The 72,089-nt window shown below is 38.2% G+C and overlaps 3 protein-coding genes and 2 long non-coding RNA genes across 11 annotated transcripts in view; 4 read left to right on the top strand and 1 right to left on the bottom strand.

Moving 5' to 3' along the window:
- Nucleotides 1-949, top strand: part of LOC130710115 (uncharacterized) — a 1,866-nt gene extending 917 nt beyond the window's left edge. The window contains exon 2 of the long non-coding RNA XR_009010298.1: nucleotides 585-949. This is a non-coding gene — a long non-coding RNA (uncharacterized LOC130710115). The remainder of the gene's footprint in view (nucleotides 1-584) is intronic.
- Nucleotides 950-1,147: 198 nt separating this feature from the next.
- Nucleotides 1,148-1,996, top strand: LOC130712742 (uncharacterized). Its single transcript, XM_057562562.1, has one exon. The coding sequence runs from the start codon at nucleotides 1,148-1,150 to the stop codon at nucleotides 1,994-1,996; it is 849 nt and encodes a 282-aa protein (XP_057418545.1).
- On the top strand, nucleotides 1,260-8,551 carry LOC130715785 (uncharacterized). 4 transcript variants are annotated; one of them, XM_057565907.1, is made up of 3 exons: nucleotides 1,260-2,183; nucleotides 4,391-5,989; nucleotides 8,187-8,551. In XM_057565907.1, the coding sequence occupies exon 2, from the start codon at nucleotides 4,954-4,956 to the stop codon at nucleotides 5,800-5,802; it is 849 nt and encodes a 282-aa protein (XP_057421890.1). In that variant the 5' UTR covers nucleotides 1,260-2,183; nucleotides 4,391-4,953; the 3' UTR covers nucleotides 5,803-5,989; nucleotides 8,187-8,551. The 4 variants fall into 4 exon arrangements, 3 of the variants coding, with proteins under 3 accessions (XP_057421890.1, XP_057421888.1, XP_057421889.1); XM_057565905.1 differs by lacking the exon at nucleotides 1,260-2,183 and adding an exon at nucleotides 2,194-2,763; XM_057565906.1 differs by lacking the exon at nucleotides 1,260-2,183 and adding an exon at nucleotides 3,269-3,354.
- A 26,122-nt stretch (nucleotides 8,552-34,673) lies between these two features.
- LOC130715389 (protein NRT1/ PTR FAMILY 4.6-like) lies at nucleotides 34,674-51,692 on the top strand. Of its 4 annotated transcripts, none has more exons than XM_057565486.1 (5): nucleotides 34,674-34,859; nucleotides 35,004-35,112; nucleotides 35,211-35,428; nucleotides 49,562-49,996; nucleotides 50,477-51,692. In XM_057565486.1, exons 1-5 carry the CDS (start codon nucleotides 34,857-34,859, stop codon nucleotides 51,461-51,463), a joined length of 1,752 nt encoding a protein of 583 aa, XP_057421469.1. In that variant the 5' UTR covers nucleotides 34,674-34,856; the 3' UTR covers nucleotides 51,464-51,692. The 4 variants fall into 4 exon arrangements, with proteins under 4 accessions (XP_057421469.1, XP_057421470.1, XP_057421468.1 ...); XM_057565487.1 differs by having other exon boundaries at nucleotides 35,004-35,116; XM_057565485.1 differs by having other exon boundaries at nucleotides 34,996-35,112.
- On the bottom strand, nucleotides 36,327-37,219 carry LOC130715390 (uncharacterized). The gene is made up of 2 exons (XR_009011637.1): nucleotides 36,818-37,219; nucleotides 36,327-36,741 (listed from the first exon to the last, which is right to left on the bottom strand). It is a non-coding gene; the product is annotated as an uncharacterized LOC130715390 (long non-coding RNA).
- Nucleotides 51,693-72,089: the final 20,397 nt, after the last annotated feature.

The following is a 72,089-nucleotide window of genomic DNA, read 5'->3' as shown; positions in this document are numbered from 1 at the left end:
AATGATGCATGTGGCTGAACACCTTTAGCATGAAATCCATAATTTATTTACCATATGTGATAGCTTCTTCCATGATTGCATGCTTAAGTGAGTTGTTTCATTGATTTGGTGCCAAAATTGCCTAAGATGTCAGGGTAATTGTATAGTTGATAAAAATGCATGTGTGCTGAATTGTGTTGTTTTAAGCGATGTTAGTGATGTAGTGATATAGGCGCAATGCCTCATGTTGAAGTGATGATTATGAGATGTATACGTCCTTTTGAGTAGCATAGCATCTGCATACTCTGTGATGGCCTGTATTGGCGATTTGTGATGAAGGCTTATGCCTTGTGCCTCCAATAATTGGCAATTCGTGATGAGGGCTGAAGCCCTGTTGGTACCACATACATATGCATAGTCATTGTTGTGTTCGAATTGTATCCGAGTCGATGACGTTATTTGTGACTGTTTTAGTAACTGAGCTATATGAATATAAAAAGAAGTGGTGTGGCATTAATCTAGCATATTTATTGCCATTCTTATATTTATGATACTCGATATCTCACCCCTTCTGTTTGAATGTTACCCTTGTTGGTAACGTTCAGGTAATTAGGAGGAGTAGTCTATAGCCTTTATTTCGAGTTGGAGTCCTTGCTCTGATACGTAGCACTCGGGGGGGAAATGGACGCTTGTTTTCCTTCTGTTATAATTTGAATTAAGTTGTTATTTGAGAAGTTGTTTCTGTTTTAAGTTGTGGGCAAGATACTATGTTTTCTTTAAGTTTTAAAGACACTGGATTCGCTGCATAACTATTTGTCAAAGTGAACTAGTTCAAAGACTAATTAACTGTCACAAGAGCATTTAAGTTTATTTATGAGTTCATCTCAAAGTTTATGTGCTATGTATCTGTTACAGGAGCATTATGATAATGTTTTAAGTGATTATGTAATGCCCCATGAGTGTTAGAATTTTTATCACTCTGATATTTGCAATACATATACCGTTTAGAATTGGGGTGTTACATTAGTGGTATCAGAGCAATGGTTGGTCAGTGACCAAGTTTTTAGTATAATATATATTCTAATACTTACTGATACTCGATATGTGTAAGTAGCACTATCGAGCTGTTGTTTGATAAGAGTTGTTGGCTGTTTGGAGATTCAGGAAAATGGTTGCCGGAAGGAATGATGAAGCTATCGCTGAGGCATTGGCAATGTTGGTTGGCGCCATTGGGCAAGGTCAGCAAGCGAACCTTGGCAACCATAATCAGGATGAATTCCGTGCTTTGGGAAAGTTTCAGAGGAACAATCCGCCAACCTTTGAAGGAGCATACGACCCTGACAAAGCACAGGCATGGCTGAAAGCAATTGAGAAGATCTTTCGAGTCATGAATTGTACTGACGCGCAGAAGGTGCAGTTTGGCACCCATATGCTTGAGAAAGAAGCTGAAGATTGGTGGGACAACACTGTTCAGAGGTTTGAAGGTGATGGGATGGAGATTACTTGGGATCTTTTCAAGGGTGCATTTCTGGAGAAGTACTATCCAGAAGATGTGCGTGGAAAGAAGGAAATTGAGTTTCTTGAACTCAAGCAGGGTAATGGAACCGTGGCGGAGTATGCTACAAAGTTTGAGGAATTGATTAAGTTTTGTCCCCACTACAATACTGCCGAAGCTGAGAGATCTAAGTGTAACAAGTTTGTGAATGGTTTGAGACCTGAGATCAAGAAGGTTGTGGGATATCAACAGATTATCCGATTTTCTGACCTGGTTAACAGGAGTAGGATATATGATGAGGATAGCAGGGAAAGTGCTGCTCACTACAAGTCTTTGAAAGAGAAGAAAGAAAAGGGGCAATTCAGAGGGAAACCGTATGGGAATCCTGTTGATAACGGTAAACAAGAAGCTGGTAATGACAAGAAGCCGAGTGGGGGAGGAGCTCCTAATCCGGTTAGGTGCTACAAGTGTGGTGTTGAAGGACATCGTTCTCCTGAATGTCCCAATTCAGAAGCAACATGATTTAAGTGTGGCAAGCTGGGCCACAAATCCTTTGAGTGCCTAGAAGGTAAAACTGTGGCATGCTACAGATGTGGAGAGCAAGGTCACATCAGTACTAATTGTGACAAACCCAAGAAGGATCCTGCAAGGGGGAAGGTGTTTGCTTTATCTGGTGCTGAGACTACTGCTGAGGATAGACTAATTCGAAGTACGTGCTTTATTAATGGCACATCTTTGATTGCCATTATTATTATGGGTGTGATGCATTCTTTATTTCATTGGAGCTTGAGAGTCAGATGAGAGAGTCCTACCCCGAATTGTTCGTTTAAGGAAATTTTCGAGGGCGAAAATTCTTAAGTGGGGGAGAGTTGTAACACCCCGTTTTTAATTAAAATAATGTTGGTATTTTATTTTAATTAAGATTATATTGTATGGGGGTTTAATAGGTGATATATTAATACTTTAATGAAATAAAATAATTTTTTTGTGATGCTGAGTGTGTTTTATGAAATGGAAGAGAGCTAGGGGGTGAAAGTTAGGATTAAAAATAGAGACAAGGACTAGGAGAGATTTTAGGATTTTTAGTTTAGCCCTTGAGGAATTAGGTTTAGATGGTTTAATAAGGATGGGGAAGCAGCTAAAGAAAAAAAAAATAAGAAAGAAGAGGACGCGTGAAAGAAGGAGAAAAAAAAAAGAAGAAGGTTGTGCGTGAAGTAGCAGGAAGAGAGGGAGAGCGGATCGGCTTCGGAGAATTCGATCGGGAACGGGGAGCTGCACTCAATCCAAAGGTAAGGGTGGGATTTTGAGTTTCTAATGGAATTATGGTGAATGATATTAGGGATTTGGGAGATGTAGAATTGTTTCTGTTAATGATGTTCTGGAAATCTGATTTGAAATCCATTGATTTTGGGATTTTCTTTTGTGTGATTGAACGGGGTGAGGGCAGAACCATAGTATGCTAGGAGTTTTGGGTTGAGGTTCCCTTTTGATTTTCTTTATGATCACGCACATAAGGACTGTTAGGTAGCATGCTTGTTAGGTTTTGTGTCTTGTTTGATGAGAAACAACTTTAATCACTTATTTTGGAACATAAAACGGACTGGTCATTTTCCTGGTATGAACCGTGACTTTCGAAGCCTTTTAGAGCCTGTTTAGAGTGCTCGAATAATGTTGCGTTGAACTGAGAAAGTGTAGGCCTTTGAAAGAGCTTTCTGGAATGATATGGTACATAATTTTTGGTTGAGAGACGAGGTCTGTAAGTTCAGTTTAGTAAACCATGTTTTTCTGCGCTCTGTATCTGCTATCTCTGTCAGTGAACTTCAACGTGATTTTTCACCTTGTTAATGTGCCCAGAAAATTCTTTGATGAACTAGAAAGAGGTAGAGTTTTCTGTTAGCTTTTCAAATTGAGGTCATTTGTAATTTTTGAACAAGTAACGAATCCTGTAGGTTATCTCTACTGAAATATGTTTCTGCTGTGAGCGTAATTCCTGAACTGCTATATGATTTATGCACGGATTTGATGATGCTGTGCTGCTGTCCAAAATTTCCTGGGCTGGACAGTACACTTCGAGACCTGTTTTCGCCCAGTTAGAGTGCTCAAATGAAGATGTGATCAACTAAGAAATTGTAGGACTTTAAGTTAGCTTTCTAGGCATATAAAATACATGATTTTTGGTTCAGTAACGAATTCAGGAGACCGCTTTTAGTGGCTGGTGTTCCTGCTGTTTTTCCAGATTACGGAAATTCTGATTGTTTTGGAAATATAATTAGATTTAGCTTACATGTTGTATGAAAGTTAGTGTCTTTATGTTCCATGTATTAGCTATGAGAATGATGCATGGGGCTGAACACCTTTAGCATGAAATCCATAATTTATTTACCATATGTGATAGCTTCTTCCATGATTGCATGCTTAAGTGAGTTGTTTCATTGATTTGGTGCCAAAATTGCCTAAGATGTCAGGGTAATTGTATAGTTGATAAAAATGCATGTGTGCTGAATTGTGTTGTTTTAAGCGATGTTAGTGATGTAGTGATATAGGCGCAATGCCTCATGTTGAAGTGATGATTATGAGATGTATACGTCCTTTTGAGTCGCATAGCATCTGCATACTCTGTGATGGCCTGTATTGGCGATTTGTGATGAAGGCTTATGCCTTGTGCCTCCAATAATTGGCAATTCGTGATGAGGGCTGAAGCCCTGTTGGTACCACATACATATGCATAGTCATTGTTGTGTTCGAATTGTATCCGAGTCGATGACGTTATTTGTGACTGTTTTAGTAACTGAGCTATATGAATATAAAAAGAAGTGGTGTGGCATTAATCTAGCATATTTATTGCCATTCTTATATTTATGATACTCGATATCTCACCCCTTCTGTTTGAATGTTACCCTTGTTGGTAACGTTCAGGTAATTAGGAGGAGTAGTCTATAGCCTTTATTTCGAGTTGGAGTCCTTGCTCTGATACGTAGCACTCGGGGGGGAAATGGACGCTTGTTTTCCTTCTGTTATAATTTGAATTAAGTTGTTATTTGAGAAGTTGTTTCTGTTTTAAGTTGTGGGCAAGATACTATGTTTTCTTTAAGTTTTAAAGACACTGGATTCGCTGCATAACTATTTGTCAAAGTGAACTAGTTCAAAGACTAATTAACTGTCACAAGAGCATTTAAGTTTATTTATGAGTTCATCTCAAAGTTTATGTGCTATGTATCTGTTACAGGAGCATTATGATAATGTTTTAAGTGATTATGTAATGCCCCATGAGTGTTAGAATTTTTATCACTCTGATATTTGCAATACATATACCGTTTAGAATTGGGGTGTTACATTAGTGGTATCAGAGCAATGGTTGGTCAGTGACCAAGTTTTTAGTATAATATATATTCTAATACTTACTGATACTCGATATGTGTAAGTAGCACTATCGAGCTGTTGTTTGATAAGAGTTGTTGGCTGTTTGGAGATTCAGGAAAATGGTTGCCGGAAGGAATGATGAAGCTATCGCTGAGGCATTGGCAATGTTGGTTGGCGCCATTGGGCAAGGTCAGCAAGCGAACCTTGGGAACCATAATCAGGATGAATTCCGTGCTTTGGGAAAGTTTCAGAGGAACAATCCGCCAACCTTTGAAGGAGCATACGACCCTGACAAAGCACAGGCATGGCTGAAAGCAATTGAGAAGATCTTTCGAGTCATGAATTGTACTGACGCGCAGAAGGTGCAGTTTGGCACCCATATGCTTGAGAAAGAAGCTGAAGATTGGTGGGACAACACTGTTCAGAGGTTTGAAGGTGATGGGATGGAGATTACTTGGGATCTTTTCAAGGGTGCATTTCTGGAGAAGTACTATCCAGAAGATGTGCGTGGAAAGAAGGAAATTGAGTTTCTTGAACTCAAGCAGGGTAATGGAACCATGGCGGAGTATGCTACAAAGTTTGAGGAATTGATTAAGTTTTGTCCCCACTACAATACTGCCGAAGCTGAGAGATCTAAGTGTAACAAGTTTGTGAATGGTTTGAGACCTGAGATCAAGAAGGTTGTGGGATATCAACAGATTATCCGATTTTCTGACCTGGTTAACAGGAGTAGGATATATGATGAGGATAGCAGGGAAAGTGCTGCTCACTACAAGTCTTTGAAAGAGAAGAAAGAAAAGGGGCAATTCAGAGGGAAACCGTATGGGAATCCTGTTGATAACGGTAAACAAGAAGCTGGTAATGACAAGAAGCCGAGTGGGGGAGGAGCTCCTAATCCGGTTAGGTGCTACAAGTGTGGTGTTGAAGGACATCGTTCTCCTGAATGTCCCAATTCAGAAGCAACATGATTTAAGTGTGGCAAGCTGGGCCACAAATCCTTTGAGTGCCTAGAAGGTAAAACTGTGGCATGCTACAGATGTGGAGAGCAAGGTCACATCAGTACTAATTGTGACAAACCCAAGAAGGATCCTGCAAGGGGGAAGGTGTTTGCTTTATCTGGTGCTGAGACTACTGCTGAGGATAGACTAATTCGAAGTACGTGCTTTATTAATGGCACATCTTTGATTGCCATTATTATTATGGGTGTGATGCATTCTTTATTTCATTGGAGCTTGAGAGTCAGATGAGAGAGTCCTACCCCGAATTGTTCGTTTAAGGAAATTTTCGAGGGCGAAAATTCTTAAGTGGGGGAGAGTTGTAACACCCCGTTTTTAATTAAAATAATGTTGGTATTTTATTTTAATTAAGATTATATTGTATGGGGGTTTAATAGGTGATATATTAATACTTTAATGAAATAAAATAATTTTTTTGTGATGCTGAGTGTGTTTTATGAAATGGAAGAGAGCTAGGGGGTGAAAGTTAGGATTAAAAATAGAGACAAGGACTAGGAGAGATTTTAGGATTTTTAGTTTAGCCCTTGAGGAATTAGGTTTAGATGGTTTAATAAGGATGGGGAAGCAGCTAAAGAAAAAAAAAATAAGAAAGAAGAGGACGCGTGAAAGAAGGAGAAAAAAAAAAGAAGAAGGTTGAGCAGGAAGAGAGGGAGAGCGGATCGGCTTCGGAGAATTCGATCGGGAACGGGGAGCTGCACTCAATCCAAAGGTAAGGGTGGGATTTTGAGTTTCTAATGGAATTATGGTGAATGATATTAGGGATTTGGGAGATGTAGAATTGTTTCTGTTAATGATGTTCTGGAAATCTGATTTGAAATCCATTGATTTTGGGATTTTCTTTTGTGTGATTGAACGGGGTGAGGGCAGAACCATAGTATGCTAGGAGTTTTGGGTTGAGGTTCCCTTTTGATTTTCTTTATGATCACGCACATAAGGACTGTTAGGTAGCATGCTTGTTAGGTTTTGTGTCTTGTTTGATGAGAAACAACTTTAATCACTTATTTTGGAACATAAAACGGACTGGTCATTTTCCTGGTATGAACCGTGACTTTCGAAGCCTTTTAGAGCCTGTTTAGAGTGCTCGAATAATGTTGCGTTGAACTGAGAAAGTGTAGGCCTTTGAAAGAGCTTTCTGGAATGATATGGTACATAATTTTTGGTTGAGAGACGAGGTCTGTAAGTTCAGTTTAGTAAACCATGTTTTTCTGCGCTCTGTATCTGCTATCTCTGGCAGTGAACTTCAACGTGATTTTTCACCTTGTTAATGTGCCCAGAAAATTCTTTGATGAACTAGAAAGAGGTAGAGTTTTCTGTTACCTTTTCAAATTGAGGTCATTTGTAATTTTTGAACAAGTAACGAATCCTGTAGGTTATCTCTACTGAAATATGTTTCTGCTGTGAGCGTAATTCCTGAACTGCTATATGATTTATGCACGGATTTGATGATGCTGTGCTGCTGTCCAAAATTTCCTGGGCTGGACAGTACACTTCGAGACCTGTTTTCGCCCAGTTAGAGTGCTCAAATGAAGATGTGATCAACTAAGAAATTGTAGGACTTTAAGTTAGCTTTCTAGGCATATAAAATACATGATTTTTGGTTCAATAACGAATTCAGGAGACCGCTTTTAGTGGCTGGTGTTCCTGCTGTTTTTCGAGATTACGGAAATTCTGATTGTTTTGGAAATATAATTAGATTTAGCTTACATGTTGTATGAAAGTTAGTGTCTTTATGTTCCATGTATTAGCTATGAGAATGATGCATGTGGCTGAACACCTTTAGCATGAAATCCATAATTTATTTACCATATGTGATAGCTTCTTCCATGATTGCATGCTTAAGTGAGTTGTTTCATTGATTTGGTGCCAAAATTGCCTAAGATGTCAGGGTAATTGTATAGTTGATAAAAATGCATGTGTGCTGAATTGTGTTGTTTTAAGCGATGTTAGTGATGTAGTGATATAGGCGCAATGCCTCATGTTGAAGTGATGATTATGAGATGTATACGTCCTTTTGAGTCGCATAGCATCTGCATACTCTGTGATGGCCTGTATTGGCGATTTGTGATGAAGGCTTATGCCTTGTGCCTCCAATAATTGGCAATTCGTGATGAGGGCTGAAGCCCTGTTGGTACCACATACATATGCATAGTCATTGTTGTGTTCGAATTGTATCCGAGTCGATGACGTTATTTGTGACTGTTTTAGTAACTGAGCTATATGAATATAAAAAGAAGTGGTGTGGCATTAATCTAGCATATTTATTGCCATTCTTATATTTATGATACTCGATATCTCACCCCTTCTGTTTGAATGTTACCCTTGTTGGTAACGTGCAGGTAATTAGGAGGAGTAGTCTATAGCCTTTATTTCGAGTTGGAGTCCTTGCTCTGATACGTAGCACTCGGGGGGGAAATGGACGCTTGTTTTCCTTCTGTTATAATTTGAATTAAGTTGTTATTTGAGAAGTTGTTTCTGTTTTAAGTTGTGGGCAAGATACTATGTTTTCTTTAAGTTTTAAAGACACTGGATTCGCTGCATAACTATTTGTCAAAGTGAACTAGTTCAAAGACTAATTAACTGTCACAAGAGCATTTAAGTTTATTTATGAGTTCATCTCAAAGTTTATGTGCTATGTATCTGTTACAGGAGCATTATGATAATGTTTTAAGTGATTATGTAATGCCCCATGAGTGTTAGAATTTTTATCACTCTGATATTTGCAATACATATACCGTTTAGAATTGGGGTGTTACACCACCATTTCTATCGAACATTCATGACGTATTCCATGTGTCACAACTGAGGAAGTATATTGCGGATCCGACGCATGTTATCGAACTTGATAACATTGAGTTGAAGGATGATCTGTCTTTCGAGACACCGCCAATTAGCATTGGTGACACAAGGATAAAACAGTTGAGAGGAAAAGACACCGGTGATGCGACATGGGAGCTGAAGGAAAAGATCAAGGAACAGTATCCGAAACTTTTTACTGAACCTTAAGTTTCGAGGTCGAAACTTTCTTTTTGGAGGGTAGTAATGTAAGACCCAAGTTTTTAAGTTTAGAATAAGGGAATAAAATTCCTATTCACGATTAGGTTTGATGTATCGTGAAGGAAAACCTGAACAAGTGTTTATTGAATGGAATAAATTTATGAAGGAGAAAGTTCAGGAAAAGCCTAAGGATTGTATCAAAGTCGATAAAAGTTATAGCACGATTAGTATACGCTTAAACCTAGGGCAAGAGCGCTAGTAAATAGCTAATTTGCACTTAAAGACACGATGGAAACTAATTCCATAAATCTTCAGAGAAATGTTAGAACTTCTCTTAATCCTTCCATGACAAGTGTTTCGATGCGAAACCCTGAGATATACGAACGTCCGATTCCAATCCTCGGAGGTTTGCCGAAACTAAAACCCTGATAGTTCAAGAAACCTAAAATGAACGGTCGATGAAGACTTTTTCTATTCGGAGCTTCAAACGAAGATTCCACACGCGTACACCCATTTCTCTTGATGTTTCCAATCTTTCTTCAGAAGGAAGTTTTCTCTTCCGACATCCACTGCAAAAAGTAGTTTTTCGGGTAAAATAGATTTACACCGACTTTGGATTGTTCACCTTAATTCCAAGAAACCTCTTTTGAGTTTTGGAATTCTGTCGCCAAATCCTATCTTAGAATTCACGGAGAATGGCGCCGGAAAAATCGAAATCGCGAAATTTTCATTTTCCCGCATTTTTCCATCCCCTATAAATAGGAGAAAAAAACCAAAACCCTTCACCATTTGCAACCCAAACCCGCGAGCTTAGAGGAGAAGGAGGGAGAAGAAGATTTTTGCCGTTTCTTGCTTGATCGTTGCTCTGACAATTTCTACTTGAAGGTATCGAGGTATAGATGCTAATCCTTACTTCTGATCGTCAATTCCGTCGTTTTTCACTAATTCTTTCTGTGCTCTAAGTTTTGAGGTTTTTGCAAAACTGTCCAAATAACTTCATCTTTCTATCTATACCACTTCCCTACGTGCCCAAGAGCATGTTTAGCGGATTACATTTTGCTGATTCTCGCCGAATTGCCGCAGAGTTTCAATTCTGCTCCAAATACCCATTTTTAGACAAAGTTTCATCCTTTATACTGAAAACTCTCGACTTAGCTTAGCGCTAGTAGGATTAGTTGTCATAAACGTCGTTGGTGACGTCCTCATCCAATTTGTTTTTCGAAATTCCAATTTTGAAATTCTGAGCTAAAAATATTGACCAAAATACCCCTGCGACAGTTTTCGATCCGATAATTTTTCCGAGTTTAGATTCGCCTTAGTTACGACTAATGATAACCTAGGAACCAAGTTTGATCGAAGAAAAATCGGCGCACACAATTAAAGTGTGTGGCCGTGAGCTCTCCAAGGGAGGGGAGAAAATTCCTTTTTCGAAAACTTGTCCGGTCGCGTTAGATTATCGTACCTCGGAGTATATGCTACTTCGTGTAACCATTGTGAGTATTGAGTGCTGAGTTTCTGACTGATTATGATGAAATTCTGTGGTTTTTGCTCTAAGGTTCATTTGAGGAGTTTCAAGAAGAAGAAGGCGTAGAGTGTGAAGGAACGCTTGAGGATAACGCTGGAGGAACTGTAACACCCCGATTTCCAGGCGTCACTTTAGTAACTAAAAATAAACTTTACGCGGAAAACAGGTAATTTTTTTTCGTTTGATTCCTTTTAAATAAAGCGATAGAAAATAAAGACATAACCCACCACTAACTAACCAATATACAAATATATACACATGTACAGCCTCAGCTGCACTCTCACGTCACGCGCACTCGCAGTGACTCCAAAGTAGTGTGCCCGCAGGCAAATATATACAAAACCAGATGTGTGAGTGAGAAAATTATAAGTACAATCCACTAGGAGAAAGTCGGCCTCAAAATGGCCTGAACAAAAGACCCCTATAGTCCGACTGACTCACTGTGATCCCTCAGTAAAAGAACCACACAAAAGCCATGCGTCGGGAACCTTCCCTGTCCCAAAAGCAAAACGAATCAGAGCTCTACACAAAATATGACGCCTGCCTAAACATACCCTCCAAGTACCGAGTCCACAGCGAACTGAAGTTGGCAAGTTGAAGCTCAGCTCCCTGCGTCGTAGAACTCCCTTCGTCAAACGTCCACGCTCGTCAGTCTGGTCCTCCATGACCCTTCCCTGGTACGTCGCCCGATGACCCACAAGATCGATCACCCAAGCGGTGGGGCATGACGGTCCACCAAATCATACCTGATCCCTCCCGAGGGAGAGACCCTCGAAAACCAGTCCGCCATCGCCATCTGGCAGCAGGCCGACCGCCCAAACACAAACATGAAACCAAAGCCAAGGCGCTAGGGTCAACTCACGGAAATAAGTAATTATACACTCAACATGTGATATGGGTATAGATATATATGTTGATATATATATATATATATATATATATATATATATATATATATAAATAATCCTAGCATGTTATTGGCTCTAACAATGCTTCAATAAATCAAACAGCACACAATTCCAGTCAGAGTGAATGTATGCGTGAAATGCAATCAAGATGATCCGGATAATTGTGACGCGTTCCCGTTCGCCACTAGTGAAGCATTCCCGTTCTTCACTATAGATGAAGCATTCCCGTTCTTCATCCTCGACAAAGCATTCCCGTTCTTTGTCGAATGATGCATTGGTGAAGCATTCCCGTTCCTCACCATCGATGAAGCATTCCCGTTCCTCATCGAATATGCATCGGTGAAGCATTCCCGTTCTTCACCAAATGATGCATGATGCAATATGGTTAGCCAAACATCGAATCGTCCTCACAACACAAGTGTTTAGCTCAAAACCCAATCTCAAAAACCCAAGAGTTAGTGTCGGTCAATACAACACAACTCGGAGTTACTGTCGGTCAATACAACACAACTCCAACAACAAAACCCAAAGTCAAAACCCAGAGTTAGTGTCAGTCAATACAACACAACTCCCACGACAAGAGTTGATATGATTTGGGAACACAAAGGATCGTCTTGAAAACCGGGGACAAAAGATAGGAACTTGACCCTAACCGCGACCTGCCGGTAGAACCAAAGTTATCAAAGATAAAAGGGGAACTTGACCCTAACCGCGACCTGCCGGTAGAACCAAAGTTATCAAGTTTAGTTCTTAACCCAAGAACAAATGGGAAGCTCTCACAATATGAGAAAACTCAATATCATTCAGAATCAAAAACTGCTTTGTTCCATACATTGAGTCCCTATTTATAGGCTAAGTGGGATGCTACTCTTTCCAATAAGTAATAATGCTCCCACTAACATTTAATAGACTCCACTAGAGATATATAGCTCCACTAGCATTGGAAACTTGAGTAAAAACCCACTATTCCTAAAGATGAGTCAAAGGCTCATAAAAGACATTAAAAACCAACTAGGGGGAATACAAAATGTCATCAGAAAATTCACCCCTAAATTAAATACGAAAATTCAAATGAGAATAAAAATATTGGACTTATTTTGTAACCCACTATTCCTAAAGATGAGTCAAAGGCTCATAAAAGACATTAAAAACTAACTAGGGGGAATACAAAATGTCATCAGAAAATTCACCCCTAAATTAAATACGAAAATTCAAAAGAGAATAAAAATATTGGACTTATTTTGTAGTTATGAAGGTCCAATAATTATTAGTCTCTAATTTGTATAATTTCAGCTCATGAATGCATCTTTAACATGGAGATTGGGCTCTTGACAAATCTGCCTTCATGTTGGGTCCAAACCATCATTCTTAATTTGAAGGAAAAATCCTTACAAAGCTTGATTCATTCCTTTAGGCTTGGACCTTGTAATTGGACATCCTATTCCTTGGAAAAGAGTCTATAAATGGGCTGGTCCGATCTCTATCATTCCCTCGCTCTTCGAGATGATTCGTCCTCGAATCAAACTCATAACCTGGTCAAAGGAACAACAATAATTAGTTAAAAAAAAAAAGTTGAAAAACTCTCTACTGCACAAAACTGAATTAAGCCTCCGGGATCGAAGACTAATCTTAAGCATGCTAGCCATTCAAGTAAGGAATCATATTATTCATCATATAAGAAACCACCATGATCAACATGCCAAACACCTTTCAAGAAGCCATATTGATCAAGATAGTACAACTTGTATTTGAGCATGAAATCACAATTGGAACCATTAGTCTCAAGTTCTCTACCCATGGCACATTCAGCTTGTTTAGAATTATTCCAAGTAGAGTTACAATCAAAATCAGGTGAAGATTTATGCATGTTCAGAACATCCTTGATATGCAAATCATCATGTGAATGAATTAGTCAACGTATGCACATTAACATGTAAATCAGAAGAATTCTTCATGTGTATCAAATTTTCATGTAAATCATTAGGAACAACCACAACACTTGAATCAAACAAAGTAACTACTCCCTGCTCGGTCTCTTGAGGATTGCTCAAAATTGTTGGCTTCACAACTAATGGTGCACTTGGGATTAGACCAATCTGTTTCCTAGTTCTTAATGGTGATGTAAAATCACATGGATCTTGATCCTGCAGAATATGTTCAACACCACTAGACAAAGAAAAGTTATTAGAATCATTGGAAATCAAGGTTAATTCTTGACAAGAAAACACTTGACCATCACTGCTATTTTTTTCACAATCCTTTTCTTTTTTTCTCAATTCCTCATTCTTTTCACTTTCAACTTCTTTTTCTATCAATTCTTCTTTCTTTTCACTTCTCATTTCTTTTTCTCTCAACTCTTCTTTCTTTTCATTTCTCATTTCTTTTTCCAATTTCTCATTTCTATCCTTCCTTATTTCTCCCTCATGCTCTCTCCCTCTTTCCCCTTCAAGCCTCCCAAAATATCTTCCATATGAAGACTCCTCTTCTTTATTGTTTCGCCTAGGAGGGATCCCAGACCTTGATGAATGTGTTAAATCATCCAATCTCCTATTCAAGGCATCAAATTGTTCTTGAAAAACTTTTGCCAAAAATTTGAGATCAAGTTCTTCTTTTCCTCCTCTACTCATGATTAAGTGCTGCAAGAAATAGTACGTAATAAAATCCTCCCTCACACAATCTCACGTGTTTACGCTCAAAACATTTTAATCACTCGTGTTTCGCTCAATATTTCGCTTTTTTTTCCTCTAATGATCTCACAACTCTTGCCTTTTACCACTCAGCTTCACCTTATGAGCTCTTAAATTAAGAACTTTAGGATGGTTCTACACAACAAGGAACAGCTAGAGTATGAAGATGATAACTTCAGCGATTTAAGGAAATGAGAGATTAGGAAGGACACACTAATTTTTTTTTTAAGAGAAATAGAAAATGAGAACAATGGCTGAGGTTTTTTTTTTTTTGATTGCTGGAAAGAAACACACTTAAATTCTTCAGGTCACAACTCTTTTTTTTTTCCTTTTTTTTGTAATACTTCTTTCTTTTTTTCTTTTTCTTTTTTTGTGCTTTTGGACCTGAACACTTCTTTTCTTTTCTTTTTTTTTTTGCACTTTTTTTTTCTCAGCAGAATGCAAATCACAAAAGACAAAAAGAATGAAGGAACACACGAAAACTTCAAAAAAAGATGATGAGAAGACAAGGGAAAGGATAATATGAGTAGGCTGTTTTTTTTTTTTATATAGGATGAGAACAACAAAAAAAAACGAAAAATAAAAACAAAATGGAGAAAAGAAACCTGGTTTTCAAGAGCCTAAGCTCTGGTACCAAATGATATGATTTGGGAACACAAAGGATCGTCTTGAAAACCGGTGACAAAAGATAGGAACTTGACCCTAACCGCGACCTGCCGGTAGAACCAAAGTTATCAAAGATAAAAGGGGAACTTGACCCTAACCGCGACCTGCCGGTAGAACGGAAGTTATCAAGTTTAGTTCTTAACCCAAGAACAAATGGGAAGCTCTCACAATATGAGAAAACTCAATATCATTCAGATTCAAAAACTGCTTTGTTCCATACATTGAGTCCCTATTTATAGGCTAAGTGGGATGCTACTCTTTCCAATAAGTAATAATGCTCCCACTAACATTTAATAGACTCCACTAGAGATTTATAGCTCCACTAGCATTGGAAACTTGAGTGAAAACCCACTATTCCTAAAGATGAGTCAAAGGCTCATAAAAGACATTAAAAACCAACTAGGGGGAATACAAAATGTCATCAGAAAATTCACCCCTAAATTAAATACGAAAATTCAAAAGAGAATAAAAATATTGGACTTATTTTGTAGTTATGAAGGTCCAATAATTATTAGTCTCTAATTTGTATAATTTCAGCTCATGAATGCATCTTTAACATGGAGATTGGGCTCTTGACAAATCTGCCTTCATGTTGGGTCCAAACCATCATTCTTAATTTGAAGGAAAAATCCTTGCAAAGCTTGATTCATTCCTTTAGGCTTGGACCTTGTAATTGGACATCCTATTCCTTGGAAAAGAGTCTATAAATGGGCTGGTCCGATCTCTATCAAGAGTACTAAAGTACTCGGTGACTTTCAATCATCACCGTAGCTCACCTCAGTGGCTTTCCCCAACTCCCAGCAACTTCAAGACCTGTTGACTTTTCCCCGTCTTTCGCAATCATTTTCCCCTTTAAGTTCTCCTATGATTATCCGTTAATAAAAACATTTCGAATTGAATTAGTCAAGTTATGAATTTATTTCTCAAAGTATAGGTTTCCCAAAGTCTCTAGTTTTCAAAGTTCTATTCATTCTAAGTTTTCCAAAAACAAACCACCCAAAAGAAATTTCCGGGGAAAGTCGAAGTATCCCAACGAATACCTACAAATGGCTAAGTCTCAAACCCCACGTTTGAACTTGCCTAGAGTTGTTCATCCAACCCGAGATATCAAAGATCACCAGTTCAATGATTCCCCACTCCGAAGTCGCGTCAAAACGCACAGTTCAACAACATCTCAACATCACAAGCTATAGAAAACATCATAACATCAGTTCATCAACATAACCAACATCAAAGTAAAACATAAGTCGAATTCATCGACGCCTATCATGCAATCATAGCTAATAGTAAGTTGCCCTAACCTCGAGCTGCTCCAGTCTCGTGGTCAAAGGTTCCTTCACTCAAATGCTCTGAAGAACCCAAAGTTCCGTCAACTGAACCTCGGAGAAAAACAAAGCAGAATCCAAACAAAATCGATTAGTTCGATCGCACTACAACTCATAAACGATAGACAATGTATTAAAGCTTCAGAATACAACAGTCGAGTACGAAAAGACAAGTTTTCGAAAACGAAAAACTCCCCTCCTTCACTACAAGCTCTCGGCCAAAAAGGAAAAAGGGCTCCGACTCTTTTTCTTCGATCAAATCTGTTTACAAGGTAGTTTTAGGGTAAAACTAAGGCAAAGAAACTGTCGGACCAATTTTCGGACGATCAGATCGAAATACGGCTGTTCAGGGGCATTTTGGTCCAAAATAAAAGCTCAAAACCTCAAAGTTATCAGTTCGGAAAACAAATTTGACAGCAATGATCCTAACGACATCTGTGACAACTAATCCTAAAGGCACGAAGTCAGATTACGACTTTTCGACAGAAAAGTTTCGAAATGTGCGACAAAAAGGGTTTTGAATCAGTTTTTCATATCCTTGACAACTCGATCCATATCGGCGAATACTGACGAAGGTTTTAGCCTCTTGGGCACGTAGAGAACAAACCTCAAGCGAAAAATCAAGAAAAACTGACAGTTTTACGTAAAGCTCGAAACTTTGAGCACAGAAACGACTAAAGAAACGCAGTAGAAACAGTGATCAGAGGTAAGAATCAAGCTAGTTACCACGGTACCTTGAAGTAGGAACGAACTGCGCGAAGATCGGTCAAGTTTCGGCGAAAAATTTCCTCCCCTCTCCTTTCCTTGAACCGCGGCCCCAAGTGAAAGAAAATGAAGATATTTTGGATTTTTTTACTATTTATAGGCAGGTGAAATCGCGAGAAAATGAAAATTTCGCGATTCCGATTTTTGCAGCACGTTCACCAAAGAATTCTAAGAGAGATTCTGGCGACAGAATTCCAGAACTCAAAACAAATCTCTGACATTTGGGAAAAACGATATCTAAAATCCCAAAAGCGGTGTAAGTTAATCTGTCCCGAAAAAATACTTTTTGCTGTGATGGTCAGACGACAAAACTTTGTTCTGAAGAAAGATTGGAAACATCGAAACAAATCTGGCAACGCGGACGGAAACTTCGTTAGAAGTCCCGAATAGAAAAAGTCTTCATCCAGTGGTTGAATCTAGGGTTTCGAAGCAAAGAAATTAGCGTCGTCGGACTTCCGAAAAGTGAATACTATCGTGCGTACAGTCCAGGGTTCCGAAATGAAACGCTGGTCGAAGGAAAAATAAAGAAAACCCTTAAATTTTCCAAGGATTCGAAATCTCACTTAATACGTTGCTCTAAAAGCGAAATTAGCCCATTCTGGACACTCTCGCCCTAAGGCAAGTGTGCAGTCGACTCGCACTAATTCCTACAACGACTAAGAAACATTCCTCAAGCAATTCCTGAACTTTCTTCTTCATTAATCTTTCTCAAACATCAAACTCATGTCACGCTTACACTGATTCTACGCGTGAGTCGGAAATTAACTTGTTCTGTAAATCCAGGTCTTAGAATACTCCCCTCCAAAAAGAAAGTTTCGTCCTCGAAACTCAGAGTTCTGCGAAAAGTCCGGGATACAGTTCCTTGATCTTGTCTTCCAATTCCCATGTAGTATTGCCCGTGTCATTGTTCCTCATAACCTTTACTTAAGCAATCTGTTTTCCCCTTAACTGTTTCACTCTTCTATCCCCACTGCTAACTGTCGGTGCCTCAAACGACAAACCATCATTCAACTTCATGTCGTCTGGCTCGATCACTTGCGTCGGATCTCTGCTTGAAATGATACCGGTTGGCACTCCGTGCAGTCGCACAATCTTAGCCACTTACTTCTTTACTTTCGGTCGTCCGAAATTCTTCTTAAACTCGGTGCCTCTCTGTCATTTCAAAGTAAATACTCAACTTGTCCTCGTGATCTTCGTCTACAGTCCAAAACTCCACTTGTCCGTTCGATACCTCCTAGACGAATCATCCCCTTGGAAACCGCTAGTCCGTTAAAACACCTCCAACTTCGTAACTATCTTTACCCACACCAAGAAATCAAACTTCTACTTAGTCACTATTCGAATTAAAACTCGACTTATGTCCTTATTTCTTGTCCTTCACTAATCTTATCCCCTTCAACATCAATTTATCAACAACTTATAAGATAATCCTCTTCTTAATATCTAACAATCAATTATTATCGTCTTCTTCCTCAAAACTTCCCTCACTTAAACCTATTTACACTTACTGAAATCCCTAACACTTCGCACAAATCGAGACTTATCCTCTAGAAAATTAAAATAACTATACCACAAGGGACTTAACTAGCCATTTTATCATCCAATCCTTCAACATCCTGGGATTTAACTGTTATCGTAACCGCTAACACCACTAAATCTCTTATGTGTACATGAATCTCAGCTCACTAGGTCAACCTTAGCCCTAGGATTCTCATTCAACTTTAGTAAAATTCACTTGTTAACCGTAATATGCATCATCAAAATCCATAACAAAGTTCCATTGACTCTTAAACTCTACGAAACTCGTCCAAATATAACAACCTCAGGTATTCATCTTAATACTAACATTTTCCTTTCTGTAACTTAATCATCCTCCAATCAATCCAACACTTAGCCTCTCGATCAGAACCTGACAAGACTTCATGTCTCACGCATTTGGGATAAAATCAATTGGCTTAAAATCTAAACCTTCACGAAGTTTGGACCACCAATATCCTTTAAATCTCCAACACTTCTTAAATGAATATTCATTTCTTAAAGCTACAACTCCTTCCCAAGGAAAATCAATTACTTAACACGAACTTTCCTCTCAAACTCGACTAATCCTCGGTCAATTCAAATTCATCTTACACATCCTTCTATCAAAGTCCATGACCAGCTGTGATTCCGAATATCACCCCCTCAATATTAGGTTGATCAGGCCTAATACATCGAAGGTGGAAATTTAGAAAAACCCACTGGAACAGTCAATGAGTTCCTAACATCCAGTAACCACAAATATCCTGATATCAAGTCCCTAACGATTCCGCTACGGAACCACACACCCTCAACATAACACGTATACTGCCCATAAGGAATTTCTCTAGGATTCATTCTTCAGCTTCTAGCTTCCTTATAAACGCATCGGTGCAAGACTACTTTCTAGGCTTAGCGTTTCATTCTAAACCTCGTGTAACTTCTATAGTTAAAACACGAGTAACAGTCAAATAAAGTCTTAGTAGTTGTAATAACTATAAGTCAAGTTCAAACTGTAAAAGCTAGTTAGGTGTGTTGCACACGCTTCGAGAGTAATGAAGAGCATGTTGTACTGGAATCAAAGAGTACAGTCAGAAGATTACCGTCGATTTCACATTCCCCTCTGATCAATCCATCCGCTCCTTCAGCCTCTTCACCATCCATTGTATACACTCTTCCCTTCGCCACTGGACGCTTCCCACTAACAGCATTCACAGACGGTTCGACCTTCGGTGCCTTGTAATCCATAGCCAGATGCCCGGATTTATTGCAGTGGTAGCATCTTGGTGGCATCGTGCAATTGTTTACATAGTGTCCGACCCCTCCACATCGGAAACAAGTCACCTCACGGTTTGGGGTATGGCTTCCCGACCCTCCAGAAGTAGCAGCAGCAGCCATCGGCTTGTAAGATCCCGGGGTAAACCCTCTCCCCGCAGGACGTTGATACGGCTTCCTCGCCTGAAATCTTCCCATTCCCTGAAAATTCTGTGGTGTCGACCTCACTGGTCCTCCTGTTCCAACCCTGTTCAATCTTCGATTCCTCATCAACTCCACCTCTGTTGCTTTCTCCACCAATGCTTGGAATCTCGTGATCCCCAAAGGTCTCACCGAGTCCTCAATGTCAGCTCTCAGTCCCCTCACAAAGCGCTTGCACATGTAGGGCTCATCAACTTGGTTACGGAAAAATCGAAAGTGTTTTGCCAGAGACTCCAACTTAGCAGCATATTCCGGGATGGTCATGCTCCCTTGTCTAAGAGTCAGAAACTGTGATTCACGCTCATCACGAGCACTGTCAGGAAAATACTTCTCGAGAAAAGCAGTTCGAAAAGAATTCCAGTTCACCTCCACCGATTGGCTTCCATTATCCCTCTGGCGCCCCTCCACCAGTACTCAGCATCTCCCAGCAACAGAAAGGTTGCCATCCCCACCTTGGCTCCCTCAGCAGTCTGTAACACACCAAAGATCTTCTCTATTTCTTCAATCCAGAGATCCGCCTTGTTCGGGTCAGTACCTCCCGAAAACTTAGGTGGATCCTGTCTCCTGAAATCATTCAAACCTTTGTTCTGATCCAGAGTCGCCTCCCTCTGACGCTGGTGTTGATCACGCGCTTCCTCCGCAGCACGCCTCAAAGCATTGTCATTCACTTGGTTAGTCATCGTCTGAGCCATAGTGGCCATCATCTCTGCTAGTTGATTTGTGTTCACCATCGTCTGTTACCCCCAAGAAAACTATTAGTCCTAATCGTATGATAGCATCAAAACTATTCCATATGATTAAGTAACAATGCAATCAATTAGAACGAAAAATCGTTCTGCAGACAATCAATTTTCACTCTTTGCAAAGTCACACAACCTAGCACAGAAGACCTATTCCCCAAAGATTCCCAAAAGACTCGACTAAGCTCTGATACCACAATGTAACACCCCGATTTCCAGGCGTCACTTTAGTAACTAAAAATAAACTTTACGCGGAAAACAGGTAATTTTTTTTTTCGTTTGATTCCTTTTAAATAAAGCGATAGAAAATAAAGACATAACCCACCACTAGCTAACCAATATACAAATATATACACATGTACAGCCTCAGCTGCACTCTCACGTCACGCGCACTCGCAGTGACTCCAAAGTAGTGTGCCCGCAGGCAAATATATACAAAACCAGAAGTGTGAGTGAGAAAATTATAAGTACAATCCACTAGGAGAAAGGCGGCCTCAAAATGGCCTGAACAAAAGACCCCTATAGTCCGACTGACTCACTGTGATCCCTCAGTAAAAGAACCACACAAAAGCCATGCGTCGGGAACCTACCCTGTCCCAAAAGCAAAACGAATCAGAGCTCTACACAAAATATGACGCCTGCCTAAACATACCCTCCCAGTACCGAGTCCACAACGAACTGAAGTTGGCAAGTTGAAGCTCAGCTCCATGCGTCGTAGAACTCCCTTCGTCAAACGTCCACGCTCGTCATTCCGGTCCTCCATGACCCTTCCCCGGTACGTCGCCCGTTGACCCACAAGATCGATCACCCAAGCGGTGGGGCATGACGGTCCACCAACTCATACCTGATCCCTCCCGAAGGAGAGACCCTCGAAAACCAGTCCGCCATCGCTATCTGGCAGCAGGCCGACCGCCCAAACACAAACATGAAACCAAAGCCAAGGCGCTAGGGTCAACTCACGGAAATAAGTAATTATACACTCAACATGTGATATGGGTATAGATATATATATGTTGATATATATATATATATATAAATAATCCTAGCATGTTATTGGTTCTAACAATGCTTCAATAAATCAAACAGCACACAATTCCAGTCAGAGTGAATGTATGCGTGAAATGCAATCAAGATGATCCGGATAATTGTGACGCGTTCCCGTTCGCCACTTGTGACGCATTCCCGTTCTTCACTATGGATGAAGCATTCCCGTTCATCATCCTCGACAAAGCATTCCCGTTCTTTGTCGAATGATGCATTGGTGAAGCATTCCCGTTCCTCACCATCGATGAAGCATTCCCGTTCCTCATCGAATATGCATCGGTGAAGCATTCCCGTTCTTCACCAAATGATGCATGATGCAAAATGGTTAGCCAAACATCGAATCGTCCTCACAACACAAGTGTTTAGCTCAAAACCCAATCTCAAAAACCCAAGAGTTAGTGTCGGTCAATACAACACAACTCGGAGTTAGTGTCGGTCAATACAACACAACTCCAACAACAAAACCCAAAGTCAAAACCCAGAGTTAGTGTCGGTCAATACAACACAACTCCCACGACAAGAGTACTAAAGTACTCAGTGACTTTCAATCATCACCGTAGCTCACCTCAGTGGCTTTCCCAAACTCCCAGTAACTTCAAGACTTGTCGACTTTTCCCCGTCTTTCGCAATCATTTTCCCCTTTAAGTTCTCCTATGATTATCCGTTAATAAAAACATTTCGAATTGAATTAGTCAAGTTATGAGTTTATTTCTCGAAGTCTAAGTTTCCCAAAGTCTCTAGTTTTCAAAGTTCTATTCATTCTAAGTTTTCCAAAAACAAACCACCCAAAAGAAATTTCCGGGGAAAGTCGAAGTATCCCAACGAATACCAACAAATGGCTAAGTCTCAAACCCCACGTTTGAACTTGCCTAGAGTTGTTCATCCAACCCGAGATATCAAAGATCACCAGTTCAATGATTCCCCACTCCGAAGTCGCGTCAAAACGCACAGTTCAACAACATCTCAACATCACAAGCTATAGAAAACATCATAACATCAGTTCATCAACATAACCAACATCAAAGTAAAACATAAGTCGAATTCATCGACGCCTATCATGCAATCATAGCTAATAGTAAGTTGCCCTAACCTCGAGCTGCTCCAGTCTCGTGGTCAAAGGTTCCTTCACTCAAATGCTCTGAAGAACCCAAAGTTCCGTCAACTGAACCTCGGAGAAAAACAAAGCAGAATCCAAACAAAATCGATTAGTTCGATCGCAATACAACTCATAAACGATAGACAAAGCATTAAAGCTTCAGAATACAACAATCGAGTACGAAAAGACAAGTTTTCGAAAACGAAAAACTCCCCCCCTTCACTACAAGCTCTCGGCCAAAAAGGAAAAAGGGCTCCGGCTCTTTTTCTTCGATCAAATCTGTTTACAAGGTAGTTTTAGGGTAAAACTAAGGCAAAGAAACTGTCGGAACAATTTTCGGACGATCGGATCGAAATACGGCTGTTCAGGGGCATTTTGGTCCTAACGACATCCGTGACAACTAATCCTAAAGGCACGAAGTCAGATTACGACTTTTCGACAGAAAAGTTTCGAAATGTGCGACAAAAGGGTTTTGAATCAGTTTTTCAGATCCTTGACAACTCGATCCATATCGGCGAATACTGACGAAGGTTTTAGCCTCTTGGGCACGTAGAGAACAAACCCCAAGCGAAAAATCAAGAAAAACGGACAATTTTAGGAAAAGCTCGAAACTTTGAGCACAGAAACGACTAAAGAAACGCAGTAGAAACAGTGATTAGAGGTAAGAATCAAGCTAGTTACCTCGGTACCTTGAAGTAGGAACGAACTGCGCGAAGATCGGTCAAGTTTCGGCGAAAAATTTCCTCCCCTCTCCTCTCCTTGAATTGCGGCCCCAAATGAAAGAAAATGAAGATATTTTGGATTTTTTTTACTATTTATAGGCAGGTGAAATCGCGGGAAAATGAAAATTTCGCGATTTCGATTTTTGCTGCACGTTCACCAAAGAATTCTAAGAGAGATTCTGGCGACAGAATTCCAGAACTCAAAACAAATCTCTGACATTTGGGAAAAACGATATCTAAAATCCTAAAAGCGGTGTAAGTTAATCTGTCCCGAAAAACTACTTTTTGCTGTGATGGTCAGACGACAAAACTTTGTTCTGAAGAAAGATTGGAAACATCGAAAAAAATCTGGCAACGCGGACGGAAACTTCGTTAGAAGTCCCGAATAGAAAAAGTCTTCATCCAGTGGTTGAATCTAGGGTTTCGAAGGAAAGAAATTAGCGTCGTCGGACTTCCGAAAAGTGAATACTAACGTGCGTACAGTCCAGGGTTCCGAAATGAAACGTTGGTCGAAGGAAAAATAAAGAAAACCTTTAAATTTTCCAAGGATTTGAAATCTCACTTAATACGTTGCTCTAAAAGCGAAATTAGCCTATTCTGGACACTCTCGCCCTAAGGCAAGTGTGCAGTCGACTCGCACTACAACGACTACGAAACATTCCTCAAGCAATTCCTGAACTTTCTTCTTCATTAATCTTTCTCAAACATCAAACTCCTGTCACGCTTACACTGATTCTACGCGTGAGTCGGAAATTAACTTGTTCTGTAAATCCAGGTCTTACAGGAACTGCAGGTGAGGGCTACTCACTGAACTATTATTTATTGCTTTAGGTGTCGACGAATTCGACTTGATTTACTGTTTAAGCACTTGTTTGTGTTTGACTGGGAAAATGTTTTCTGAGGCTTCGGCTGACAATGATGATTATTCATCTCTTGATTGTTTTTGAGATTGATTACATGCTATGTGCTACATGGTTAATCTAGGATGTGTGATATTTGCCCTATATGCTAAGTGCTACATGGTTAATCTAGGATGTGTGGATATAAGTGCCATGACTGTTGGATTGCGCTAACTTGACTATGCAATTACACATATATCTGTTGTGCTACCGAGTGAGGATAACGGGCATGTTATGCCAAATTTATTATGAGATTTTGGGAAGTTTGAAGGGACAAACGGAGATTCGGGCCTTGTTATTGTTTTAGTGGATCGAGACATTCTCTGGGAGTTATATGGGATTATGGGATCTTTGAAACTCATAAGATTTGCGATAAAACTAAATGGAAACTATTTTACAAGGAAAATTCATAAGACATTAAACAACCTCTAAATCTTTAAATAATGATAACAATCTCGAAGGAAAGCTTAGGATTCTAATCTTAGTTTTGGAAAAATGAGAAGTGTCGTCAAGTCCCGTGAGGCCAGCACAGGAGCGTGTCGCGGTAGCGAGAGGAGGGAGGATGGTGTACATTGACTTAGTCGTTCTGGATTCCGATTCGGACGATGATCACGCTAGCATGTAGTTTTGAGTGCTGGTGTGAGCTCCTCTAGACAGGATTAGTGTAGGAGTAGAGTCATAGCTCTGGATGTCATTGTTTCATTTGGTGACAGGGTAGTTTCCTGACCGATAGCTTTTTGTGTGGTTTCTCTACGGAAATCACAGAGAGTTGGTTGGACTAGGGGGTCTTGCTTTAGGCCGTTTGGGCTGACTTATTCTCATTCTTGAGGGATTGTGTTACGAACACTTAACCTATCCTTTTGGACTGTACATATTCCCTACGGGCGTTACTTTCTGTTACTTCCCGTCATTGGAGGTTACTCGTGACGTGGTTTGCTACTTACAGCGGGGGCTGTAATTATATATTGTACATTAGTCATGCTGTCTTTTATCTTTGAGTTTTATTTCATTAAGTTAGTAGTTTTATCAGTTAAACAAATAAAAAAAAAATATTCACGTTTTTCCGCTTTAATTTCTTTTTGGTTACTAAAGTGACGCCACCGAAATCGGGGTGTTACACAAGTGAAATCAAGAACGGGAAAAACTCACATAGTTATCAATTTGGATATGAGACGCAGAGGTTGAACATGTGATTTGCTAAATCTGCAACAGAATGCGGTGAATGAACAAACCTGAATTCCCACAAAATCAATGAAGTGATGAATGAACAAACCTTTGAATTCCAACAAATTCAATGAAGCAGGGAGCAACTATTCTACCTTTGATTTGACAATTAGACTGATTCAACGAAGCAGAGAGCAACGATTCAACGATTCTACTGCTGATTTCCACAATTACATCATTCCCAGGAATCGATTGGCGATGCTGAAAGTACCGAATGGCGATGTTGAAAGAACCTATTGGTGACGCTGAGAGAGAGAGAGTCGCAGAGCTTTCACCCGCGTGAAGTGCCTGAAAGAATCGATTGGTGGAGGAGAAAAAAACATACCCGCGTAAATGAGAGATGCTTTCACCAGCGCGAAGTGATATGAATTCTGAACCCTAACGTCGATTCATATCGGTGCTATTTTTATAACAAAGAAAAAAAAAATTCAACGTCGGTTGCAACCGCCCCAGTCATCAGATTAAATTAATTTCAAAATCTCTTATCTATCCCACCGGGGGTTAAAACCGCCGATAATATTAAAAAGTGCCCCTAAAATAAATTTTTCTTTAGCGTCGCCCACGGAACCAAAGGTATCCTTTTGTTTACACTAATAAAAAAAGAAAATTAGCGAGGGACCAAATCCGTCGCTAAATAAAGAAAATTCCGTCGCAAAAAATTTAGCGACGGAACCCCGTCCGCCGTGCAAAGTGGCGTCGCTATATATTTAACGAGGGATTCTTAAATCCCTGTGTCGTCGCTAATTTATATATTTTCGTCGCTAAATCGTTTGCTGGATTATCCCATGAATCTGTCGCTAATTGCGACGAAGCTATCTGTCGCTATTTAAGACGTAAAATAGCAGTCCGTCGCAACACCGACGGAAGTGGCTTAGCGAGCCTGACATTTTTATTTCCATTCCCTCACTAATTCCCTCTCTAATAGGAATTCTTCAGTCACATGCTTATCACAATCCAATCTATTGTCCATCCATTTCCTATTTTCAGGCACATCCATGTTTCTAACACACAAATACAATGAGAAACCAATAAGTAGCAATGAATCCCCTATTTAAAAGCATATTCAAGCTTAAATCAAAACATTCATCAATATATAAGTAAATTGACAAAACAAGGAAAGGGTACTAAATCTAAAACAGAACAAGGATTTCAAGCTAAAATAAACTTTGAAGGCTTAAATCCTCATATTTAACTCATGCAAGCATGGTTTTAAAGCAACATATGGTAGCAGTTTCGTAAATATTGTTGCTGAAAATAGTTAGAACCCATAAAGTTAAGTCCCAACAACGATTTTACACACAAGCACATGTGTCAAACCCTTCAGTAGCTTCAAACTTAGACAGATAGGGATGTACCTCTTGATTCAAGCAGCTTCACATCCACAGAAGGGAAACACAAAGCAAATTGCTCCCTCTATCCTGAGATGTCGAGGCTTATAGAGGAGATGAAACCGCAAGTTCCAACCCAAACCTGCACATAGGGCAGCAAAATAAACATCAAATTCAATGAATCACGAAAGAAACAGTGATTAGTAAGCATTTTTGTACAACTGCAAAATCTATCTCTTAAGGTGAGCTCAAAAATAAAAGTTGATTAGTTTTTTCTTTGAAAGAAAAGTTCATATATGAGTTCCTTCCCAGTGTATGCATCAATGAAAGAAAGAACAGTTGGTGCAGTCAAACTTGGCACATCGCCCAACTACAAGAATAGATGGATTTTCATCTAATGCATTATGGTGCGGAACCTGCCACTGATAAATGTTAAGCCCAACTGGACGTTCACACGCCTCTAACTTACGCAGAGTACGAAGAAGAATAGACCAAACTACGCATCCATCTCCAGTGTGCAAAGCTAAAACTTTTCCTACCTTTGTAAGTACTATAAGGAACTTACGAAAACCATTATGATCACGAGTCATTTTACTCTTTTCAGACCTCCTCAACCTGAGCGCTAGAATAGCTACTACATCCTCAGGGCTTGCAATCATTAATGTTCCTTTGAGCTTCAGCACATGTCCCTTTCAATAATAAATCATTGCATAAAAATTCATTGTTAGAGCAGTAGGCAATGATATTCACATAAAATTCATAATCCCTAATCATAAAAATAACATAATACATACATACACACACACATAGCTGTGTATTCAGTGAGAGTGTAGAGGAGTTAAACTTTATGACCATATAACTATTGGATGGTCAAGATCGTTTCACTTAAATACAATATGGACCATTCATTTATGTTGTATGATCAAGATTAATTTTTCTTCTTCCATGAAAGCATGCTCACACCAAATATTCAAGTGTGTGTTAATGATTAGATGTTTCTAAGTAAAATTATGCAAGTAAATGTCCTAATTAAGCATATCAAGGGCATACGTTAATCCAAGGTTCTGTTCCACTTTTTCCACAGATACACTTTCCTTCTCCACAGGCAGTTCTGATGTCGTTACATCTTTAACTGGTGCAAGGCCATCCTCTCTACTCCAGACAATTTCCCCTTGCTGCACCAAAAATAGTGAATGATCCTCCATTACCATTAATGCTCTAAATCCATGAGATCTACCACAAGGAAGTGCAGCATGACTATTTTTTAACAACTCTCCATTCTTAGCATCCAATCCATAAACATGTAACTTTGAAGAACCATCAAAACCAGCTAGATAGAACACATCAGGAGACTGAATAATTTGGCTAATCTCAATGTTGCAATTATGATGAAGATAACAACATTAGCGGCACAATCATGCTTCAAAAAGAATATTTGGCACACCAAACTCAAACTTCCATACCTTTCACCTGCAAAATCTTTTTTCCAAATAACTTCACCATCTATGGCAGAAACAGCATGGAGATTGTTGGGGAGAGTCACGACGAGGACCCATGGGCAAAGCCGAGAGGAGACACCAAGGAGATCTTGGACACCACATCTTAACTCAAAACCTTAAGGCATTAAACTCTCCCTCTTACCTTGACTTCTCTGATGTGGGACTTGACACCAACACTTGATTCCAACATTCTCCCCCTCAAGTATGAGTCCCTCAACCACATCACCCATGGTCCTCCTGTATGCGGAAGCTATCCACCTTGAACCGCCGTTCGCTGCCAACGGAACCCGCCATGATATGATTTGGGAAACACAAAGGATCGTCTTGAAAACCGGGGACAAAAGATAGGAACTTGACCCTAACCGCGACCTGCCGGTAAACCAAAGTTATCAAAGAGAAAAAGGGGAACTTGACCCTAACCGCGACCTGCCGGTAGAACCAAAGTTATCAAGTTTAGTTCTTAACCCAAGAACAAATGGGAAGCTCTCACAATATGAGAAAACTCAATATCATTCAGATTCAAAAACTCCTTTGTTCCATACATTGAGTCCCTATTTATAGGCTAAGTGGGATGCTACTCTTTCCAATAAGTAATAATGCTCCCACTAACATTTAATAGACTCCACTAGAGATTTATAGCTCCACTAGCATTGGAAACTTGAGTAAAAACCCACTATTCCTAAAGATGAGTCAAAGGCTCATAAAAGACATTAAAAACCAACTAGGGGGAATACAAAATGTCATCAGAAAATTCACCCCTAAATTAAATACGAAAATTCAAAAGAGAATAAAAATATTGGACTTATTTTGTAGTTATGAAGGTCCAATAATTATTAGTCTCTAATTTGTATAATTTCAGCTCATGAATGCATCTTTAACATGGAGATTGGGCTCTTGACAAATCTGCCTTCATGTTGGGCCCAACCATCATTCTTAATTTGAAGGAAAAATCCTTGCAAAGCTTGATTCATTCCTTTAGGCTTGGACCTTGTAATTGGACATCCTATTCCTAGGAAAAGAGTCTATGAATGGGCTGGTCCGATCTCTATCATTCCCTCCCTCTTCGAGATGATTCGTCCTCGAATCAAACTCATAACCTGGTCAAAGGAACAACAATAATTAGTTAAAAAAAAAAAAAAAAAAAAGTTGAAAAACTCTCTACTGCACAAAACCGAATTAAGCCTCCGGGATCGAAGACTAATCTTAAGCATGCTAGGCATTCAAGTAAGGAATCATATTCATCATATAAGAAACCACCATGATCAACATGCCAAACACCTTTCAAGAAGCCATATTGATCAAGATAGTACAACTTGTATTTGAGCATGAAATCACAATTGGAACCATTAGTCTCAAGTTCTCTACCCATGGCACATTCAGCTTGTTTAGAATTATTCCAAGTAGAGTTACAATCAAAATCAGGTGAAGATTTATGCATGTTCAGAACATCCTTGTTATGCAAATCATCATGTGAAAATGAATTAGTCAACGTATGCACATTAACATGTAAATCAGAAGAATTCTTCATGTGTATCAAATTTTCATGTAAATCATTAGGAACAACCACAACACTTGAATCAAACACAGTAACTACTCCCTGCTCGGTCTCTTGAGGATTGCTCAAAATTGTTGGTTTCACAACTAATGGTGCACTTGGGATTAGACCAATCTGTTTCCTAGTTCTTAATGGTGATGTAAAATCACATGGATCTTGATCCTGCAGAATATGTTCAACACCACTAGACAAAGAAAAGTTACTAGAATCATTGGAAATCAAGGTTATTTCTTGACAAGAAAACACTTGACCATCACTGCTATTTTTTTCACAATCCTTTTCTTTTTTTCTCAATTCCTCATTCTTTTCACTATCAACTTCTTTTTCTATCAATTCTTCTTTCTTTTCACTTCTCATTTCTTTTTCTCTCAACTCTTCTTTCTTTTCATTTCTCATTTCTTTTTCTCTCAACTCTTCTTTCTTTTCACTTTCTCTCTTTTCCAATTTCTCATTTCTATCCTTCCTTATTTCTCCCTCATGCTCTCTCCCTCTTTCCCCTTCATGCCTCCCAGAATATCTTCCATATGAAGACTCCTCTTCTTTATTGTTTCGCCTAGGAGGGCTCCCAGACCTTGAGGAATGTGTTAAATCATCCAATCTCCTATTCAAGGCATCAAATTGTTCTTGAAAAACTTTTGCCAAAAATTTGAGATCAAGTTCTTCTTTTCCTCCTCTACTCATGATTAAGTGCTGCAAGAAATAGTAAGTAATAAAATCCTCACTCACACAATCTCACGTGTTTACGCTCAAAACATTTTAATCACTCGTGTTTCGCTCAATATTTGGCTTTTTTTTTTCCTCTAATGATCTCACAACTCTTGCCTTTTACCACTCAGCTTCACCTTATGAGCTCTTAAATTAAGAACTTTAGGATGGTTCTACACAACAAGGAACAGCTAGAGTATGAAGATGATAACTTCAGTGATTTAAGGAAAATGAGAGATTAGGAAGGACACACTAATTTTTTTTTTTTAAGATAAATAGAAAACGAGAACAATGGCTGAGGTTTTTTTTTTTTTTTTTTTGATTGCTGGAAAGAAACACACTTAAATTCTGCAGGTCACAACTCTTTTTTTTTTCTTTTTTTTGTAATACTTCTTTTTTTTTCCTTTTTTTTGTGCTTTTGGACCTGAGCACTTCTTTTCTTTTCTTTTTTTTTTGCACTTTTTTTTTTCCAGCAGAATGCAAATCACAAAAGACAAAAAGAATGAAGGAACACACGAAAACTTCAAAAAAAGATGATGAGAAGACAAGGGAAAGGATAATATGAGTAGGCTGTTTTTTTTTTATATAGAATGAGAACAACAAAAAAAACACGAAAAAATAAAAACAAAATGGAGAAAAGAAACCTGGTTTTCAAGAGCCTAAGCTCTGGTACCAAATGATATGATTTGGGAAACACAAAGGATCGTCTTGAAAACCGGGGACAAAAGATAGGAACTTGACCCTAACCGCGACCTGCCGGTAGAACCAAAGTTATCAAAGAGAAAAAGGGGAACTTGACCCTAACCGCGACCTGCCGGTAGAACCAAAGTTATCCAGTTTAGTTCTTAACCCAAGAACAAATGGGAAGCTCTCACAATATGAGAAAACTCAATATCATTCAGATTCAAAAACTCCTTTGTTCCATACATTGAGTCCCTATTTATAGGCTAAGTGGGATGCTGCTCTTTCCAATAAGTAATAATGCTCCCACTAACATTTAATAGACTCCACTAGAGATTTATAGCTCCACTAGCATTGGAAACTTGAGTAAAAACCCACTATTCCTAAAGATGAGTCAAAGGCTCATAAAAGACATTAAAAACCAACTAGGGGGAATACAAAATGTCATCAGAAAATTCACCCCTAAATTAAATACGAAAATTCAAAAGAGAATAAAAATATTGGACTTATTTTGTAGTTATGAAGGTCCAATAATTATTAGTCTCTAATTTGTATAATTTCAGCTCATGAATGCATCTTTAACATGGAGATTGGGCTCTTGACAAATCTGCCTTCATGTTGGGCCCAACCATCATTCTTAATTTGAAGGAAAAATCCTTGCAAAGCTTGATTCATTCCTTTAGGCTTGGACCTTGTAATTGGACATCCTATTCCTAGGAAAAGAGTCTATGAATGGGCTGGTCCGATCTCTATCACGCCACCTAGCCACACTACTAGGAAGACTTTCGACACAAGGAGCTGTCATGGTCCCACGAACCATCGGCTCTGATACCACTTTGTTGGGGAGAGTCACGACGAGGACCCATGGGCAAAACCGAGAGGAGACACCAAGGAGATCTTGGACACCACGTCTTAACTCAAAACCTTAAGGCATTAGGTTTATGAGTCACATCTCTTATAAACTCTCCCTCTCACCTTGACTTCTCTGATGTGGGACTTGACTCCCACACTTGATTCCAACAGAGACACCCTTTTCCAAAAACAAGGATCAAATCATACTTGTCAGTTCTCAAATTCTTTTGCAAAAAAGTAAAAATAGTAGAATTCAACATCATAAGGATTTCAGCTGAAAAGTGGAATCCAATTGCAGACAAACATAAGAGGTTAGTCCATGGAACATGCCTAATCCACTTCATCCGTGGATGGGTGGTGGTCAAGTTCATTTCTTCCCTTTTTCCAATCATCAATGGCTTTGTGAGAATACATAAAATTTGGAATGCAAACTAATCTAGCTACCCATAATCAAAAACAAAATTGAAACCTATAATAGAAAATAATTGAATTCAGAAGTAAGTTTAAAAAATAAAACAACAAATGAAAGAATCAATCACTAATGAGCTCGGTCTTAACTTTTATTTCAAAATGTGAAACAATGCAGATTTTGTTCTCTAATTTTTTGGATAGCCAAATTAATGAATAAATGATAGCACTAGGTGTGCTAAGCACCAAGCAAAGAGGGACCAGATAGCTTGGCCATGATGTGTTCCTTGAAGCTTCTCAATAGATCAGTTTAACCAATCAATTCAAACCAGCGAAATATCAAAGACTAGCATAGCAAAATTGTATTAATAGAGAAGTTTTAGGGGAACTTCAACCCACTAATAGAAAATAAAGAAGAGAAACAAACTGGGAACCATAACAGAAATACAACAAGGGAGAAAGAGGAAAAAAACGGAACAGAGAACCACCTCTAATGTCTAAGTGCATTTGTTTAAATATGGATCTTGAGGTAAGAAGAACAACAGAGGTAGTTTTTTATAGTGAGAACGTTCAAAGAGAACAAACCTTCACGCCAACGATGGAGCAGGAGTGACGGCGAGTTAAACGGCACAGGAGCGGCGCGACGGTGGAGCAGGAGTGACGGTGTCGGCCATGAGAGTGGGAGAGGAAATTTATGAGAAACCTGACTTAGAGTTTTTCGTGACTTAGAGTTTTTCATGAGAATGGATTCAGTCTTGTTTTGTGCCTGAACTTAACACTTTTAAACAGCTAAAATGTATATTTATGGCAAAGATGTGCGGTAGATGAAATGGCTAGGCTAGCTCTTTGGCCATGGATTCCCCAAGTTCGAATCCCTGGGAGAAAAAGTGTATCTTTTATAAATAAATAATATATTTAGCGACGGAATTAAGACATTTATGACTCGTCGCAAAATTACCGACGGAATTACCAATGGGAAGACATTAGCGACGGTTACTATCCGTCGCTAACTTCCAAGATAATATGAAAATAACATTAGCGACAGTTACTATCCGTCGCTAACTTCCAAGTTACACATCCGTCACTAATTTTGTCGCTAAATTTTAAAACACATTTTTTATTTCAAAAACATGGATCCGTCGCTAATTCCGTCACTGTTAGCGACGGATTTTTGTACCTCGCTAAAATCTCTCGTTAAAACGCGATTTTTTAGTAGTGTTAGCGGCGGCTAACAGTAACAACCGCTAAACCACCGCCGCTAGACCTCCGCTTTTTTGTAGTGTAGGAACAAATGAAAATAATGAACCTAAATTAGGCTTGAAGCTTAAGCAAACGATACAAAAGCATGAAAGACAATATTGAATTCCATTATCCCCCAATTGTGAACCTTAAGAGTGACCATCGGAAATTAGAATACAGGATGAGACACAATTGGAATTAGAAATTTCAGATCCAGATAGAAGCAGAAGAGGCAAGAGCTTACAGAGAAGGTTCTGATCCGGAGAGTGCTTCTGAAATAGAGTGATGAATCTCGAAATTCTGAAACACTAAGCTAGGGATTAAAGCAAGGGTGGAAATAGAGCACTGAAGTTGTTGATGAATCTCGAAATTCTAAAACAATAAGCTAGGGGTCAACAACAACGAAGAACATGAAGCTTCAATTTCAAAGAACTAAAGTTGTTTTCACTCACCAATTAGATCGAAATCGAGATCGAGAGTGAACGACAGGAGCCAGAAGAGCTAGGGATCAAAGCAAGGGTGAAAATAAAGCACTTCCATGGTAGTTTGAAGCTCTCCCCATCGTGAAGCAGAAGCTCTCACTGTCGTGAATCAGAAGCTCTCGCCATCGTGAAACTCTCGAGAGAGAGAACAATGAACACTCTCTCTATCGGTCAAAAGCTCTCTCTGTAAATCGAAATCCCTAAATACCTGATATTCTTGATTTTTTTTCGTGAAACTCATTTCACTTTTATTGAAAATAAAAGATTAGTGACGGCTGTGACTGCCACAAACTGCATGCCACTATAAATTATTTTTTTTGTAGTGTGTAAGAATTATTTAATTTAATTTTGATGGAAAAATACTACGTGAAATAATTTCACTTATTTTACTTTTGTTATTTAGAAAGTAATATAATAAAGAATAAAGATATGCTATAAAAAAGTAGTGTGCGAAAAGAAGATTAAAGTCAATTTGTTAGTAGTGCAGACTGCAGAGTGTTGTGTAGACCATTCAACCCCATGTTGAATCTTTAATTAGTCTCACCTTCCTCACACTCTTTAGTCCTTATAATCTTCCATCTGAATCCCGTTTTACACCCTTATATATATAAATATATCACAGTTGCTTCCAAAAAAGAGAGAAGAGAGAGTCAGGAGAGAGAGAGAGAGGCATGGTGAGTTATTTCTGTTCCCTCTATCTTTTGCACTCTTCTCTTCTCCTTTGAATCTTCTTCTTCTTCTTCTCTCTATTTCTTCTCCTTTAGTACTCTTCTCTTCTCTTTTCTACATTTGAAACTAATCAATGAATAGTCATGCAGGAATTGGAACAACAACAAGTAACCAAATGGGAAGGGTATGGGAACTGGAGGAACAAGGAAGCTGTCAGAGGCTGCCATGGCGGCATGCTCGCAGCCTCCTTTGTTTTGGGTTTGTGTGTGGATCCCTAATTTCTGTCTTTTGATCACGACTCCTAGTTTTTATAATTAAAATATATTAATGTGTGTTTGTTTAATTTGTATATGCAGTGGTGGAGATATTGGAGAATCTTGCATTTCTGGCAAATGCAAGCAACTTGGTGTTGTATCTAAAGCATCATATGCATCTTTCTCCTTCCAAATCGGCAATCAATGTAACCAATTTCATGGGATCAGCCTTCCTCCTTGCTCTGCTAGGGGGTTTCTTATGTGATGCCTTCTTCACCACTTATCATATCTTCCTCATAAGTGCTCTTATTGAGTTCCTGGTATGTATTAATTGCCTCACTTTTCCTCTTTCTTTTCCCTTTCATCACTTCACTAATCGTGAATGTGATCATGGCTACTACTTCAAAATCTTCTTTAATTTTCTCAATACTTAACCCAGACACGGCTCGTGCTGGCTAAAATTTGCATTTATAATATATTTCGCTTTTCCATGTTATTAATTATATATTTTTATGATTGTTTGTTAGGAAGGGTAAGAGAGACCTAGGGGAAGGTGAGACTTTAATTTAATATTTAATATTTATAGTTAAAGAACTGGCGTCTTTCACGCCCATCATGTCTTAACCAGAATCGATGCATGTCAAATGTAAGTTGCAATTGCAACTCGCATGATGGGGTTTGATCAACTATATATGTTGCAAGTACTAATTACCTCTAACAGAATTGGAAAATGTGAATGATACATGTTAGAAGTATCACATTGGCTAAAGATAGAACATAGATAGTCTTTATATGAATAGTGCAAACTTCAACTCTTAAGCTAACTTTTGTGGTTGATTATAGGCATTCCAATTTCTAATATGGTATCAGAGTCTATCTTAAATTCATTTGTTGTTTGTTGTGGAGACCTCCCATAATTGGGCCACCCGTTATTGTTGATCCCACGTTCCAGGTTGTTCAGTCTTGGACGTGAGGGAAAAAGAAAGAAAGAAATGTCTTATCCAACCCTTTTGATTCTCTTTTTGTTGGTGCATTCCTTCTCCCACTTGGTCCTAATCAATTTTTCTTTAGAAAGCGAAAGAAATAAAATAAAGAAAATAAAGATGGTGAAAAAACACAAGAATAAAGAAAATAAAGATGGTGAAAAAACACAAGTTATAAGGTAAAATGACAATAGTAATGTATGCCGGGTAAAAATGACTGCTAACAATTAATGGGAAAAAACAAATAAAACGTCAGAGAAATAAATTTAACAGATAGAGGGGACCCACATCCTTATACTTACTTACGGTCATGGAAAGTATACAGTTCCCTATGTTTTTGAGCCACTGTACAGGTGGACAAACACAAACCTCGATCTGTCAAGTCTGAACTTGGGTGCCTACATCTGTCTTCTTTAGTTACATAATAATCATTTTTTTTATACATCGGAAAATTAATGAAAGATGAAAAAAAACTACGGGACAATATACATCGGAAAATTAATGAAAGATGAAAGAAAACTACGGGACAACAAGATAGTCCTTCAACAGAAGCAACTGGAGCTCACTCACCGGCTGATTAATAGCCTGAACATACACCCGGATTCAAGAGACTATGTCTATGTTTAGCAAGCCAATCTGCAACTGCGTTACTATCACGATACACCCAATTAACGTTACTCTCCAATTTCTGACCATGATTATCATGATTTATTTGAGAACTAGTACCTGTGGGTGGAGACGGACACGGTCCTGGTGAGCTTGGTCAAGGAGACTAGGAGAGTAACTAAGTCTTCACAGTCTACATCGCAAGAGACCTGTTTGTAGCCATGGTCCCACGCCAGCAACAGTCCATCTCGCAGAGCCATAGCTTCTGCTGCAAAGGCGTCGCCATGGTGAGCAAAGGAGGAAAAACCAGCCAGCCAACAACCGAAAGGCGTCGCGATCGTGCTAATAATAATCATTCATTAGTTGTTATGTTTAATTTTCATAAACACGCATACAATTTACTCAAACTAAAGATTAAATGAAAGTAGAAAAAGAACGAAATAAAAGACATAGTGACGAAAAGATATGAGCCAAAATGACATTAATGTAAGTGGGGGATTTTTTTCTTATCAATGTGTCATAAAGGGGAAAAAAACAAACTAAATAGCAGGTCAGTGAAATAAATTTAACATATAAAAGGGGGCCACCACTTCATGTTCGTGCACACGTATTTAATTTCCTCTAGAATGCCAATAGTATTTACATAATATTTAGTCTCTTTTCAAGGGGGAGTTGGGTTCTTTAGAAGTAGATGGTCCCTCTATCTACTATAATTGTTGCTGTTTGATATCTTTTTTCTTCCTTTTCTTCTCTATTGTATTGGGTTCAAGTACCCCTTGTACTTCATTTCAATATATTCATTGCCTATAAAAAAAATATAAGACAAGCACAAACTTCGTTCGGTCCAGTATTTACGAAAGTCTTGTTTTATTTACTTTTACATAAGACAAGCACAAACTTTCAGAAAAAAATGCATACAATTTACTCAAACTAAACATTCTTATTTTATTCTAACTATCGGATGTTGTTGGCATATCTTGATTAAAAAAATTGCAGTTAATAGTAACAGTGACGGATCCAGGACCCCGGGGTCAGGATCAAAATTTTCAAATAAACACATCGGTAAATTTCAAAATCACAATCTTGAGCTACAAACTACAAAATATGTCATAACAAATGGATTTCACAATATCAAATGATCAAACTGCAGTCTCAAAGGGAGGGTGAGGTGGGGGGTGTTCAAACTGCAGTGTCACTGCGATTATCACCATTTCATGAGAGTTGAGAGATATGTAGGTACATGGTAGCTAAGCCACTTTTGCCTCAATTGTTGAATAATAACACCACATAAAAATACATTAAGCAAACTAAAGCATGCTGGTTCAACAGGTTTAACTCTGGAAGCATTTTGAATCACAGATATCACGGCAAACTAGACTAAGAGAGTTCATTTTAATCAAGAAACAACTGACTTCACAATCTTCACCAACTCAAGAACTCTTCACCTGTAGTAATTATGAGTGCAACCAAAGAATTCATGTATGAGTAAATCATTGAAAGCCAAAAATTATGTTAAAAATGAATACAGGTGCAGATTTAAGCCACCACAATAGATGATACTATCAATTCAATTCAATCCGGATCCTATAATATGACACAGACACATTTGCTCTGCTTTGCTACACTTGCTACTTCAATGCTGGTTGCAGGTTGTAAATGGCACTCCAGAAGAAACCCATAAAAATTCTAATTGATTGTGTCTCAGCAAAAAATCCCAAGCCAATCCACTATCCCCACAGCAGCAGCACAAATTAATAAAAACCCTCCTTCAATACACCCACCACATAGTACCAGGTGTGTACTACGAACAACAAAAGCATAGGAAAAGTAATAGCCACAAAAAACAGGATGTTGACAGCAGCATTCCCCTACTGATAGAGCCACAATGCGCATATGAATTTAGAAACTTCACAGAACAGACATGATTCAAATAGGCATAGTGCAGTAGCTTCAAAGAAACCACAGAAGAGCTTAAGCAGAGTTAATTGTTCCTTGTTAAAGAGCTAGCCATGGAGAAGAACCTATAATATCCTTCTTTTTGTGATAGACTTCAGTTTTCCAATAAAAATGTCAATTAAGCATTTGCAGTTGTAGACTCCCACTGTGCATCACACTCAATGTCGAGGGTTACTACAAAATTATTACCAGCCTAATGATAAACTTTGTAGAAACATGGAAGAGAATAATTGAATAATTTCAGGGATAGGAGAAGAGAAAGGAAATCAATTTAGGGAAATCAAGCTTGAGAAATGAGAAGAGAAAGAAAGGAAATCAATTAGGAAAATCAAGCTTGAGAGAGGAGAAGAGAAAGGAAATCATTTTTTCCATTTAGGGCTAGGGAAATCAGTCATACTTGTAGTCTGTAGAATTGCAGAGCCAGAGGGAGTGGGACGGCTGGACTGGTCTGGTGGTGGACAGTGGTGGTGCGGCGGCCGGCGTGGTGGTGGCCAGTGGCGGTGCGCGTTGATGATGACCAGACCTAGGTGAGAGTGCTTGTGGTGTATCGTGTGAGAGAAATCAGAGAATGAGAGTGAAGGGCGTGAGAGAGAGAGAGGAGTTTATGTGAGAGAGAGAGAGAGAGAGAGAGAGAGAGAGAGAAGTTGGGGTCTAGGGTGCAAATCTAAATTCGCAGGGGGTTCAAAAAGAAAATATTATAAGGGGGTAAGTAGGCTGGCTGTGGGTGTGCCCCTGAATAGTAATGATTCATATCTTGGAAGCTAGAGTGGCGCATCAGAATAATTAGGAGCGGGAAAATTCTCTTCACTTGTGAGAACTGAATGAAGAAACTTGCAACAAAGCCAATCCAACGGTGACAGGAAATAGATGACTATAAAAATAGACACAAGAATATTTAACGTAGAAAGCTTCCCTCAAATTGATAGAATAAAAACCACAGGCACAAGCCAGAAACAATTCACTATAGAAAAATAATGGTTACAAAATAGTGTCCCACGACATCAAAAGCTTCACAAAAAAAATGTGAAAATAAACCTCCAAACAAAAAGGGAAAAACTAGACAAAAAAGGTGAAAATAGGAGACAGCAAAAGAACCTAGAGCAAAAAGGTAAAGGGAATTGTTAATCAAATCCCCCTACATAGCTATTTGAACATCTGAAAAAGTGCAAAAATACTAAAATACCCTTAATGTAAAACAATATAAAAAACCCACCCCCATCCTCACATTCTCTCTCCTTTCTCCTTACCTCTTTCTTCTACCCACCACCACCACCACCCACAACCACCGCCGCCCCCACTGTCGTCGCTACCACTACCGTCGCCACCACTGCCGCCGCCACCACCGTCGCCGCCACCACCAGCACTGGCTGCCCTTGCTGCTCCCCTTCACACCACGACGGCGGTCCTCTGGATCGGCCAATCTGGGTTGTGCTTGGCTCCTCTTTTTTGTTCCTCCCTTGGGTTGCTGTGACGACGTCGTTTTTCTTGGGTTCGCATCCCACACTGCCATCTCCTCTTCCTCGTTGTTGCTCCCTACTCTGCTCGTTGTGCTCCGTTCTCCTTCTTGTCGTTGTCGGTTTTCCTTGCCTTCCGTTGCACCGCTAGGGCTCCTCCTGGTGCCTGCCATCGCCGCATCTTGCCTCTGCTTCATGGCACCGCATGGATAAGGTCCTTGATCGTGGTGTAGATTTTCCGCAGAGCATATTCCAATTTGATTTTGGATTGGAGAGATTAGTTCTGATTGAAGGCGAGAAGGATAACCCGAATTGGAGCAAATTTGGGTTGGACATTTATCCAACTAAATTTCTGAAACATCATATTTTTTGCTTCAGATCCCACTTGCAGGATTTTATCATGGGATACCCCTTATGCGTAGAATGGGCTTTTCATCAATCAGCGTTGTTGGAGCCTTGGTTCTGCATATCAATTTTCAAGACAAGGCTTGTGCACTTTTTGTAAGCGGCTCTTCTTGAGATTCCAAAGGCATAGGTTCACTTTATTTAATGTTCAAATATTGATGGAATATTCAGGCCATTTGGGGGATAATGTCTGCAGCTTGCGTATTGCTTTTCCTGCTTGTATGGAAAAAGTTGCTACGATCATATATCATTAAGAAACTATATGGTGTCAAATAAATCTTCACCCACACATAAATATAGGTTTGATGAGCTTATATGTGCCTGACAATTGTATATGGAACAATTTGGTGGTTTAATTTGTAATGGATCATGGTGCCTATGTTGAAGGATTGGTGTGTCTTCACGGCTTATGAGCGTGTGGAGTGAGGCTGTCAGTGGTGGTTGTTCTTGGCGTTTCTTCGTTTTGGCCATCTTTGGATGGGACTGGGTCGTTTGGGTCCTTTGAAAGAGTGGTGCTTCTTCGAGTGGAGTATGAGTTCGACCATATTCTTGGGTTAAGCCAAGGACGTTGAGGCTACGGTTCTCTTCCGACCTCAACCTTTTTTCCTTGATAAACGCTGTTGCGGAGGTGGTCTCATGGCTGTGTTGGAACTGATTGTTGTTAGTTGTCGTGTTTGTCCCCCTTAGGTTCTTATGATTTTGCTTTGCGGTAAGTCTTGTGCTGATTCGCGTCCCCTTCAATAACAAGAGGAACTCTGTTTTTTTTTGGTTTTATGGCGTTTTCTTTGTCATATCTCGGTCCCTGGCAGATGCAGCTTCTCTTTGGTCGTATAGTGCTTGATATGGTTTTGGCCTTGTCAATGTCGCTTGAGGTTTTTCTTGCATTTGTGCAAGGTAGGTGTTCATTAGGTGCTGGATTTTTAAAGTTTTATCTTTGGGCGTACTTCAGGTATTTGATTTTCAGGTCTTTCTGTGTAATATTGAAGGGGATTATGCTCACTTTATTGAGTTCTGATTGTATCACTAACCATTCCATCTAATAAACTTTTGCTTTCAAAAAAAAAGTTTTTTTTGTTGGTTTTAATCCTTAAAAGAAAAACAATAGTGTGTTTTAGTTGCTACAATCAATAGTCTATTACAAAAATGTTAAATCACTTACCAAAAGCTTACGAGGCATTTTAATTAGAACTTAATATCAACATGTTTAATACAAAATAAAAAAACTCTTGATCATCCAAATTATGAGTGTTCTTCAGCCTAAACCCAGAAATTCATCACCACCTAAAAACCCGAACCCAGAAATTCATCATCACTCAGAAACCCGAACCCAAAATTCACCCACATTTATATCCAACTCACGTTCATTCACCTAGAAAAACAATAACACTTTAGTAAAACCATCTGTTTCTTCAAAATTAAACTGTAAAAGGAAAAATGAAAAAAATCTCTCTTCCATTTCTTCAAGAAAAATCTAAACCAGAGGGAAGCAACATCATTACCTTACATCAATTAAAATTCCAACTTTATAAGAAATTATTGAAAGTGGTTTAGTAAAGGGTTAGTTGTAGTATAGTAAAGGGTTTTTATATTTGTCAGGGAATTGGAAATACAATGACCTTCTTTAGTGAAAATACTTAAACAATGAGTTCAACAAGGGTTTCAGTTGATTGTTTTGAGATACGTTGTGAACATAAAAGAAAAGCAGTAATAAAACGGGTTGTGAACAATTAGAGAGAACGGTTAGAATAGAATTTCGTCGATTAACACTTCAGTATCCTTATGATTTCACATATAAATTACTTCCTATATATTTGATCCTATCACATCATTTCTTATCATTTTCATAGTTCACTCATAAAAATGATTATCACCTCACTTTCTAAAAATCAATCCCTTGAATAATTTAGAAAATAAGTTGCCTTAAACATAGATGTTTCTTGACTAATGGATTCCAATTTTATTCCTAAAAATGAAAGTCACTAGAGGATCTTATCTATTTCATAATCAAAAGGAATAGTTTCCACCACTCAATCAAATCTAAAATCAACCTTTAGTTGATCAATCTAAAACTAACGCGAAGAGCAAGATAAGATCATTGAAATCAATACATAGGAATAGAAATTTATACATGAGAATCAAGATGGATACATTCAAGATGAAATACCATCCAATCCCAACTCAAAGAGATTTAGCTATCCATTTCCATGGAAACTTTGAAGCTTACAAGACATATAGAGTAGATGAAGATGACGTGTGTCGTCGGCGGCGTGTCCCCAGCTCGACGTAGAGTGCGAGAGCTATCAATCTCCCTTTCTTTCTTCTTGGGTTTTCCTTTTCTCAAGTTCTGGTTTTGTTTTCTCAGTTCTTCTCTCTGGCTCCTAAAAACATATATGAACGTGGTTTTATAAAAAATTCTGCAACTTTTAGGCTTAAGCATAACCACTTCTGGGTTAAGCCAAAAAGGTTTCCTCAAGATTAGGTAAGTGTTTTTGGCTTAAGCAGAAACAGATGTGGCTTAAGCCAAAATCTCAATCATCACACATAGTTTCTGTTAATCTCATGAATTTTTAGGCTTAAGCCATCCATGATTTGGCTTAAGCCAACATTCCTCAATTCAACCAACTAAACTGTCTCTTCTTTAGCTTTAGTCAAAATTTATTGGCTTAAGCTAAAATCGTCAATTTAGGCTATGATTTGCTTGGATCCCTTTGATCTTTCTACTACAACAAGAACAAAGGATTTAATTCTTATCACAATCATATTTACTATAGTATTTATAAAAACTAATTGTCTACTATTATAACCTATTGAAGGATAACTTGAAAGATATTTTTTGCATTTAGAATAAATAAGTGCTAAATTCAACATTAGAAATTGAGTAAATTTCAAACTTATCTTAAATCAAACAGAAAAATAGAAAAAAGAGCTACACAATCAATCTATGAGGGGCATGTGTCTACAATAATCTATACTAGATGTTAGCATCTTTGAACAATCAACAAGGAGGTTTGGAGACAAATCTCAAAAACAGAGCCAGACCCATCACCAAAACCCTTGTGCATATTTCTTCAGATTCATATTTCAATGACAAACCCCTAATCGTCAGGGCCAGACACCACATCAAAGTTTCTCTAGCTGGCACACCGCACCACCAGTTCTTATTTTTCTCGAATCAGTGTTGCGCTTGTAACATCCCTAAATCTCAAGGGTCACTTTAGTAACCTTTTTGAAAATGTAAGTAAATTTTTGCCGGAAATAAAAACCTTTTTACACATCATTTAACAAAAAAAAATAATTAAAGGAGTAAATGGACTGAATAATTTCATTTTACTAATAAAATCTTGATTACAAATAAGTCCTTCAATTTTAAAGACATAAAGGTAAACTAGTGTTCGACCGCCCTCGAGCCAACACAACAAGAAGGTCTTTAGGTTAGGTTTGAACCCTATAAGAAAACTCGGCTCACCCACCAAGTACAAACTCAATTATCACACTCAATACCCGACTCATAATTTGCGTGCCTCCAAGGCCTCCTACAATGCTCGCATTATATAGTCTCGCGTCCTCTGCTCTCGCCAATCGTATAGCTGAACGATCAATCACGTGGTCAATGTCCCAGACCATGGCGCCGTCCACTTCTGGAAAGTATAGAGCCACATCCTGTCTGATTACACGCTTGCTTGTCGTCTGGGCATTAAGCGCCCCAAACAACAACCAACGAACAAGCAAGGGTCAACTTCTAACACACATGTCATAAGTAGGGTATACTACCCTATCAATCACAAGTTCTTCCCTAAGCTAACGTTCACAAATATGGGAAACTATATTAAGTTCTATGTTTCACAAGTATGGGGAACTAACTCATAGTTCTAAGTTATAGTTAGTCAATCCTCGTGCACATGCATGCAGACGCTTCAGATATCCATTAAGTCGATCCCTCATGGAAAGGTCGGACGAACACGACTCCACGATCGGGGTTGAACCTCTCCAACGCACTGTCGTATCACGTTCTTCCTTTGTTCAGGTCTACCCCCTGAGCGTCACCACCGACTAGCACAATCCAAGCACCAGTCGTGACCCACCAAGCCCAATCCAGGCACTTGGTCCACAGATGCATGCCTTGCAAGTCAGTCATCATCACTAGGCCCTAAGCCTTTCGTGTTCATCCCATATGAACAATATCTCAACAGAAATCTAACTTGCATGCATAACAATAAATGAAGCTAACACCCTAGTCATATAAGCATGTTCATATCAACAATAGATAACATTTATTGCATCAATAATCATTTAGCATTTCTAGCACATAAAACATTAATAACCGTAGAATCATGTTATATCTAGCAATCACAACCACAAACAATATTCTAGGCCGAGACTGAATTGCCCTTACTAGCATATTCATCTAGCATAAGGTCCTTAACATTTCATAGTCATACAATCACAATAAATAATTTTAGGCCGTAGCCGAAGTGCAAGCATCGAAGGTACGCTTTCCTAAAAGTCTCGGGTTGCTCCTTGAAGCTAGGTCTACACTTGGAAATGTGCTACCAACGAACGGACAAAGTAACGTTGCTAATCAGAGAATCAGATCAATCATAAAACCATGCCCTTATTGACCATGAAATTTCCTCTAAAAGCCTTTAAAATCCTAAACCTTCTGTTTCATAAGATCAAACCTTCTTTTCTAAAAACATTTTGTTTAAAGGTCATAAGAGCACTTGAAGAACTTTCGGTGAGAAACATAATTTTCGCAGACTCAAATGCTTTCAAGATCAAACGCTCTTTCTAATAATTTTTCTATGCATATGGAAGAACGTCATAAGAACACTTGAATAAAAACACTATTTTCACTAACTTTTCCTTGATTATTAGATCAAATGATCATTCTGTTCTGGATGTGGAAGATCAGTATTCACTGCGGCCACAGAGCATAATGAGAATGACCAGAGTCTCCTCTAATCAATGAAGAAAGCAAGAAATAAAACAAAAAATAATAACAAGAGAGGGAGAAGGAGACTCATGACTACGCTAGCAAGAGAAGCTTGGTGAGTGGTGTGAAGAAATGAGAGGGAGGAGGACTCTATTTATAGTGAGGGATGAGAGAAAAGCATTAAATTCTTTTCTTCCTCCCTAAGTAGCAGCCCAAATCCACAAAATTTTTAGCCCATCCTAGGATTTCTAGACTCTTCCAACCTTCCTTGATTAAGTCCTCAAATTTTGTCTTGGTTCCTAATTAAATTCCTTTTAAAAATGTCATTTTAAATCCTAATTTTTAGGAGTTATGAAATCAGCCGTCCAAGGACTTAAATAAAGTAGATTTTATTATTAAAAAGTCCCCATAAAAGATTTATATCCAAAAATAAGTACATTCAATAAGGAAAGTCAAAGGAGAATCCCACAATTTGCTCCAATTAGCAATAACTCTCAATTTTTGACTTTTAATTTAAATTCAAAAATTCCTCTTCCATTTCCCACCAAGAATTTCGTCCCCCCCCCCTTCTTAAATTTGCAGAATATTTTTCAAAATTATTTATTTAATAAACCATGAGTTAAAAATAATTAAATACATTTTATTTAAATAAAAACTCATTTTATTTAAATAAAACCCTCCAAAAATAAAAGAAGGAATATTCCCTCATAAAATATCCTTAGATTCACGCCCAAAAGCTTCTCATAGGGTGTGGCCCACGAAACCGTGCTCGCCGACGCGATTAGCCAACTCATCACCGCTGTCGGGCATTTTTTACCTAAAAGGTCGCCGTCACAGAACCCTAGCAATATTACAGTCAAAACGACAGTAATGACGAGTACATCTTCATCTAGATACCATCAAGGCCTAATAATGCTGCTAATAAAATAGTTTCCCTTTTAAAGGCATAATATCATATATAACACAAACAATTCACATAATTTTATTTAATATTATTATTAAAATAATATGCCCTAGAGTCGTGTCTTACAACGCTTCACTAAAAACCTTTGCGAATGGGAACCTCCACCAGGGTCCTAGTCGCAACCTTCCCACAGAATCATCACGAGGCCACCAAGACCGCTACCGTAGCAGCACCAGAACCACAACGCCAGAACGTCGCTTCCCCTTCGAATACACTTCACTTTCTCGGTCAATCCATTCACCATCTCTCTCTTTTAATGGAATAGGGTTCAGTTGGAAGGTTAGAAAGAAAATGGTGAGAAATGGGAAGAGATTATTGAAGAATGGAAGACTCTTGAATTTGAAGATGTTGCTAATTAGGCTTGTGAAATGAAGAGAATGTGAAGAGTTCTTCCCATATCTTCTTCCAAATCATCGACAATTTAGAGTTTTTAGTTTTTTTTTATTTAAACATGGAATTCCATCGTGGCTGCTTTGTCAGATGCATATAAGACACAACTGGGTTGCCATGTCTGCTTATGTTAAATGACTCCGCACTTAATTGACAGAAGTAAATGACAGGGACCAAAGCCGGGTAATATTTTCACAATTTTCCCACAAAAATATTTTATAGGGGCTTAAACCAATGTTGCCTAATTTTAGAGGGATCACCAACATATTTAACCTTTTCTTTTTCTTAAAATAAGTTGTGTGACCCCATTAAGGAGGGAACCACCCAATATCACACACATTTTAATTACTTTCTCTCTTATCTTATTTTTATACATTTTTCTTCCTATCTCTTCATTATTTCTTGTCCAATCACAAATCATGTCATTCATTTCTCTCTCTTCTCTTCTCATTTAGCTAAGACGGAGGTGAAAATGGATAGTTAAGACAACATTATTTGAACCAAATTCAATAGAAATTGGAGGTTATCTTTTCACACTCAAAATTACTAATAACAACAAAAATGGTTCAACATAATTGATAAATAGCCATGCTTCTTAAGCATTTTGGTTGAAGCTTCCATCCTTGGGTGTATATGTAAAATGTTTTGTTCGAAAATGTCTACTCACATAACATGATATTAAAACCTCGAGAAGATTTGTCTTATAACTGCAAGTATAGACATCTTGAAACAACAAAAAAATTATTAAACACGACAATTTATTTTTAATTTTGTAATTTCAAAACTACTTTTAAAAAAAACTAGAACACCCTTTAAATAAAAAAATTAACACAAATTATTATTTACACAAGTTACGCGCGCACACGTTCTATGTCAATTTTTTGGTCCATCTTTTGATTCTTTCCGATAAATTTTATTGTTATCTCCATGATGAATCGGGTTTATACTGACAACTTAATATTTCTAAATCATTTTTTAAATTATCATTTGATTATATGTGAAAACCATTGTTTTAATTTCCTTTATCTCAAGTTATCATTGAGAATGAATTACATGACAAACTTTTATGAAACTAAGTGAACTTCCAAAAGTAATTTTTTGTGTTCTGTAAGCTGAATTAACCTTCATGTACAAAATAAATTTACTTTCGAAATACAATAGTATAGAGCCATATAAAAATGGTATGTGGGTGGCTTACAGGGTGCAAGTCTCTCTTAAGTCTTGCAGCACACAAGAGGTGTTTTAACCTACTATAACAGGTAATAGGTATATAATAAAAAATAAATAAAAATATTATTATTACAAAACTACCGCCATTGCTCTTCCCACTCCTTTCTCTTTGGGTGCCGACGCACCTCCACCTCGCTCCTTACTTTCGACGGAACTCTGGCACCGGCAACCGCCATGGCCACCTCCATTGAAACTCAGGTCCCAGTCAAAACACATCGCCCAAAACAACAGCCTTTGTTTGAACCACAACCTCTGTCATCGTCGTTTGTTTGCAAGAAATAACCAACACAACAACCTATGTTCAAGCAAATACTCTTGGGTGAGGTGGTACTGCTCGATGGGATGTTGTTGATTGTGACCTAAGTTTTGATGGAGGTGATGGCTTGATAGCGGTGGCGACCGCGACAGCTGTCGATGCTTTCAGTGGAAAAGAGGTGCGGCAGTGGAGGAGGGGAGGATGTCGAAAACCAAAAGAGGGGAGAGAGGATAGCTTAGGGGTATTTGGGAGGGGTGAGGGCATAACAGTCAAAGTGAAATAAGTTTTAAAAATATTACAAATACAATGTTACAGTTTCACCAGGTCACAGATATGGTATCTATATGGAATATTCCATGCTTGTGGCTATTAAATCATCATGAACCGGTGCATGACTTCATAACTATTGCACCTGATAATCTCACAAAGGTGTAACCAAGACGTTGTTGTTGGTTGAGTGAGTGATGTAGGGTTCAACGTAACGTATATATATACTTCCACCTTACTTTTGTCCAGAGAGATCTTGAACTTTATTTTATCACATTTGGAGCAAATGCAACCAAAACTAATATGATTATATTAACAACTAAACAATGCTAAGGGGTAGTGGTGGAGTCACGTTGGGACAGGGGAGGGCTGTAGCCCTGCAAAGGTTACTTTTTAATTCGTATATATATGTACCTATGCGTAACATATTCTATAATGTGTGTTGTCCCAGTGGTTGTTACTTATGCTATGTAACTGCCGGCTAGCGTCTTCAATTCCTCCCTAAGCCATTTTAACAAACTTTTTTTTTTGAAACACCATTTTGACAAACTTGTTTATGTTTTTTCTAGGCATGTAAGTTTGTTTAAGACTAGTGACCAAAAAAAAAATTGTTTAAGACTATTCATGTACATTATTTCACTTATTATTACTTAATAACTTTTTTTGGTACAAAGAAAAGCTAATAGTCTTAGAGCATAACATTAATATATAAATTTCTCTAAAAAACTAATACTAACTAAAAGAATATTTTTTTTCAAGAGAAAAATTTGTAAAAAATGAGAAAAAGCCAATTTTCAACATTATTAATATAACTTATAATAAATTTTCAATGAGTACATAATTTAGTTTAGTCATTAATTTTTGTGTATATAAGTCCATTCGAAATAAAAATCTTTAATTACATATAAAAAAAATATTTAATTTATGTTTAATATCTTATTCTAATTATGCCCCTCATATTTTTTTCTAGTTCCGCCGCGGCTAATTAAGGGGTTTTGATTTTGTGCAGGGACTGATTGTACTCACTGTACAGGCTCGTGTACCTTCACTAAAGCCACCAAAATGTGATGATCCTGGAACCCAATGCGAAGAAGTTATTGGTGGAAATGCAATAATGCTGTTTGGTGGACTCTATCTGGTGGCTCTTGGGGTCGGTGGAATAAAGGGATCATTGCCAGCACACGGTGCAGAGCAATTAGATGAGACCACTACATCAGGAAGAAAGCAGAGATCAACCTTCTTCAACTACTTTGTGTTTTGCTTATCATGTGGTGCCCTCATTGCCGTTACCTTTGTGGTATGGGTTGAAGACAACAAAGGCTGGGAATGGGGTTTCGCAATCTCTACTATCTCCATATTTCTATCTTTCATAGTTTTCTTGGCAGGTTCTACTACATATAGGAATAAGATCCCTTCTGGAAGTCCACTTACAACCATTTTCAAGGTAACAACTAAACTAACGATCTGGATTACATTACATGCTTAGTTCAAGGAGCATTTTTCGCAGGTGTGTCTAAATGAATTGGGCAAAGTTTAGGTAAAATTATCCTAGTCCTAGATGGATCAATGATATTTAACATAAGTGATAAAATTAAATATGAAATGTCTAACCCACTTATCTTAAATATCATTGGTGACTAGAGTAGTCTAACCCAAACTATGCCTAAGTTTATTTTAACAACTCCATTTTCGTATGATCAACACAAAGCCTATACGTACATTCAATTCAAACTTTAAATTGTTTTAAGAAAACCGATATTAACTAGAAATATGAACGAATAAGTTTTTATAAAGGGTGGAACAACCCTCATTGTCAAATGGGAGATAGAGTAACCCAAATTTTAAGAATACCTATTGAATAATGCACTTGTGAAAGAATTATCCTTTGTTGATTAATATGAGCTTCTTATTTTTGGTGAAGCAGGTTTTGGTTGCTGCTTCACTTGTTACCTGCATCTACAGAAATTCTAGCAGCAGTGCTGTTGTGAATTTGACTTCAAGCCCTTCTAATCCACACTCTTGCAGTAAAAAAAGAAAGGATGAAATTGCAAAAGCAGATAAGGAAACCGAAGCCCCAACAAGCACACTCAAATTTCTCAACAGTGCAGTTGAAAACAAGCCAATTTATTCATTCATGAAATGCACCGTGCAACAAGTAGAAGATGTGAAGATAGTATTGAAATTACTACCCATATTTGCATGCACCATTGTGCTGAATTGCTGCCTGGCTCAGCTGTCTACATTCTCTGTTGAACAAGCCGCAACTATGAACACAATGTTGGGTTCCTTGAAGGTGCCACCTGCATCCTTACCAATTTTCCCAGTGATGTTTATTATGACCCTAGCACCAATCTATGACCACATTATCATACCATTTGCAAGGAAAGTGACCAAAACAGAGATGGGCATCACTCATCTTCAAAGAATCGGAATTGGATTAGTCCTCTCTATAATTGCCATGGCAATTGCAGCTCTTGTTGAAGTAAAGAGGAAAACGGTGGCCATTCATTCAGGCCTACAAAATGATGAAACAAAACCACTACCTATCACATTCTTTTGGATTGCATTTCAGTACTTATTCCTTGGTTCTGCTGATCTTTTCACCATGGCAGGGTTGATGGAATTTTTCTTCACAGAAGCACCAATTAGCATGAGATCTTGGGCCACATCACTTTCCTGGGTCTCTTTGGGTTTGGGGTACTACCTAAGTTCAGTGATCGTATCAATTGTAAATAGCATCACAGGTAGCTCCTCCCACAAACCATGGCTATCCGGAGCCAACCTTAACTACTATCACCTAGAGAGATTTTACTGGCTTATGTGTGTTCTTAGTGGGTTGAATTTCCTACATTACCTGTTTTGGGCTATCAGATACAAATATAGAGGGACAGGAACAACTACAACTCAATGAAGAAAACCAAATGGAGTTTTGCAAATGGTACTATCTACTATGACTAGCTATGAGCACTTAAGTATACAAGGGCATTGTTGAAAATCTTGTCATGCCATTATTCCAATGTAATTATCTATTAAACCCTAAACCATATGAGATTTGCTAATTTACTCCCACTTGATTTCGTGAAGGAGTAAGTTAGCATTCAAAACCTTTTTCTTTTGACATCACTTGTTTCTCTGTTAGTTTAATCCGTAATTTGGTTTTTAACATGTTTCGATGGATGTTTGAACATGATAAGCCTACTTATTGTTTTCCCAAAGTGGGTACGAGCTTGCGCTCACCCAAATTGGTTTGCAAACAAACAAACACAATAGTAGATGACGGGTTTAGTTGCGAACGCTATTTACGAGCAGGCCTAATTGCACTTATTGACCCCCCACTTTTGTTGCCTGTGTTTTTTGTCATTAACAAAAATTATATCAGTACCACTTTGTGTCGCCAACATTGTTTGCTATTTTGATTTTCTGGCCAAGTACGTTTACGATTTAATGGCTATTTAAAAAAAAGGCCCAATATTATGATGAATACTCATCTTCTTCACACATCATCCGCGTCCACAAACCCAGAAATTCCAAACCCTTCATTTCCATCTTCCATATTAAAAAAATTAAAAAAAACCAGAAAAATATAACCCAACTTATTCCATTTGAAACTAAATTTGAAACGGAATAAGTTGGGTTATATTTGTGTGTACTGTTTGTGTTTGGGCGGTCGGCAAACTGCTAGATGTCTCTTGGAGAGTGGTTCTCGACGGTTCACCATTCGGGGGGGATCTGATACGAGATGATTGACCGGATCGACCCTTCCGCATGGGTGTTGGACCCCGCCAACCACCGCGCGGCCTACAAGGCGAGACTGACAGAGGACAAGAATGACGAGCTTGGAGACCTGACGAAGGGAGTACTGTGGAAGTATACACAGGCATTTGACGTTCCACCGATGGTTCGCTTTCGACCTGGCTGTGGGATGCGCAACCTTCACCACCTGTCGTTGTTTGAGGATGAGGATCCGTATGAGATTGATGCTCCTATAGAAGCATCCGCGGGACCGATACCTCCTGCTGTTGTAGACCATACGGACATTGCGTCTTCTTCAAGGCTCGTGGAGCCAAGAAGGAGCCAGTCGCCATACCTTCCACTCGTTTGGGTACGTCTACTTCCTCTTGTGGATATCGCGTGCAACCTTTGAGGATGGAGGTTCTAGATGTGGATGTCGAGGTGATCATTGTGGATTCCGACACGAAGGATGAATTCACTAGTGAGGTGGAGGAGGAGGGTTGGGAGACCCGCTTCTTCGCGTGACTGGGTTTAGGTGTATATAGTCGTAGCTTTGGTTCGTCAGTTGTACATTTTGGGACAGGGTAGGTTCCTGACATTTTGCTTTTTGTATGGTTCTCTGTACGGGAGGGAGTAGTCTGACGATAAAAGGTCTTGAGGAGGCTGTTTTGGGCTGACTCTCCCACACTTGGAGGATTGTCATTATGACTTTTACACTTGATCACTATTTGCGTACACTTCGCCTTCGGGCATACTTCTGCCACTTACAGGTACTGGTGACACTTATCGTTACAGCAGGGGCTGTACATATATATATGTGGGATTTCAGTTTATGTTTTTAGTTTTGAATTAAGTCCTTGTTGGACGAGTCTTGCTTTAAAAAGAAAAAAAAATACTTGGATTTTCCGCACTTAGTTTAAAATCGGTTACTATTGTGACGACTCGAAAGTTGGGATTTACATTGTGGTATTAGAGCTTGTCGAGTCTTTTGGGAGTCTTTGGGAAATATGTCTTCTGTGCTAAGTTGTGTGACTCTACAAAGAGGAAAACCTTGATTGTCTACCAAGCGATTTTCACTTTAGTAGATTGAAGTTGCTACCTAATCATATTGTATAGCTACGCATAATACTATCTTATGATTGTACTCACTATTTGCTTGAAAAATACATAACATGGTGAACGCGAATCAACTTGCTGAGATTATGGCTACTATGACCCAGGTAGTGACTTTGTTGATGAAAGATAACGCTCTGAGGCGTGTTGCAGAGGAAGCACGTGATCAACACCAACGTTAGAGAGAAGTGACACTAGATAAGAACACGAGATTGAATAACTTTTGGAGACAAGATCCACCTAAGTTTACGGGTGAGAATGACCCTGACAAAGCGGATCTCTGGATCCAGGAAATAGAAAAGGTTTTCGGTGTGCTGCAGACCGCTGAAGAAGCCAAGGTGGGCATGCTGACTTACTTGCAGTTGGCGGATGCTGAATATTGGTGTAGAGGCGCCAAAGGGATCATGGAAGCTAACAATGAATAGGTCAACTGGAACTCTTTCAGTGCTGCATTCCTGGGGATGTACCTAGAATACCGCTTGTATGGGATGTGGAGTTTGCTATCGACGTTGTACTTGAAACAAGACCGATCTCGATTTCACCTTATCGTATGGCACCTGTAGAGTTAGTGGAATTGAAATCTCAATTGGAAGATCTTTTTTCAAAGGGATTCATTCGACCAAGTGTTTCACCGTGGGGAGCTCCAGTGTTGTTAGTAAAGAAGAAATATGAAAAATCCAGATTGTGTGTGGATTACCGACAACTCAACAAGGTAACCGTCAAGAACAGATACACGTTGCTTAGAATTAATGATTTAATGGATCAGCTCAGAGGGGCTGCAGTGTTTTCAAAGTTAGACTTGAAGTCAGGCTACCATCAGATTAGAGTGAAAACTTAGAACATACCGAAGACTGCTTTCAGAACCCGTTATGGACACTACGAGTACCTAGTGATGCCATTTGGAGTGTCGAATGCACCTGCTATTTTCATGGATTACATGAACAAAACCTTCCATGCGTTCTTAGATCAGTTTGGAGTGGTGTTTATCGACGACATTCTGATCTACTCCAAGGATGCTAAGGAACACGAGGAACATCTGCACAAAGTGTTACAAGTACTGAGGGAGAAAAAGTTGAATGCAAACCTTTCCAAGCAATGTTTTGAAAACCGGACCGGTCATTGAACCGGTGAAGGTACTAGTTTAAGGTATAAAGGTTCAACCGGGGTTAGACCAGGGTCGAACCATTAATAATAAATTAATATTTAAAATATTTAGAATACACTAAATATCATTTAATATTAATACTTATCTTATTATTCATACATCTTTACCCAAATTTATGTTTAAGTACATACAATTATAATATTGAGGAGTATCAAGCAATCAGACTAATAAAAAAAAAGAAATGCATTTAGGCAGAGGCGAACCTACATGGTGATGAGAGGGTTCACTTGAACCCCTGAAAAAAAAAAAGAGTAACACTTTATATAATTTTGTTTTTGAACCCCCTGAAAATTTTAAATTGTACTAGTAGTTTAAATTTTGCACATATTTGCACCAAACTCAAACTCACTTACCCCACTCTCTCGCATACGCATGTGTCTTTATTAGGGCTGAGCATCGGGCGGGTTCAGGCGGGCTCGGGTGTATCATATTGGGTTTTGACAGGTTTGAATCAAGCATATATCAACCCATTTCCGACCGTTGGAAGCCTCGGGTATCTCGGGTGCGGGTTGAGTTGATGAGCGGGTTGTGCGGGTCGGTTAGAACGGGTATTGTAGAGCTTGGTGGAGAGGTTGTGTTCCATGACTAAGACAAGTTAGCGGCGGCCGTTGCGGTGTCTCCACCATTAGAGATGGTACAGCTCTCATCTTGCATGGTTTTTTGTTCAATGATGATTAACAATGGTGTTCCCTAGATGAGGCAAGGGAGAAAATAGAGTTGTGGAGAGCAGAATGGGTGCGGCCAGGAAGGGGAAGGGGAGAGGGAAAAGAATGGCGGTGGACCGAAGTGGTAGTGGCAGTGGCACTGTGGCCGGAGGAGGAGAGCAAGGACAATCAAAAATTGGTATTAAGAAGATGAAGTGATTAATTGATGACTGGTGAGGGTATTTGATTTATTTCTCATACCTTTTAATTTTTTTTATGTCACGTGAGCCTAGTATGACAGAAAGTAGAACCTATGTTGTGAGTAGTGAGCCTAGTATGACAGAAAGAAGAAGCTATGTTGTGTGAATAGCTTGCTGAAGAAAAAAAAGCTATGTGTACTATGCACATAAAGCATTGAAAAATAGTATTGTATATTGTATAGCTTGTTGCAGTCACGTGAAAGACTCTCAAGTGTATCACTTCACACTGATCAATCACAGCCTAGTCCTAGTGTGACAGTTGTAAGGCCGGCTCATCACGTGAAAACAAATAAATTAACACCTCGGGTCGGTTCGAGTTCCGTTGGTTTTAATATTGCCCACCCGAAACCGACCGTTAACAACCGTTTCTACCTGTTTTTTCACTCCGAAACAAACCGAAATTCGACCCGACCCACCCGCAATGATAAAATTGATTCGGTTTTATCAGGTATGGGTCGGATTGGATATTTTTGCTCACCCCTAGTCTTTATTGCAGGAACTGTGTTTGTTAGTATTGGGTAGTCACAACGTCCAACCCATAGCATTTCAACAAAGTATCATTATCATGTTGAGTTATTTTTTACTGTGATAGATATGCAACTTTAAGAACTTAATGATCGCTTTAGTGAGATTAATACTCAATTGCTCCTTTGTTTGACTTCTTTGGATCCGTGTAATTTGTTCTCTGCTTTTGATAAGGCAAAGGTGTTGGAATTTGTAAGTTTTTATCCAAATGAGTTCACTCCATTTAATTTAGTGGTGCTTGGTGTCTGGTGATGCACTAGATTCTTACATCATCGGTATGCGTAGGAATGATGAATTTACCTCTTTGAAAGGACTCTAACAACTTTCAGAGAAGTTGGGTGAAAAAGGAAAACATGTAGTTTATCCACAAGTTTATCTTCTTTTGAAATTTGCGCTGATTTTGCTTGTTACTATGAATATTGTGAAGAATAGGCTGCGTAACCGAATAAGAGATGCATGGATGAACGACTGCTTATTTACTTACATTGAGAGTGATGTATTCAATACCATTGACTTCGAGCTTATTTTTCAACGATTTCAGAATATGAAATCACGTGAAGGACAATTATGACTTGTACAATTTATTTGTATAAACATATTTAAGTTGTTTTTAATTATATTTTTATCGATGTGTTCGTTTGAAAAATTTGAACCCCTGACCCGGGGTCCTGGATCCGCCACTGCATTTAGGACGTTTTATTTTTTATTCGCCAGGAAATGTTAGTTAATTAAATACACTATCATTAAATCATTGAAGTTTTAGCGAAACAACATCTTGGTAATTGGTAGGATATATCAGCAAGTGACTTATACATTTTAAAAAGTGGTGGGATACTACTAAAACTATTTAATATTCTCCATTTCCAAGTTTTGACAAAGAAAAAAGTTTAAATTGATAATGAGGGAGTGGGGAAACGGGAAATATTTACATTGGGAGGTGAAAATGCTGAGAAGTAGGTAAGCCTGCACGGATATCAAAACTTTTTGAGAGAGAGAAAAGTTAAAGAGGGTGAAATTCACATATTTTAAGCTGTACCGATTTAACTGTTGGTCTACCGGTTTTTACCGGTTTTACCGGTTCAAGACCGGTTTTTCCGGTTCGATTCTGGTTTATTTTCCAGCGGGTCTTGCAGTGTTTCGGACCGATGCCATGTCCGGTTCCCGGTCGAACCGGGCGGTCCGGTCCGGTTTTCAGGCTTGAAGAAGTCAAGTTCTTAGGCCATGTTATCTCTAAAGAAGGTAGTGCAGTTGTTGTTACTTTTGGTTGTCTTGCCTTTTGTCCAAAACAACCTGATGTCGAAGCAGATGTTGTGACATCTGCCTTTGTGTAGCACAGAACATCAGTCCATAACTTGGAGTGCTTATGTGTGCCCTGGAAATCTGGTGAAGATTTTATTGTGGTTACTTACAGTTTAAGTAGGTGTATACTGGGTATTTATTGTGAGCTGGTTTATTGGTTGAAACAATATCTGATTGAAGATTTGTTTCTATTGTGTTAATGATTGATTGAGTTGTAAACGCAATCATTTATTCCGGAGATTGTGTTTTGATTTGTTGTTGTTGGACTACTGCTTCAGCCTCTGGAAACCCTAGTGTGGCTGCTGAAGCATATATATATGAAGACCTAAAACGTGAACACTACTGAAGCTTTTGAGAGAATCAGATCAAGTGTATTATGGTTGTTATTTGTGCTAGTCCTTGTGTACGTTGTGAACAAACCTTGCTCATTTATTCTATAAGGCAAGGTTGTGTTCTGTGTTCTTGAGGGTTAAAACTCTGATTGTTGTCGTTCTTACCAATCACTGTGGCAGTGGTTGAGAGAAAGTAAGAGGGACTCTAGCACTTATGTCCATATACTAAGTAGAAATACACTAGGTAGATTAGGAAGAGAACTATGAGTTGTGGTGTTCATGAGTGTCTGTAGTTCATATATCTTGAGATAGTGGATTTTCTTTCTTTTGATGCAAACCTTCCAGACGTAGGTGAAGTTTTACCGAACTGGGTTAACAACTTTGGTGTTGTGCTTTGTTTATTTTATGCTTGTATTGTTTACTGTTATTCGATTGTCAAGTTCTATCGTGACCACTGAGAAACTTGAGGAAGAATGGACAAAAGAAAAAGATGAAACTGCTCTGGAAAACTCTAAAGCCTTGAATGCTATCTTCAATGGTGTTGACAAGAATATTTTTAGACTCATCAATATGTGTACTGTTGCAAAGGTAGCCTAGGATATTTTGAAAACTGCAGAAGAAGGAACAACAAGAGTGAGGATGTCCAAACTTCAAATGTTTACTACTCAATTTTAGAACACGAGGATGACTGAAGAGGAAACAATTTCAGAATTTCATATGCGTGTACGTGTCTTGGATAACTCATCTTTTGCCTTGGGAGAACCTATGTCAGATGAGAAACTTGTGAGGAATATCCTGAGATCTCTGCCCAAGAAGTTTTCTAAGAAAGTCACTGCAATTGAGGAAGCTCAAGACATTGGAAGCATGGAGGTTGATGAACTGTTTGGATCCTTGCAAACATATGAGTTAACCTTTGACAAGACTGAGAAGAAGAATAAGAACATTGCTTTTGTGTCAAACACTGAAGAGGATGATGATATTGAATGTGAAGGTGAAAACCTTTCAGAAGCTCTAGCTCTTCTTGGAAGAAAGTTTAACAGAGCTTTAAGAAAGATTGACAAAAGATCAAAGTCTAATGTCCAGGACATAAGTTCGACAATTCCAGATCCTCTAATTTTCAGAGGAAGGCCCAAGGAGGATGACAAGTCTGGTACAAGTGCTAATGTCATGAATGTGAAAGATATGGTCACATCAGAACTGAATGTGCTACGTACCTTAAAAAGCAGAAGAAAGACATGATGGCAACCTGGTCAGATGAAGACACAGATGAGGAAGATGGGGTCTCTGCAAACAAAGTTACAACATTCTCTAGAATAATTCATGAACCTGACTCCAGCGATGAGGACATAACTGATGAATAGCTGGCAGAAACCTACAGGTTACTGCATAGCAAGTGGAAGGAAGCATGTAAATGTGTGAAAAAGCAAGAAAGTGAAATAGAATAGCTAACTACTCAAAAGGAGCAGTTGTGTGAGATCAACAACAAACTGAAAGAAGAACTTGATGACTGTAAATCAAAGCTTGAAGACATTGATACTCTAGAAAAGGTAAAGTTAATGGGTGTTAATGCAGAATATGTAAGACCCAAATAATTTATGCGATTAATTAACTAGTTATTTTGTGAACACTAAGATAGCAACCTAAGGGGGGGGGGGTGAATTAGGTTTGCAACTAAGTAGCTAAATTAAAAAATTACAAACCAGAAATTACAGTAACAGAAGCATAAACCAAAATTTCAGAATGAAAAATAGAAACTAAAATGCTGAAAAATAAAGAGTTAAGGGAAGAGAAGATCAAACACGATGTATCCTGGTTCACCTTCACCAATCGAAGGCTACGTCCAGTCCCCCTTTCTGATTCAGGGATTTTTCCACTATGTAATCTGATGTTCAATACAAGTCTCACACCAAGACTCTCACCAAGAACACCTATTACCCTCAAAGAAGCACACCACTTCTTTGTTACAAATCACTCACCAAACCCTATGGTGAACTCAGAATCAAACTTGATTCAAAGATAAGAAGAAGAACTTTCAATGGCTGAAGGAATTCTAACCCCACTACAGATGAAAGAATCCTTTTCAATTTCACTTTTAAGCACAGTATCACCCAAGGCACTGGTTTTTCAGAAAAAGCATAAAATTGGTCTTTTGAAAAATGAGAACTTTTAAGCAAGCACGTGAATTTTGTATTCTGAAAATGTTGTTTTATTTCATGGCTATAACAAGGTTTATATAGAGAGTAGAGAGACACCATGAATCAATACAATTTGAATAATCAAAAGACATACTGGTTTGGTTTCTAAAATTTTCCGTTCAAGAATGAACAACGGTTTTAACGTTAAAAAAAACGTTCAGATAATTGTGCTGCAACGTTACCTGAATTGAGTAATTGCTTTCCATCAAAATCATCGAAACAATATACTGGTTCAATTATCACTCCACGTTTTGAATTCAATTCAATCACGTTAAGCAAATACTGGTCCTTGTATTCTTTAAAAATAAAACTGGTTCAGCATCTTATATTCAAAACTAAAATAATATATAACCTATCTTCTAATCTTCTTTTGACTTTTAATTTTCATGTCAATCTAAAAAGAATTGAATTCTCTTTTGAATTAATATAAGGTGACGTTAAAAGTATGTATATATAATCTTAGTTCAATATATATATATATATTTATTAATATTAATTTTGTGAATACCTAGAATTTTTACTTCCACTAAATAAAATTTTATAAATTTATTCTAAAAGCTTTTTAGTGATTCTACATTTTTTAACTTGTAAAAAAATAACATAAATTTATTCTAAAAGCTTTTTGGTGATTCTACCTCTCTTAACTTGTAAAAAAAACGTTGTTATAAAGAGCCTTGGGTGATATCACACTTAAAAATGAACTTTTAAAGGCAAAGACCTATAACTAGAAAGCTATAAAACTTATCTTATTAAAACTTGATTTCTTGTGTTTCCGGTCTTCTTGGTCTTCAACCTTTTCTTCTTTGTTGATGTTGTTGTCTTCATCAAAACCCAGCCAAGGTCAAGGAGAAGTTCTTCTTCACAATCTCCCCGTTTTTTATGATGACAAACCACATCTTGAAACTTTAAGTGCATCAATGACAATTTTGTTTTGTTTTCAGGTGGCTCCCCCTATCTTTTGCAGTTCAAGCCTTTGTTGCCCTGAAAATAGCATGAACAAAAAAAACAAAGCCAAATCAAACCTTTCTCTCCCTTTTGACATTATCAAAAAGAAGAAAAAGATAACCATATAGAAGGCAATATAAAGTATAGGGAAAGTCTATGGAAGAGTACCATTAATCATTGTGTCATCCATAATAATCATAAGTCCAATCAAATATATAGCATACAAACATATTCATATAATCACTAATTTAAACTTAAGGCTATTTGAAATCACTTTCATCTAAAATACCAAGTTCCCTTCTAATTTTATAAAAAGTCTCTCTAGCCAAAGGTTTAGTAAATATGTCAGCCATTTGTGCATGAGTATCAACAAATTCCAATTCTACATCCTTTCTAAGTACATGATCTCTTATGAAATGATGCCTTATGTCAATGTGTTTGGTTCTTGAGTGCATTACTGGATTTTTAGTCAAATTAATAGCACTAGTGTTATCACATCTAATAGGAATGCATCCTAAGTCTAATCCATAATCACATAGTTGTTGTTTAATCCATAATACTTGTGCACAACAACTACCAGCAGCTATATATTCAGCCTCTGCTGTACTTAATGCAACACATGCTTGTTTTTTACATGACCAAGATATTAATGCATTTCCTAGAATATGACAAGTACCACTAGTACTCTTTCTTTCAGTTTTACATCCAGCAAAATCAGAATCAGAGTAGCCAATTAAATTACACACACTTCCTTTAGGGTACCACAAGCCAACATTTATTGTGCCTTTTAAATATTTCATTATTCTTTTAACAGCAGTAAGATGTGACTCTTTAGGACATGATTGATATCTTGCACATAAGCACACACTAAACATAATATCAGGTCTACTGGATGTAAGATAAAGTAAAGAGCCAATCATACCTCGATATTTTGTTATGTCAATGGGTTTTCCAGATTCATCTTGATCTACATAAGTGCTTGATCCCATTGGTGTAGCTATTTCCTTGCAATCATCCATCTCAAATCTCTTTAAGAGCTCTTTGCAATACTTTGATTGATTGATAAAGACACCATTTTTTGTTTGCTTGATTTGCAATCCAAGGAAGAAATTCAGTTTTTCCATCATTGACATTTCGAACTCTCCTTGCATCATACTTGCAAAATCACTACACAAGGATTCGTTAGTAGAACCAAATATAATGTCATCAACATAGATTTGCACAAATAAAGTATGACCATTAATTCTTTTAATAAATAGTGTAGTATCTACTTTTCCTTTATCAAAGCCTTTATCACAAAGAAAATTACTCAATCTATCATACCATGCTCTAGGAGCTTGTTTTAAACCATAAAGAGCTTTCTTTAATTTAAACACATGAGAGGGATTTTTAAAATCTTCAAAATAGAGAAAAGTCAGAGACATTTGAAAATTTCAAAAACCTCTGCTTGAAACTTCTAATTGAAAAGAGCAGTGTCATTGTGAGGATCAGGAGTGATCATGGAAAGAAGTTTGAGAACTCTAAGGTCTATGAGTTCTGTGGATCAGAAGGAATAAGTCATGAGTTCTCTGCACCCATCACACCTCAACAAAACAAAGTTGTTGAGAGAAAGAACATAACTCTGCAAGAATCAGCCAGAGTCATGCTACATATTAAAAAGATTCCTTTTCAGTTTTGGGGTGAAGCCATGAATATTGCTTGCTTCATATAGAACAGAGTTACTATTAGAGCAGGAACATCCTCTACTCATTATGGATTATGGAAGGGAAGGAAGCCTACAGTGAAGGCTTTCATGTTTTTGGGAGTAAATGCTATATTCTTGCAGATCGAGAGCAAAGAAGAAAGCTTGACCCTAAGAGTGATGTAGGATTATTTATGGGATAGTCAACAAACAGCAAGGCCTATAGAGTGTATAACACTCGCACAAAGACCAAGATGGAATCATTCTATGTGATTGTAGATGATGTGTGAGGTCAGATGAAGGAAAGCCTTTTAGTGGAAGATGATGATGGTACTAAAAATGCTGATGTGCTAGCAGATGTCCTGAACAACGTATCTGAGACAAGTGCAAATGAGCAGGATGACAAGTTGGTCACTTCAAATAAAGCTCTTTCAATCAGAATTCAAAAGATACATCCACAAGAAAATATTATTGGTGATCTTCATGAAATTGTAACAACTAGGTCCAGGAATCTCATTGCTCATGCTTGCTTCATATCCAAATAGGAACCTAAGAATGTTAATAAGGCAATAACTGATGAATACTGGATTAATGCAATGCAACATGAACTGGAGAAGTTCAGAAGAAATGAAGTCTGGGAGTAGGTGTCTAGACCTAAAGATGCAAACATAATTGGCACTAAGTGGATCTTCAAAAACAAGTCTGATAAACACAATGTTGTCACCAGAAACAAAGCAAGATTAGTTGCTCAAGGTTATACTCAGATAGATGGAATCTATTAGACTCTTGTTGGGAGTGGCTTGTTTGAAGAAATTCTGACTATATCTTATGGATGTAAATAGTGCTTTTTTGAATGAGTACTTGAATGAGGAAGTTTATGTTGAGTAGCCAAAAGGATCCATAGATCCACATTTTCCTGATCATGTGTACAAACTGAGGAAGACCTTGTATGGTTTGAAACAAGCACCAAGGGCTTGGTATGAGAGGCTCATTGAATTTCTTGTCAGCAATGGCTATTGCAAAGGTGGGATAGATAAGACTTTGTTTGTGAAGAATGATAAAGGAAAGCTCATGATTGCACAGATTTATGTGGATGATATTGTTTTAGGGGGGATGTCGAACATGATGGTGGAGCATTTCGTTCAACAAATGAAATCTGAATTTGAAATGAGTATAGTTGGTGAACTGAACTATTTCTTAGGTCTTCAAGTCAAACAAATGGAGGATTCTATGTTCATCACTCATACTAAATATGCTAGAGGAATAGTCAAGAAGTTTGGATTTGAAAACTTAGGTCAGAAAAGGACTCCAGCTGTAACTCATGTCAACTTAACCAAGGATGACAAAGGAGAGGATGTTGATCAAAGCCTGTACAAGAGTATGATTGGGATCTTATTGTATCTTACTGCAAGCATGCTAGATATAATTTTTGTTGTTGGTGTGTGTGCAAGATACCAAGCTGCACCCAAGACAAGTCATCTGCTGCAAATGAAGAGGATTATCAAATACATTAATGGTACATGTGACTATGGTATTCTCTACACTCATGATACTAACTCCTCTTTGGTAGGTTATTGTGATGCAGATTGGGCAGGTAGTGCAGATGATAGGAAAAGCACGTCTGGCGGTTGCTTCTTCCTAGGAAATAATCTTATCTCTTGGTTCAGTAAAAAGCAAAATTGTGTATCTTTGTCAACTGCAGAGGCAAAGTATATTACAGCAGGAATTAGTTCTTCGATCAAACTTGATTCCTAGGTTATCATAGATCGTATCTAGGGTGAATTAAAGCTCTGAAAAATTATCGGGTTGAAAACTGAAATAAGGATAATTTGGTCAAGGTTTTAAGCTAAAAAAATTCAAAGTTGGAATTTTGAAAAATAAAGTTGTTGAGGTTGTTAACAACGACGTTTATAGAAACTAATCCTACTGATCCTAAGCTAAGTCGTGAATTTTCGATTCAAAAAGCAAACTCTTTGTGGAAAAATGAGTATTTGGTCCGTTTTCAATCTCTACGACTGTAAGACCCTAGTTTTTAAGATAGGTTAAATAATTATTTTCTTATTCACGCTTAGTATTCCGATGTATCCTATATGGAACTTGGACAAGTGTTTACCGAATTGGACGACTTTATGAAGAAGAAAGTTCAGGAATTGGCTAAGGATGATGCCATAGACAGTCTAAGTCATAGTTCGAGTCATTTCAACACCCGACTTATGTTGAGAGTGTCCGAAAAAGGCTATTTCTACTCTTAAAGCACTGTTTACGCGAAATTCAAAATCTTTAGAAAAATAAGAATCTCTCTTTATTTTTCCGATGACCAGTGTTTCGGTACGGAACTCTGGTCTGTTCACACGATAGGTTTGGCTTCCCGGAAGTCCGTCGAAGCTAGGCTTTAATCTCTCGGGGACTTTAATTAAGACCCTTAATGAAATGTTTTTCTATTCGATGCATTTAATGAAGTTTCCATCCGAGCAGTGACAATTCTTTCAGGAATTGCGACATTTCTTCAGAAGGAAGTTTCTCCATCCGACGCCAACTGTAAAAAGTAGTTTTCCGGCATATTTTGGCCAATACTGTTTTTAGATCATTTTATTCAATTCTAAGAACCTCATTTGGAGTTCTGGCCTTCTGTCGCCAGATATTAACTTCTTATCGTTAGACGGAGGTACCGGAACGATTGGTTTCGAAAAACCTCGAAGTTTACTTTTCGAGCATCCGCTATAAAAAGGCATGAGAAATATCTCATTTCCAACCATTAGAGAGAGAGCCGTGGGTTTATAGAGAGAGAGGGAGAGGATTTCTTCGTGAGTTCTTGTCCGATTGAGAGAGAGAGTCGTGGTGTTGATCCAGGGGAAGGAGGAAGGGTGGATCACAGTTGGAGAAGGTGTTGAGGCTTGAAAAGAGGTAGGTTTGATTATAATTTGAGCAATAGGATGTAGAAGCATTGCTGGATGAGAACATTAATAAGAGGAATCTCTTAAATTCGTGAATAATGTAATTAATAATTTCATTCTCACTTTATGAGGGCTGTTTTTTTTTGTCAAATTAGTAATTAGTAATCGCCACATAATTTATATCAGTTCATGAATATTATAAACCGTATTAGAGGTTGTGTTTTGTCCATGAAAGCATATCCTGAATTTGAATTTCACCGGTCAATTGATGCTATAATTTTTCAGAGATTGATAGGGGTTGTGTTTTCTCCATGAAAGCATAACCTTCATTTAAATAGCTTTGGCGTCTAATGTTGAAATGTTCACTCTTATGCGGATTTCAATGTATCACTCATCTTTCCTATCCTTTTTCTCCTCACGATCCTGGTGGTTGGAGATTGTAACAATCATTGCTTATTATTTCATGGAAACTATAGTTAACTTACATGAGAGTACAATTCAATGTCTACATTAATTAGAATGTATTGCATATTATTTGATGGAGAAAATGACACGGTTAGAAATGACTTAGACGTTATTCCCAAAATTTAAGGGAAATACATATTTCGTTTTTATCTTATAATTAATCTGATTATTCAACACAATTTTCCATACCCAAGAATCTAATGAATGATTTAAAGAAGGACCGTATATTTTAAAGTGATTGCTTCAAAATCTTTAATGTTTTTAATCATTATCTAAATAACTAATTATTAGTTGAAATCGGGTTAATAGTAATACCAAATCCTTTATTACTATCAGTTACAGTTTGTTTGCATCATTTTTAAATCACATATTAAATTTGATTTTCTCTCCAAAAGATATCATGTTACATTAAATTATAAAGTCAAAATTAAAATCAAGTCGTTTGCATTATTTTTAAATCACATATTAAAATTGATTTTCTCTCCAAAAGATATCATATTACATTGAATTATAAAGTCAAATTTAAAATCAAGCCTTGATTATTATAAACATTTAAGAATATGGTCATAAGTAGTATTAAACCTCAAAATTAATGGGACATAAAACTGCATAAATGATATTTTAGCATCTTGGGATTAAATCAATTTGTAAACTTAATTTAGAATGAAGGAAGGTTATTACTACTTATGTCACAAAAACCGAAATCTTATTAAATAAAAGAAACCTTACTATATAATAAATGAATTCGTATCAACAAAACCGAAATCTTTTGAATGTTGTTTTTGAATTAATTTTTTTTCACGGGATCAAGTAAAAATTTACATTTTTCTGAAGAATAGGAGAAAAATGATGATGCACTGACGGTGTAAAGTTTTTTGACACTGTTAACTAATCAGATTTCAAGGATGTGCCACGTCAATTAATGAAAATAAATAAAATGAGAGATTTTCTCACATCTTTGAAATCTAATTGGTTGATGGTGTAAATTTTTTTTACACCGTCAGTGCATAGAAATTAAACTTTGATGCGGACGAATTTTATTCGAGGGAAGGAGTTTTAGGTTAATTTTTAATCAAAAGCTTTTAAATGCATTATTTACCGTTAGAATTTTTCTTCTGAACATGAAAAACTTTTGGAATCCATAATGATACGAAACATTTTTTTATAGACAGTTATGAGGCTTTATTTGAAGTTTTTAAGTTGCAGCTAAATTACTGTGGATAGCAGAAGTTTAAGTTCAAATGTAATAGGCTTCTGAAATGTAATTTTTAAAATTCACATTTTTTTTTTCTGTAAAGATGGACCAATTTTTCAAAATTTTAATTAAAGGAACTGTTTTTTATAAATTTTTGGATTATGATGTAGGCGAGATTCAAGGGGACATGAGGAGACCAAGGTTAATTTTAATAGACTCTCAAATGCATTTTTTAAATTTTATTTTTTCATGGGAACCCAAAAAAACTTTTGAAGACCATAATAATAAGAAACAGATTTTATGGACAATTATGAGGCTTTATTTCATTCTTTTAAGGTATGGCCGGATTAAAGGGAATCACAAAAGTTTATGTATAATTTTTTTTTTGGAAGTCCAAATATATTAATCATAATGAAGAAGGAAGAGGCTGAGCTCGAGAATAGTATAATGAGGATAACAAAAACAAATATCCTCTATCATTCACATAAATACACAATCACTTAACTACCCTAAAAAGTATAGACAATCAGAACTTCACTAATCAAAAGAGAAAAACCAACGAAAACACACTGAAAACCTAAACCACACCCAAAGAACCCCAAAGGCAATAACCTCACTCAGGGCGGCCACCACTCCTCCATTTCTTGTGCCAAGTCGCGGATAGCCGCCTCATCCCCACCATCAAAATTACAACCCACAAGCTTGCCAACCATCCACGCCTTCGTGGCTCGCGTCCAGTAACGCCTACCTGGTGAACTCCCTAAATCCAATGGAGCAGGACGAAAGCGAGGGCAAGAACGCACTCGAGGAAGGACCTCCACCATCAACCGCAATTGAACCCACACAAGTCACCGAGGGCACTTGACGAGGCTTACGACCTCTCTTGACTTTTTTAGGACACCTTCTCCTACGAGGAAGAAAAGCAAAAGGAAAACCAAGATCAAAAGCATCCAAGGACGGCGCAATCAAACTAACTGCCACATTAGAGAGCTGCTGTTGAGCGACCCCACCATCTTCAATTGGAGTAGACACTCCGGCCTAGAGGGAGAAAAACTAAGCACATTAGAACCAGCATTAGGATGAACTGAGTCAAAACCGTAGGCTCCCACATCAACCGCCTCAGTTGGATGTAGAAGAGAACGAAGTGGTAGGAAATCAAACAGAAACCGACCAACGAAGGCGTCCATCAAGGAGACATCAGGGGAAGATCTCAGAAAAGACAAAGGGAACTGACTGTCAAAAGACAAAGCAATAACGACATTCCCTTCTCTAAAGACGAGGCTACGCATGAGGTTTACCAAAACAACACCCACAGAGTTATCATTAAAGACGATCCCTCTAATAGCTAGCCGATTAATACTTTGAGAAAACACTGAAAAGGACTGTGATGGATCAACTACCAACCTGCTAATCACCTCATCATGTTCTACCACTCCAGGAGAACATCCAATTTCAGGGAAAAGAAAAGCATCCCTTCCTCCCACAACAAATGTCGAACCACCTTTCAAAATTGAACAAATGCCTCAGGTAAAAGAGCTTCGTTAGGGATTCTCAACCCCAACTCGCCACAATCACTAACAACGGAAAATCCCTCCAATTCTGTCGACCACAGAACGGGAACGACTTCCCTATAAAAAACAGGGGGTTCCACCCTGTAAGACCCACATTTTTAGACTTAGAATAATTAATTAATTTCCGACTCACGCCTAGGTTACAGTGTAAGCGTGAGAGGAAACCTAAATGAGTGTTCACTAATTTTAATGAATTAATGAAGGAGAAAGTTTAGGAAATGACTAAGAATTGTACTATAGTCACGGTAGGTTATAGCACGAGCCATATTCACTTCCGCCTTAAGGCGAAAGCGTTAGTGAAGGACTAATCCGCTCTTAAAGCACTGTAGAAACGAAATTCAAAAAAATAATTCAGAGGAATATAAGAATTTCTCTCATTCCTTTCCATGACAAGTGTTTCGACATGAAACCCTGGAATGTACGAATGTCTGATTCCAATTCTCGGAAGTTTGCCGAAACTGAATCCCTGATAGCTCAAGAACCTTAAAATAAACTGTCGATGAAGACTTTTTCTATTCAGAGCTTTAAACGAAGATTCCACACGTGCGTACCAATTTCTCTCGATGTTTCCAATCTTTCTTCAGAAGGAAGTTTCTCCTCCGACGTTAATTGCAAAAAGTAGTTCCGCAGAATATTTTGAAGCAGACTGCGTTCAAGTCATTTTCTCATTTAAAAATAACCCAGAGCAAGTATCGACCTTTTATGGAATGATACTTAGCTTAATTGTATAATATGACAACGTCATATTTGTTCTAATTATCTAACAATTATTCTTTAGTTTAATTTCTACTCATTTCTTGGTTCATGGATCATTTTAATTTTCTCAAAGTGATCATAATTTATATTTTACTATTTCATAAAGTTTCTCATAATTTTTAGTATAGTTATATATCAATTATATGTTTTTCTCTTAACTCTGTGAGCTAAATTCTTCATTGTCTAAATCAATTTATAGCAGTTTATAAAATACCTTTCCTAAATATCTAAACATCCTTATCCTCCCTCACTTACTCTGCCGACATCCCTCTCACTCTCATTACACTTTTTCATTTTTCTTCCTTCTTCGGCAGACCCATTTCCTACTTCTTCTTCTATATATATATTATGTCCTCTTCTCCTTTTCTTTCTACTTCTTCTTCTGTTTATTTTCCAAAAGCTGCAGCACACACACCTTTTCTATTTTCTTCCCACCACCATCGTGCCTCCCTCTCTCGATGGAACCAACCCCATGCCTTCTCATTCCTCTCACCATCAACGTTTTCCTCTCCACCATGGCTGCGACCCTTTCTTCCTCTTTGTGCAGCACCCACGCACACCAAACTTCTCATCACCAAGCTTCTTTTATTTTCTCCTTCCTCACACCCAAACATGGCAGGAACACCACCACCACCATGAAAGCCACCAACACCATGCTATACTTCAGCTTTTTCACTACACTACCACCCATCACCATTCTTCTTCCTCTAGCTACCAAGAGCCATGGCACCATGCTGTTTTCTTCTTCTTTCTTCTTGGCTGGACAACCAACAACGCCATGGTCCCTCCTCTTCTGCCTAACGCACCACAATCAACCACCATCACCTCCCTCTTCCTGTCTTCCTCAAAAAGCCACCGCCGCTCCTTTTTCCTCCTTGGACGCGAGCCACACCGCCACGTACCTCCTTCCACGCGCACCACCACCTCCTCTGGTTCGAGGTTGCAAGCAACAGCCACCAACCGAGAGCACCATGGCGAGCTCCATGAACAAGAACAGAGGGAGCAAGACGTGAAAACAGAGCTTAACGACGCGCCGACGTCGCCGACGTCGCAAACTTCGACCTTCGATTCCGGTGTACTCGGAGCTCCGTTCACAGCGAGGTTAGTACCGTTGGAACCCTTGCGACGTCCACAACAAAACCCATATTCCGGATCGCCGTTCCGTCGCCGTCGACCGCCGCCGCTGCCGCCTTCGGGAGCTTTTTACGGTCAACTCCGGCGACCGATGGAAAAACGGAGGATGCTGCTACGATCCTTGCCGTGAGGAGAGCAAACCCCTATTTTCAATTTCATATTTGAGTCATTTTATTCGACGACCCCGACGACCACCGTCGACCTTCGGCTGAACTTTCTGGGCAAACCATCCACTCTTTGGGGAAACGGAGCCGTTGAGTTTCTGGCCGCGTAAGGATGAAGGTACAACCTTCCTTTGTGTCTCCGGCGACAGTTCATCCGTCAACCCTGTGAGCAGCAACTTTCTCTAGCGACCCTTCACCGACAAGTTTCCGAAACTTGATTTTCGTAAGCCTTCAACTCTTTTATATGTTTTAGCCCAGTTTGTGATTATTGAATAGGCATGAACTACAATACAATAGTTAGGTTGTTAGAATGGAAAAAAACTTAGTGGGATTTACGAACTCTTGAACTCTTTCTTTGACGGTGTTAATGACTGAATTTGAAGGAGATTCCTTCATACGAGTTGTAGCTCTTTCTGTTAGAAAATTTTTGCCGATGATTTCATGTCGTTCCGATTTTTGTAGCTCAAGTTATACGCATTTCAGTGAGCACGGGTTAAGCTGTCTTATTTCTCACTAACTGCTGTTAGTATTTGATTTTTCCCGAATTTTGTACTTCGAATTTAGACTTGAAAATTTACAGGGATTTAGAAAACATGTTAGATAACTCATGATAAAAATATTAAACTTTTTGGAATGTATTTGACGTATTTAAAAATTATCCAAAGCTTCTGTACAGTTTATGCTCGTTTGGCAAATTGGCTATTTTAAGTGCAAAGGTTGTTTTGGCAAAAGATGAGAAAACCTTTTATTTTAAAATGATATATTTGGTTTTAAAATCGTTTCAGTAAGTCAAAAGCTTTTGAAACAACGTAAATGGTTGTTATTGTTCGTTGTCATTATGACGACTTGTCTTGACTTCCTGGTCTGATCCTAATGGTCTATAACCATTACGAAGATTAAGTTTAACTTGTGTTTTCTTCGAGTCAATTGCCTGAAGTCGTAGCTTTAGACCTTGAGTTAGTAAGTTAACTCAATTAGTAATTACGTTATGTGTACTTATGAAGGGTACGAATAACGGAAGCGCTTGGCAACGAAGCCAAAGGAAAAAAGGAAGCGAGCTGACACGAGAAAACAAATATGTGTTTGGATTGGAATTGCAGTTAGTAAGGCAATTGGCTCACGTGAGGGCTACTCACTGAATACTAGCTAATGCTTTAGGTGTCGATGAATTCAACTTGATTTATTGTTTATGCACTTGATTGTGATTGACTGGGAAATGTTTTCTGGAGGCTTCGGCCGAGTGAACTAATTGAGACGTGTGTCTCCGTTTTCTGAGGCTTCGGCCGACATTGTTGATTATTTATCGCTTGATTTGTTGTTGATTGATTCACATGCTATGTGCTACATGGTTAATCTAGAATGTGTTGATATATGTGCCATGACTGTTGGATTGTGCTAATTTGATTATGCAATTATACATATATCTGTTATACGCCATAGTGAGGATAACGGGCAATTATGCCATAC

Source organism: Lotus japonicus, chromosome 4 (genome assembly GCF_012489685.1).
Source record: "Lotus japonicus ecotype B-129 chromosome 4, LjGifu_v1.2".
NCBI lineage: Eukaryota > Viridiplantae > Streptophyta > Magnoliopsida > Fabales > Fabaceae > Lotus > Lotus japonicus.
Note: the sequence above shows the minus strand (reverse complement) of the source record. Positions and strands in the feature narration are given on the sequence as shown.

What these genes read in the sequence shown, in the direction of transcription:
- LOC130712742 (XM_057562562.1), top strand. Translation starts at nt 1,148, where the DNA reads ATGGTTGCCGGAAGGAATGATGAAGCTATCGCTGAGGCATTGGCAATG.
- LOC130715785 (XM_057565907.1), top strand. Translation starts at nt 4,954, where the DNA reads ATGGTTGCCGGAAGGAATGATGAAGCTATCGCTGAGGCATTGGCAATG.
- LOC130715389 (XM_057565485.1), top strand. Translation starts at nt 34,998, where the DNA reads ATGCAGGAATTGGAACAACAACAAGTAACCAAATGGGAAGGGTATGGG. An exon ending in CGCAGCCTCCTTTGTTTTGG is followed by an intron (nt 35,113 to 35,210) that starts GTTTGTGTGTGG and finishes TTGTATATGCAG; the next exon opens with TGGTGGAGATATTGGAGAAT. An exon ending in CACTTACAACCATTTTCAAG is followed by an intron (nt 49,997 to 50,476) that starts GTAACAACTAAA and finishes TTGGTGAAGCAG; the next exon opens with GTTTTGGTTGCTGCTTCACT.